The 72,089-nt window shown below is 37.3% G+C and overlaps 6 protein-coding genes across 6 annotated transcripts; 4 read left to right on the top strand and 2 right to left on the bottom strand.

The window, feature by feature from the left end:
* Nucleotides 1–2,714: 2,714 nt before the first annotated feature.
* K441DRAFT_692566 (HET-domain-containing protein) lies at nucleotides 2,715–5,468 on the bottom strand. The gene is made up of 3 exons (XM_067652578.1): nucleotides 5,441–5,468; nucleotides 4,112–5,393; nucleotides 2,715–4,044 (listed from the first exon to the last, which is right to left on the bottom strand). The coding sequence occupies exons 2-3, from the start codon at nucleotides 5,329–5,331 to the stop codon at nucleotides 2,790–2,792; spliced, it is 2,475 nt and encodes an 824-aa protein (XP_067509267.1). The 5' UTR covers nucleotides 5,332–5,393; nucleotides 5,441–5,468; the 3' UTR covers nucleotides 2,715–2,789.
* A 26,968-nt stretch (nucleotides 5,469–32,436) lies between these two features.
* Nucleotides 32,437–32,645, top strand: K441DRAFT_651970 (uncharacterized protein). Its single transcript, XM_067647288.1, has one exon. It carries the CDS (start codon nucleotides 32,452–32,454, stop codon nucleotides 32,611–32,613), a length of 162 nt encoding a protein of 53 aa, XP_067509266.1. The 5' UTR covers nucleotides 32,437–32,451; the 3' UTR covers nucleotides 32,614–32,645.
* An 8,154-nt stretch (nucleotides 32,646–40,799) lies between these two features.
* Nucleotides 40,800–45,217, top strand: K441DRAFT_702586 (putative cation transporting ATPase). Its single transcript, XM_067653412.1, has 3 exons — nucleotides 40,800–44,130; nucleotides 44,187–44,323; nucleotides 44,378–45,217. Exons 1-3 carry the CDS (start codon nucleotides 40,831–40,833, stop codon nucleotides 44,847–44,849), a joined length of 3,909 nt encoding a protein of 1,302 aa, XP_067509265.1. The 5' UTR covers nucleotides 40,800–40,830; the 3' UTR covers nucleotides 44,850–45,217.
* A 1,970-nt stretch (nucleotides 45,218–47,187) lies between these two features.
* K441DRAFT_601699 (apses transcription factor-like protein) lies at nucleotides 47,188–50,484 on the bottom strand. Its single transcript, XM_067645239.1, has 3 exons — nucleotides 50,060–50,484; nucleotides 48,297–49,995; nucleotides 47,188–48,233 (listed from the first exon to the last, which is right to left on the bottom strand). The coding sequence occupies exons 1-3, from the start codon at nucleotides 50,231–50,233 to the stop codon at nucleotides 47,503–47,505; spliced, it is 2,604 nt and encodes an 867-aa protein (XP_067509264.1). The 5' UTR covers nucleotides 50,234–50,484; the 3' UTR covers nucleotides 47,188–47,502.
* Nucleotides 50,485–50,699: 215 nt separating this feature from the next.
* K441DRAFT_601696 (uncharacterized protein) lies at nucleotides 50,700–51,965 on the top strand (the record flags this gene model as incomplete). The annotated part of the gene is made up of 2 exons (XM_067645238.1): nucleotides 50,700–51,586; nucleotides 51,674–51,965. The coding sequence occupies 2 exons, from the start codon at nucleotides 50,700–50,702 to the stop codon at nucleotides 51,963–51,965; spliced, it is 1,179 nt and encodes a 392-aa protein (XP_067509263.1).
* Nucleotides 51,966–52,622: 657 nt separating this feature from the next.
* K441DRAFT_535814 (acetyltransferase) lies at nucleotides 52,623–53,212 on the top strand (the record flags this gene model as incomplete). Its single annotated transcript, XM_067642390.1, has 2 exons — nucleotides 52,623–52,662; nucleotides 52,719–53,212. 2 exons carry the CDS (start codon nucleotides 52,623–52,625, stop codon nucleotides 53,210–53,212), a joined length of 534 nt encoding a protein of 177 aa, XP_067509262.1.
* Nucleotides 53,213–72,089: the final 18,877 nt, after the last annotated feature.

Genomic DNA, 72,089 nt, shown 5'->3' with positions numbered 1-72,089 from the left:
GAAATTAATAGGCCCTAGGAAACCTACCTACGAGAGCTACTATATTAGCTAGTACGACCTTCTGAACCCTTATGGCGATTACTGCAAAATTTGACCTGGAGACAATATAGATAGATGCAGTTAATACGTTTATCTATTGCGATCTTAACGAGGTCGTCTATATAAAGCTACTACTAGGGTTTAATAAAGGAAAGATAGATAAAGTACTATACTTAAGAAAAGCCCTATACGGACTATAACAATTACCACTATTATGGCAGAAGAATCTTATAAGCTTATTAAACGAATTGGGTTTTAAAGAAGTACCCTAGGAGCCGTATATTATACTAAAAGGTAGAATAGTTATCTTCTTCTACATTAATGATATTGTCTTCTGCTACTAAAAGATAGATAAGAAGAAAGCTTAAGAAGTAATTAAGGAGCTAAGCAAGGAATACTAGATAAGTACCCTTAGNNAGCTAAAANNGTTCCTAGGAATCNANNTACTANNTAATTATANCTAGAGGCTCCTNTAGCTATCNTANGAAGCCTATATTAAGAAGATAGCTAACTAGTATAAGATAGATCTTAGAGGGCGTCTTTTAAACACTCCTATGGTAGAATCAGAACTCCTCCCTACTAATTACTATATAATCTATCTAACGCGTCTGTCCCCTAATATAGACCTATTAGTCCGTCCTATATCCCTACTAGCTTCTATAATACTATATTAGAGAAAACTAGGTTTAGTACTCTATATAGCTACTATAACGCGTCCGGATATTACCTTTACAGTATTACGGCTGGTAAGGTTTAATTAGGACCTAAGCTAAGAGCACTATTAAGCAGCAGATAGAGTTATCTAGTACTTATATAGTATGAGGAGCAGAGCAATCTACTATAAAGGAGATAAGGAAGGAATAAACGGTAGAGGGAGAGATAAAGGAATACGCGATAAAGGACGAGACGATGGAAGAGACGGTAGAAGTAAAGCGTAATTATTTATCTATGCTAGTAATGCATTATTTACGGACAATTCCGTCAATAGAAAGAGCTTATAAGGATATATTATAAAGCTATTTAGGGGACCGATCGCCTAGAGAGTAAATAAGCAGGGTATAGTTACGACGTTAAGCACAGAAGCTAAGTTATTAGCCCTATTATAGACAGTAAAGGAAGCTATCTTTATTAGTAAGCTGTTTAAAGTAATAACATTATAGCTAAACGAGCCCTTAATTATTAAATGTAATAATACCTAGACGCTCTAACTAATTATAGAAGATATAGTAAAGCTAATTACGAAGTTCTAATACATTAATATCTATTAATACTGGCTATATTAGGAATACGTAATGAGATAAGTACGATTTTAATAGATAGTGACGAAGAAGATAATTGCTAATGGACTTACAAAGGCCCTGCCTAAGTAGAGGTTTTAAAGCTTCGTTAATATAATTAGAATAGTGGATATTAAGGAGCAGCTAAATAAGGAGAAGCAATTAGAGGACCTAAGGGAGAAGATTAGAGCGGGACGGAAGGATTTAGATAAGATTATAGCTTAATTAACGCATTAACGGATATAAGAGGGTAGTTAGCTTCGTCCTCAACCAGGTCAAAGCTAAGGGGGTGTGTTAGATAATCTGTATTCTCTGTGGCGTAGGACGTGCACGAGTCACGTGCATGGGTCACGTGCATTGTAAATATCTTTGTCTAAGCCCAGGGGCCCTAGGTTAAGCAACCATCAAGACACAATCAAGATCATTAATTAATTAACCCATTTCATCAATGAATAGCTCTATATAAACTATCTGACACCTATATTGTGTAGGCTTTTTAGCTATACTATATATATTAGTTCTAGGGCATAATATAACGTAGGTTTAATTAAAGATAGTTATTTCTTTATTAGAGGATTAGTGGGCGTGTTTAGCTACTATAATGGCTCTTTTTTTTATACTAAATATTAAAACTTATAATTAGGTATAAGGTTATTTATAATTATAATTAAGGCATTTTTCTTACTCTAACGCTAAATCTAGAGTTAATACTTAAACTTAAATTAAGCCCTATAAAGATTACAAATTAATAATATTTCTTCTATATTTATAAAATAGAGGTATATACTTTTTTCTATTGTCTATATAAAGTAAAAAGACATATTAAAAGATAATATTTTTTATATTTTAGATAGAATAAATTAATTTTATATTTAGACCTGTATTATTATTTATTAGGAATTAAACCATATATTTATAGTATATAGCGCTTTTCTACTACCTTATACTCTCTAATCTATTACTCTTAGTTTTTTTCCTTTTTATATAGTATTATAAGAGGTTATATTTACTCTGTTTAGGAATTAGTAAAAACTAAAGGGTTTAAGATCCCCTTCCCGGCTTTTTTGTTATTCACTACCAGTGTTCTCGCGCTCCTTCCGTCCCTTTCAAGACCCCTAGGTTTCGCTAGTGATGTCAGCGGTTAAGTTAGGTTACGAATTTTGGCCTTTAACCAAACCAATATAAAAATTACTAAATTAAGTAAATGCTAAGCTAGTAAACGTGGAATACCACGTTCGTGATATGGCATTCGAGGACGGGGACCTGTACTCTGTGCAGTTCGATCTCAATTAGTCCTATTCCTTCCAGAACAAAAGTCGTGCGACTTAGAGCACATGAGATGCGCAGCATAGATAAGTCTTGACTCATCAATCGATCATAGCACCAAGTTCTCATCCTGTCACATTTCACACAAAAGTGTGGCTCTCCTTCTAACGTTCATAATCGTAATATGGCATACAGGAAAGCAAGGAGCTATGCAAGAGTCATTTCCTTCCATTGTGACCCAGGGGCGAAACCTTTATTCCAAGAATCTTGGTATATCCATCCAAGACCGATCCTGTAAGCCACGTCACCCTTCCTCTCAATCACAAGAATGTTGTATAACTTCCAATTTGATGCATCCTCTGGCGCATCCCATGTCTTATTCTGAGGCGTGGAAACCATCCATTCTAGAAACGCGACATTAGCATCAGGACCGTCGGGGTAGCCTTGTCTCTGATAGTCCTCCACAAAGTCCATTTGGCTAACCCAATGGTCCGGAGCGTGCCACTTCCTGCCCATCTTTTCCGATAGCAAGATGACCTCGCGTCTGCCAACGAGACATAAATCTGTGATCTCTTCTTCAAGGAAAGATGTGTCTAACGCTCCAGCAATCATTCCAGACTGGTCTCGAATAACAACTTCACATAGTCCACCATCCTGTCGGGATGCAATCTCGAGATCGAAGTGGGTTGAGACCGTGTAGAAACGAAGCAAACCCCCCGAATTAGGCGAGGTTGAAGCTGACTTCGAAACAGCAGTAGGAAGTGGACTGTTTGCACAGAGTGATGCAAACTGCGCACAGGGATCCCGACTGTCTAAGTAAAGCTTGGTATTCCCATTTGGGAGGCCGCCAAGGTATGCATGATAATGCTCGGACATGCTACTTGCAGGTCCACTACTCCCGCCGATAAGGTGCCTGAGAGGGACGAATTCACTTTTTGTCTCGTCATAGTAGTGCCATTCGATCCAAGTGTGACGGTTCAGAAGTTCCAGCTCGCTACCTCCTTGATGGATGCATTTGTCCCAAGTCCCAATTTGACCGAGCCAACCGGACCAGCTCCAGCTTGGCCAGTCAAGGCGTTTTCCATGCCTCTCCATGGTTGACCATAAAAATGCCACATCAAAAACGGCCGCTGGCAATCCAAAAAGCATTGTTGTCTTCATGCTAGCGGCAAGAATTTTGGCCAAACCACTAAAAGCGTTCAATATATCGCTAGGGTATGACAAAGCTCTCGCAGTATACGCGCTAACACACGAGCTATACTGGTTGAAAGCTTCCACGGGCTTCATATCTGCTGGTATGCGAAGATCATGGCCAGGAAGTTGAAACAAATGATCCCAGAGCCCAATATTCTCGCTCTCTTCGCCAATTACATCCTCTCGCCAAGTTGCATTTGGACACACGAAGAACGCCAATCCATCGATGAAAAGAACACGACGGCAAGAGAGGATCTGCTCTTGGAATCTGGAAGGTGATCAGTGCTGCACCCTGCCTAACAAGACTTAAGGTTAGTTGAACAAGAAAGACTCACGTCCATCCACGTCTTTCATGAAACCAATTGCCATGTGACCCAGAAAAGTTATTATAGACTGCATCATAAGATCTAATCCCCAGAAGCGTTAGGTCTTCTAGGATTCGTTCTTGCGATGGACTCTCCCGTGTGATTTTGGTGAACAGCCCCGAATCTGCTTCGTCTCCAGTGACGGCAAAGATTGTAAAGAACGCGCCTCCATATATATGATCCATAGATGAGATGAGATCGTGTTTCTGACTGGCATCGTCCTGCACTATGCATAGGGAATCTACCCAAAGATAGCGCTCAGATATCAGTCTGACAACCTCCATAGCGTCTCTTATCGTCTGAGGAAGCTGACTGATGAATGCTGCAAGGCCACGAATAGTCTTTAACGCAGACAAATTCTGTTTGTTTAGCTGGAAAAACGGGCGAGTTCCCCAGACATAACTTAGAGCGGCGTAGTGACATCCTACTGGTGCCTCAACGAGGCATTGATCTTCCACATCAATAAGTAAGAAGTTCTTGTGGCTGATAGCGGGTAGATGAGTGCCACTGCAGCTGCCTCGATGTTCACTCGCGCATGTCCCAAGCCATTGGCGTACAATGTCGAATCTTTGCTGTTTAGTCAAGTAAGTGCGACCGAAGTATTGACTTCCTTTTACTCCAGCAGCATGAGCGCAATCCCGCATTGGAACGAAGTAGGTGGACCAAGTGGGTCCTCCTGTTTCGGTAAACTCAACTTCCAGCACAACAGGATGCCGTCTCTCCTGAGTTGAATAGTCGATTATTGGGCCGATTTGTAGCAAAAATATAGTGCAGGTGACTTTGTCATTCTGAACATGCTGGGATCTTACGTAGCTAGGCGTGTCGTTATGGAATGCCTTGACAACCAATCGGCACAAGGGGCAGTGCACCCTGACCATGATTTCTAAAATGCTTCCAAGTGTGGTGAACCTGATCGGGAGGTTTTCTCGGTCGACATCAATTCCATCATCTGTTAGGTCATGGCCTCGGACATCTACTCGAACGTCTACAGATGCATCTTCCTCACCAGGCTCGTCGTCAATTTCTCGGTCTTCTGATACGTCTTCGAATTCGTCTTCTTCACCGGCGACAAGATTCATTTCTTGGTCATGTTCCTGACGATCTTCCAAACTAGAATTTGCCTCACTGTCTAGTTTCTGCGACGTGAAATCCGAGAGCCTCAAATCAAAAGATTGACACGAGTCACACATCACATCTAATAAAGATGCTGGCGAGTTGCTGCTCGAGAGTCGCCTTCTCTTAAGACGCCGTCCTGAGCGGGCACTGAGTAAACGACTAGCAGTGGCCAATGGAACCCACCATGTTCATTTTCTAGCCGCGAGCTCGCATTAACTAGTTCCATTGTCTCGAAGTGTGATTGGAGACGCCAACCCGGTTGTTCGTCGTGTTTTTAGCTTTAAGCAGGGTGGTCGATAAGATTATGAACCAAAAATACATGTCCCTTCCGGATTACAGCCGTTTCAGTAATATCGGTAAAAATCGCCAAGCCAAAAGAGCGGGCAGTCTCCGGGCAGGACCATCCCACAGAACCGGATTACTTAGCAATTAGTAAGCTCGCACGGGCCACTATCGCCAACGCCTAATAGAATTTTGAATAACAAAGCACTATTTACATATGTAATACTCCAATATTCGGCCGTCTATTTTAATAGAATCCTTTCCCTTTTTATTACTACGCGTGCGCTTGGCCTTAGGGGACCTAATAGCAAGTGCGCTAGCTTTATGAGCCTTATACGCGTCTACAGAAGCTCCCTGTCGCGATTGCTTTAATTTCAACGGAATGCCAACCTCTTTTAGCTCAGGATCAGGACCCTCGTTAGTATCACTTAAGATTGATGTAAAATTACCACAAGCTAATTGAGTATAGGTCCTTCGAGCTCTAGTGCGCGCTACTCTACCAGATTAATGGAGTAGGAGAGGTAGCGGCTCTTGATAATTGTCAGGTACCGAATGGGTCGCGATAGGCTCCTTCTTACCAATATTTTGGTGAGGATCGTCCAATATAGTACCTTGGAGTACTTCCGCGTTATTAAGCCACGAGTTGTCGTCCTCCCCCGCCTCCAAAATAACCACCTCATCCTCTAAACCCCCTAAAACTTCGTTATATAACGCCGATGGCTTATTAAACGGTTGCTGCTTATCCTCCTTAATATCTATATCTACTTTGCCGGCTGGTTCTTTATTTTGGATTAGAAATTGGCTAAGATCTATACCGCCGCTTGGTTAAGTAAGTATAAGCCAACTTCTAGACTCTACCTGCTCCTTCTGCTTCCGGGCCTCCTCCTGCCTTTCCTTTTAAAGCTTTTGTACAGCAACATCGGCAGCACATTTAGCAATCTCAGCGCTTATTTTACCCCACTAGTTAGCCTTACCATACTTCTTTTTAGGTGGTGGCTGCCAGCGAGCCTTTAGAGGAACCTTAAATGGAGTGCCCTTGGGTAGCAATTGAAGCTCTACCTATCTAGTTAAAATAGCCATTTAAGCCACCTTAAAGTCTTTAAATTTATTGGCAAGCTCGCCTATTTCTTTAGTAGGAAGGTCCTTAATAATATTAAGGAGGCGGAGAACCAATAGCCGGATCCTAGTAAGAGCTTTTGGGTGCTTTAGCAGAGGGTCGCCCTAGAACGCCATATCCTTAATATATCGCGGCTGCCAATCTAGAGCGGTAATTAGCTTTATTGCGATATACTAGCGAGGGTGGATTAAAGCCGGTGATATAGGAAGCCTCTATATTAAGTACTGAATAAGCATATAGCGGTAGGGGAGGCCATATTAGTAGGGTTCTCGCAATCGCAGTTGTTTTGCTTCCACTCCCAATCGGCCTAATCCTGCTTTTCCTTATTTATTAAAGCTCTTACGCCACGTATAGAGTTAAAGATTCGCTTAAGCGCGTAGTATATTACTATACCGTTAATCTGCGTAAAGTAGTGCTAAAAGAGATCTAGGGTAATAGTTTGGGGGAGGGACGTTTCGGACGTATATTTGGATTTGATTAATTCTTTACACAATATCGAAATCCGCCTCTTTAGCTCAATTATAGTATCCTTAAGGCTTAATTAATAATTGGTAAAGCATTTCAATCCTCCGTTAATACCCTTGCCTTATTAGCTTGCTGCTGTACCTAAATTTAGAAGGTATCTAGTGGGGGAGTAAGCGGTTAAGGAAAAGTCGACGTTAAAATAAGGTTTTTGAGCTGGGGAACAGAATGTTGCCACGAGACATTTGGATGAGCTTTACTATAGGCTGGCCCATAGTAAAGCTTATCTAAATGCCTTATGGCGATATTCTGTTCCCTAGCTTACTAAAACTTACCTAATATAATAGGTAATTATCTGGCTTTCCTTTTTAACATATATAGTCTAAAACCATACTTTATTATACGGGTGTAGCTTATCCAGGACTGCCTTTTGATTGACTTTAAGCTCTGCTACCGTTTCAGATTTTAGGTAGGGCCAAAATAGTTCCTTTACTACCTTCCTTTCTTCCGCTAAATAGCTATATAGCCTCTTGGCCTTTGTCTAGATCCCCTTATTAATCTACTTCTTTATTGCCTTTACGGTATGCCACTGGCAGTACTGGAGAATAACTGCGATTAACTGCCCTACTAATAAGGCGGCTGTAAGGCCCTTACCAAAATTGGCAATAATAACTTTAGGTGGCCGTTTCTAAAGTTTCTGCTAAGCAGACTCTAGTAAAAAGGTCTAATTTGGCTGAGACTTGCTCTTAATAAACGACTACATTGCTGGAAAAGAGGACCCTATATTAATGACGCCAGTAATAATAGCCAATAAGAGCTTAGATCGATTAGTATTAAATATAGCGTCTATTTAGCAGCCAAAGTTAGTAATAAACCTTTGCGCTAAACCCACCTAGATAGGAAGCCAGAACACAAGCTGCTGGAGACTTCGGGCAATTAGACGACCTAATTTTAGATCAATCGTGTAGGTATATTAAGACCAGTACTTAAATCCATGCTAGTGGAGAAGCAGCTCAAGCGCACCAAGCGCTCGCGGCTGGCCCTTAGCTCTACTAGGAAGGCCGCTTAACAATCGCGTTAAGGTATAGTATTTCTTCTTGCTTATATATAGCTCCCGGGCAGAAAGCTGACGCTATGCAGTAAGATAGGTCTCTTGTGTTGCCCTAAGAGCGTAGGCTTCTGCAGCTGCCTCTTTAGCCTCTAGTAGTCGATCCTGGTGGCCAATATAAGCAAGAGGATTAGCAATAAAGTCGTGCGTAGGGGCCTCTGGATTATCTAGATTGGCATACTTAGCGCAGGTAAGAGTCGCAACCCATCGATATACTAAGCCTATATGCTCAACGAGCTGTTTCTAGGCCACCCAAATACTCCAGCCGCACCTTATCTGGTGCACCTTGGTGGCCTCTCGCTAACGGTTACTATTTTTACCGCAAAAGTCGTCCAATTTGCGGTAGTTTTAGGTGTGCTTGCCATGGTGCTTATAAACAAAAATAGTGCGCGGCCGTAAAGTGTCTAGGCTAGATACTAACAATTTAACAATAAAGAAACCTTTAGAGAATGCGTAGTCCTAATATTAATTAAATGCGGCGTTAATATCCTTGAAAATTTCACCCTTATATAGCTCTAAAAGGTATTAGGCCGGCATTAAGTTAACTACTTTTTTTACTACTAGTACTAAATCCGGGTGTAACCGGGGGTTCGGCCTCTACTCTAGACGCTTAATTTTAACTTCTGGTAACGGCGATTAAAGCCATAGTAAAAGAGGACTCGCAGTATAGTGTTTTAAGACAGCGGAAGCAGCCTAATATTTATGGTGGGTAGGGGGTGTTGTTCTAGGTAGTGGTAGAGTAGGGAAAGGCCCCTCCGCAGAAGTCTGTACATCTACTTAAGACGCTGCCGGATGGTTCTATATTATAAACTAGGGCCTACGGAGCCACGAAGGACCTTAAGTAACCTTATGCGAGGGAGTAGGGACGGCTTAACGAGGTAGTGGTGTATTAAAGAGCTCAATTGGATTACTCTGTCGGTCGCTATATTTTCGAAAAAGGGCAGTAGAAGGAGCACCTGAGGGAACGTCCGCAGTAGCAATAGCTGGATGGGCCCACCTGGTTTATAGGAGCTTGTTAAGGTTAGAAAGGGACGAACCAATATTAAATAAAGAGCTGTTGGCCATATTATATAATAGGAAGTTAATATAGGCTTGGAAGGAGTGTATTTAGTATATAATAATCCTTAGAAATTAACTATTCTACACTCCGACTTCGGCCTTTAATTTTTCACCCCATACCAAGATATTCTTTATAAGCTATTTAAGGCTTATTATTAACACACTAGACTGTCGATCTATTACCTTAAATAAGCATATATACTTTATGGTTGGTGGAATATTAAGTTATTTAAATTATGGTAAACGCTGGCTTTTTTGAAGTTGTTCATGCGCTGGCGACAGTGGCCCGTGCGAGCTTACTAATTGCTAAGTAATCGTGGTTCTGTGGGATGGTCCTGCCCGGAGACTGCCCGCCAAAAGAGCCGCATCGCACCACCAAAATTTGTATGAGGGGTAATTCTTTCGATTTTTACCACTTATAATGCGTTAACCACCTACTGTAAGTGCCCAAATAGTGAAGTTGGCGCGTTACCTAATTAAGTCGATTGTATAGAAATCTTGGTGTTGTAACTTATGGCGCCCTAACAGCAGCAGCTGCCTACTAGATCGTCAGGCCGTACTCCAAAGCCTTCTGAACAAAAGCGGGCTTAATCTGCGCCTGCTTCTGCTGTCTTACAGCCGCCTAAAAAGAAGGCAAAGAAGAACGCAAAGAAGAAAGCAAAGGCGGCGAAGAAGAGGCAGAAGATAATACCAGTACCATCGCCAGCAACACCCGTAGAGCCTAGTGTAGATAAGGATAATAAGGGTGAGGATGAGAGTATTAAGGAGCCTATAGAGGTAGAAGATAAGGATATAGGCTCGCCACCGCCGCCGCCACTAGTACACTTTATAAGTGTTTGGAAGGCAGTTGCAAGTGGTAAAGAGAGTCTCTTCCTGGCACAAAGTTAGCTGTATTTAACACTAAAAATATATACTACTTTGAGCTAGACCAGTGGCAGAACCAGATTATACTGCTTTTATTGCTACGGAAGTTTAAGATTACTCGGCTCTAAGCTGCCGCCTCCTATAAGAAGGCGCGATAAGCTAACTACTGCCCTTAAGATATTCGGTTAAGTAAGGATCTAGATTAAGCTCTCGCTATAATTAAGGAGTGGTATAAGCGCTAGCCATTAAAGTTTTTATCCTTAACCTTTACCTTATATTTAGTTAAGGAGAAGGAACTAAAGACTTAGGCTCTTACTATAACTCTAAGTCAGTATATAAGTAATAGGCTTATGGGTAGAAGGATAGGTATATAGGCTTAACTTACTAATCTACCTAATATACTTGCTGCTAAGGGGGCTTCTGGTAATAGGATTCTAGCGATTGTAGATAGGTGGCCTTATATAAATATATATTGCCATAATAAAGGTAAGGCGTACTAGTAGAATAAGAAGTTACTTATCTCGCCCGATAGCGTAATTAATTACTATCCTATTAGTATAGAAAACTTCTAGCGGTAGAATAAGGAGCTCCTCTTTAGTAAATTTACTATTAAGCAGCCGTTATAGAATCTTATTATTAACCCAGTTAACTATAAGGAGAGGAGCTAAAGGAGCTAAAAGGAGTAGGTAGTAGAGAAGAAAGTCCCTACTTAGTCAAATATTAATAAACTAGTGTTAGTTATAATGGCAAAGGAGCTTAAAACTATAAACTAAATTGCTTACCTTCCTCTATAATATCCTCCGCTATATTTGTTACGGCTTATATAAATACTTCTAAACCGAAGCTTGTAGAATACTATATTACAAAGATACTAAGCTAAAGAGAAGGAAAAGGGGTCGCTAAGACCGAAGTAAATAAATATATAGGGGTAGCCGCTAAGGCGCTAGTAATAGGCGAGCCAATTATAGGTTGGTAGAATATGGCAGAATGTAGCAAGTGGCGTGCTATAGCGCCGTTACATTACCCCCCCTTTTAAAAGAAAGCCTGCCCTTAGGCTTAGTTAGAAATAAGGCAGCACTAGGCTTATAAATATAAGATTACTAAATATAAGATAAGAAAAAGAAGACGCGAGTGCGTTTAGACTAAGTATAAGAGGCGATTATAGGTTATATGGAAAGCAATAAGCTAAGAGCCGCTAAAAATCTTAGCAAGGATCTAACTAATTAGACAACTTTAACCGATAGTCAAAGTTCCTAGATATCTAAAGTTTTACGGTACTGGCAGAAAATGGCAGAATTTGGCAGAATTTGGCAGACAGCTATATTAGGGTTTTGGGGCGTTTTTGTCCCTATACTCTTCCGGTAGCTTATTATCTTTATTATACTAGTATTTTATCTATTTATCTAGGTACTTTAGGGGTCTAGGCGCGTTAGGGTATTAGTTATAGAACTCTTTAAGCTTCTAGGGGTAGCCTATAAAGTTCTATATAAGGTACTAGGTTAGGTCCAGATCGTAGCCCTTCTATTAAATATAGTATTTTAGCGTTCCCCGTACTATCTTATAGGCTAATATTTTATTAACTTCCTATTTATTATTGCTATTTACTTAAATTAGTAGGGGGGGGCTTATTCTTTTATCTAGGCAATAAGTCGTTCGCAGCTTTCTATAACTTATCTAGTAAGAAAATAAGGTAAACCCTAATTAAATCTAGAAGCTTTACCTTATACGAGTTATTTATCTTTTTAAGAACCTTATACAATCCTGCTATTTAATAGTCTAGCCTATAGCTAGATTATTTAGTCTTTTAATTCCTTATTATAACCTAGACTATATTACTAGGGGTAAAGTTAGGCTCTTAACGGTGTTTATTCGCCTATTATTCTATTAACCTTTAGGCTTTTTCTAGGTTCTTATAGGCTACCATCTAGGCTTCCTCTAAGCGTTTAGCGTACTATTAGGCCTTACTATAGAATAGCTTCTCTTATATAGTCTAGGGTTCTTCTAGCCTTTTCCAGTTAAAGCTTATATAGGGTAAGTATCCCATTTCTAGCTAAATTAGGGCAAACCCTATAGAGTTGTAGGGTAGGGTTGCTTGGGTATAGTCTATTAAGGGTAGCAGTTTAGACTAGTTATTCTAGAAGTAGTTAATAAAGGGCCTAAGCCTCTAATCTAGGTACTAATTTATAATCTCCGTCTAACCGTCTGTCTGGGGGTAGTAGGCCGTAGAAAGCTTTAGCTTAATGCCTAGAATCCTAGTAAACTTATTTTAGAAAGCTAATATAAACTATAGCCTATAATTAGATATAATAGTATCTAGTAGTCCGTAAATTTGGTAGATGTAGTAAATATATAGCTAGGCTGCCTCTTTAGCATTAATATTCTTATAATAGGGAATCGAGAACAGGCGTTTACTAAAGCGGTTAACTATAACTATAACTATATTATATCCGTCACGGTCTATAGATAGTTTATAAAAGCCTATAGAGATATACTGTTAAGGGCGCTCTAGTATTAGGAGTGGCTTAAGTAGTCCTAGGGTCTTATCCTATAGGGTTATAGCTCTCTGGCAGTCTTCGCAGTTCTATATATATTAATTAATATCCGCAACTATTCTCGGCTAGTAGTAGTGGTAGTTAATAATTTTACGGGTCTTGTTCTTGCTAGGGTATACTATAGAAACTTAGCAATAAGCTTCGCGGATTAGTTTAGTCTATAAATTGTTAACGTTAGGGACTATAAGCCGCTTCTAGTATAGGAGTAACCCTTCCTCTACTTTAAAATTGGGGTCTTCTTTTACGGCTTAATCGTAAAGGGCCTTTAGGGCGTTAGCCATGCGGTTTATAATTAGAAGGCGGTTAATTAGCTCTATTAGTTTATCTAAGCTCTCCTCTATTAATACTAGCTTATTTAGCTAAAAGTCTAGTTTCTTAAGGATCTATAGGTTAAGCTATTTAAGATAGAGAAGGGCGCGCGTCTAATATTAGGTTTTTAGCTTATCCTAGGGTCCTATATCTTATTCTCTTTAAATTAGGGTATTAGCCTTAGAGTTTTACTTACTAGAACGATATATAATTATAAAGAAGAATTAGAAGAGTATCTTAGCCTACTAGGCTTATTATTTAGTAAGCTGCTTTATAGTTATAAAGTACTTTAGGGCTTTATAATCTATATATATCTTAATCTAGGAGTTTATACCTTTAAGCTCTATACGCTATTAGGAGAGTAATTAAATAATAGCTAGCATTTCTTTATTATATACTTTGTAGTTATACTTAACCGGGTTTATTATTTTTAAGAAGAAGGTAATAGGATACCATTCGCTGTCCGGATATAGCTGTAATAGAATTCTCGCTATAACCCTACTAGAAGCGTCTATTTCTAGCATTAATTTAAGGTTTAGGTTATAGTAATAAAGGATTAGGGAAGAGATAAGCTAATCTTTTATCTCTTTAAAAGCTTTTATATAGTTATTATTAAAAATAAAAGGCGTATCCTTTCTAGTTAGTTATATAAGAGGTTTTACTACAATTCCGTAGTTATGGATAAACCGGTAGTAGAAGTTATAAAAACTAAGAAAGGACTAGATCCCTTTTACTATATAAGGGGGCTTCTAGTTATAGATTGCCTCTACCTTTTTAGGGTCGACCTTAATTCCTTCTATAGTTATAATAAACCTAAGGTATTTTATACATTTTATCCTAAACTTATATTTCCTAATATTAACTTATAAGCTTATATTCCGTAGTCTCTCTAGGACCTTTTTAATATAAACTTAATACTTAAGTTTATTATCTAAGTATATAAGAATGTCGTCTAGGTACACCGTATAGAATTCGTTAAGGTAAATAAAAAGAACATTATATATACCTTTAGTATATAGCCGGTCCGTTTATTAGTTTAAAAGGAAGAACTTTATATTTATAGGAACTATAACGGGTATAGAACGTTGTTAAATTTTTGGATATAGGGTTTATTCTAATTTAGTGGAAAGCTTAGCGGATATTAAGTTTAGTAAAGATCTTTACCCAGCTTAAATATACAAGGGCTTTGTTAACTAAAGGAATAGAATACTAATCCTTTTAAGTAATAGCGTTTAGCTTTTAATAGTTAATATAAAAACGGAGGCCTTTATTAGGCTTTTTTATAAATAGAATAGGGGAAGTAAAAGGGGCTTAACTTGGCTTAATAAACCCTTTATCTGGGTTATTAATTAAGTACTACTTGGTTGCTTTTAGCTTATCCGTTAATTATTAGTAGAGGGGGCTATAGCCTAGCGAGTTATTAGCTTTTAATTAAATCTTATAATTATATATTTAGTAAGGGGGTAACTTATTTAAAGCCGCTTTTAAGAATGCATCCTTATAATTTATATAGATAGTAGAAAGGAGGCGTTTAACTAGTTCCTCGTCGGTTTCCTCGGCTAGCTCTTCCTCCCTATTATTAATAATTTGGTTAATTTTATATAGGCTTGTTATAAAGACCTTATTATCCTTCTAGTATATATTAAAGTAGAACGCTATAGCGCTAATTATAGTAATATTTACTATAGGGGGGTTATATAATAATAGGGGTATATATAACTTTAGGGGCTTCTAGGGTACTAGCGTTATTATTACTCCTTTTAGCTTCTATTATATCTTTTAAAGGTTATCCCTTATATCCTATTAATACGTTCTTTTCTATACTGGTTAAATCTATGTAATTTAGACGTTATCTACGTTACTATCTATCCCGCTTCTATATATAGAGTTCCCTTTAAATATAGCGCTTCGGGAGAGTATCTTTATTAGTATAAAGTTCTTTTTAGCTTCGCAGCGGGCGTCTTTTTAGGTAAAGGCTAGGTTATAGGCCTAGATATCCTACTAGTAGGTAGGGTTAGCCTTTACGGCTAGTGTCTTATAATTAGTTTAGATTTCCCTAATAAAGGAGGGTAATTTTAGTTTATCCTCCGGCTAGACAAATTGTCTTTATTATATATTTAGCCAAATATTAAAATAGGATATTTATTTTCGGCTAAGGATTATGTTATAGGACCTTAGGTCTAGGATACAGAAAGGGATACTATATTAGTGTTGTCTGTTAAAAGTAATATATAACTTTAAGAAATGGGTAACTAGCTAACCGGCTTAGCCGTTATAGCCTTTTATCTAGATAGGCTTCTTTAATTAGGTGGCTTTTATATTTAGAAATTTGGCAATATTATTTATATAGGCAGTATTTATAAAGGCGAAGCTATTTACTCTAGTGTTAATAAAGGTAGTTATATTTACTCTATATCCATTTTAAGATACTATATATAGAACCGTAAAATACTTTCTACCTATTAACTAACTAAGATTAATCTTTTTAAGATCGATAAGGTACCCTAGGGGGGAGTCTTTCCCTAGGGTTCTTCTTTTCCCGACTCGTTAGACGTTTCTCCTTCCTTTATCTCCTTAATATTATCTATATCCTTTAGCTCTAGGCACGACAAGGTAAAGTAACCCTCTTTATCGCAGTTGTAGTATATAGCTAAGGTAGGGTTAATTAGGGTATTGCAACGAGTACTAGTTAATAGTGTGGTATATAGCTAGTCGGGCAAGGCTCGCCGGTATATAGATATAACCGCTTTTAGTATAAGAGCCGTTATAGCTTATCTTCCTACTCCAGCTCCTATAGGTATAGTTAATAAGTTTTAACTACTATAAGCCTTTTTTTATTAATTAGAATAGGCATTAATTTGCTTTAGTTTTAAGTTTAGTAATAGACAGCGGGCTACAAGTCTTTAGTAGGTCTGTAGGTTGTCTAAGGCTACTATAATCTTCTCTTATAGTTAAACCGTTAGCTTGTTATATAGGTCCAATTAGTAGTTTTTAAGGAGAACCTGGCCTTCGCCTGCTAGGTATAAGAATTAAGTCTAGAACTTAGTAAAGGATTAGTTTAACTTTATTATTAAGCCATTATAGTTATAACGCGAATCCCGTACTTTATTCGGATTTATATATATAGCGGCTAAATACTATAGTATCTTACTAATAGATGTAAAGCGGATAGGGGAGTCGTCCTTAAATTTAGCTTAAAGGTAATGTTAGGCATCTCCTATAGTTTAACTAAAGAGGTAAAGTATCTTAGCTTCTTTAGAGGGGAAATAGTTATGGTTAACGCGGAGCTTTCCTTATACTTAGATCCTCTAATTCTTAAAGGTAGGGTCTATCCTATTAGATAGGGGTTAGGGGTTAGAAAGCTTAACGGACTTTAATTACTTTATTATTATATCTATACTCCCTAGTATATTATATTTAGTAGAGTAAATAGGTTAGCTAGGGCTTTAAAAAGGGGAAGTTGGGCTATTTTATAGGGCTGTAAGGCTTTTTAGGATCTCTTATAGGGTCTCTTATATATTTCTTACTTTAAAACAATTAGCTTTTTAGCTAGCCTTAAGGGCGCAAATCTGCTTGCGTACATCTATATCGTTATTATTATCTTCGATTTCTAATCCTAATTAGATTTTAGGTTCCTCTTAGGTAGAGGTAGCTCTCTTAAATAAGCTTACTTTAGGTACCATTGTTAGCTTTCTAGGGTATAGGTCTAGTCCAGTCTAGCTTATAAAGGGGGATATTATTAAGGCCTTCCCAGGCGGTATAGGGTAAGCTTAGTGTCTAAGTATAATGCGTTAACGTGTCGTTGTAGATAAAGGTTCTTTTTAGGGTGGGATATTATTAAGGCCTTCCTAGGTAGTATAGGGTAAGCTTAGTATAATATTACGGCTTGTATAAATACCTCTAAACTAAAGCTTATAGAATGCTGTATTATAAAGATACTAAGCTAAAGAGAAGGAAAAGGGGTTGCTAGGACCGAAGTAAATAAATATATAGGGGCAGCCGCCAAGGCGCTAGTAATAGGCGAGCCAATTATAGGTTGGTAGAATATGGCAGAATGTAGCAGGTGGCGTACTACAGCGCCGTTATAATATTTAAATATTAAAGCACCTTAAAACTTAAGCCTTATTTAGTCGGAAATAAATCTAGTTAAGCTACTTAGCTAGTTTTTTAAGTGGCTAGCTAATTAGCTAGAGTTTAATAGCAAGAGGTAAAAGGCTATTTTAGAGTAGATTAAGGATAAGTTAGTAGAAGAAGAATAGAATATTAACTTATTAAAGTTATAAAAGTTAGGTAAAGGCATAACGTTAAATTAATAGGAGAACCATAGTTTTAAGATTAGAACGCTATATAGAATTAAGCATTTTATCTTAAAGTTTAAGCAGTTAAGGTAGTTATTTATTAATCTATAATATATCCTACCTCTTATATAACGAAGCCTTATAGTAAGAACTACGGTGGACTTGTTAATAGGCTAGGTATATAGGTAAATAAGAAATTAATAATATAATAATAACTAGTGGAGTAGGTTGCCTAATAGATTAACTCTAATTATATTCTAAGATTTACTATAAAGAAGAGAACTATTTAGGTAGGGACTGTAGTCCTTTAAATATATAATACTACGCCTAAGAAATGTACTAAGTACGTTAATTCGTTAGTATGTCAATATATTACGTTCCTACATTTCTATGTTTTTACGTTTTAAACTTATAACGTAACTAGCTATGTAACTTAGCTACCCCTTATTCTATAGCTTAATTAATTCTAGCGCCTTTTATACTATTTTAACTAACCCATTTATATCTCTTCTTAATAGTTATCCTACTGCTAATATAAGGTCTATAATACTATCCCCCTCCTCTTTATCTTTATCCTTAAAGATATCTTCTATCTTTAAGTTATTTATTAGAGGTATAGCATTCCTATTTCTAATTTAGTGACCTTTATTATTCCTAATACCTCCTATTAGATCCTCTATATCTAACCGTTATAATTAGCTAGTAATATTTATTCTTTTACTTAGTAAAGTTATACTGTCCTATTTTTATTATATAGAGAAGAAGTTAATATATATTGCAATCGCGGCTCCGTCCGGTTATTAACCTTCTTTCTATATTAAGTGTATGTAAGTAAATATACAATTATCCTATAATATTTAATCCGTCTCTAACGCTAAGTATATATATTTTATAATTCTTTATAATTGTCTAGTACCTTATTTAATCTACTATAGGGTCTTATATATTAGTAGCGGCTAAAAAACTAGAGGGTAAGCTAGCTAAGGCCTTAGCTAAAGTTTAATATTACTTTAATAAAGCACCAGTGGGTGCACGAATTCGCTACGCACGGGCCAAAAACGCCAAAAATACGAAAATCGTGATTTCCTCTTAAGGTAAACAACTATACTAACTGTTGGTAGGGGGGGGCTGGGGCATCCACAGGAGCTTCCTTGGGTCACGTGATCATCGCTTAGCTAGTATATAGAGTCGTCCCGAAGGGACGACTCCACCTTATGGAGTCCACACTTTCATACACCTGCATTCCCATGTGACACTAACTACTCGATATGGCCTCAACCACACGTCGCAATTTAAGGATTACCCCTCCTCCTGGTCCTTTAGAAGGCTATAAAGCTAATACTGTAAGAAAAACCCAGTTCTACAATGCCTGGGATAGGGAGCACAAGCACTGGTCAATAAGAGCGATTTGCAAGGACCACGATATTACAGAAGGAATAGGCCGCCTTTGGAAGAAGCAGAGGGAGGAATTAGGGTCTCTAGCATATTATTATACACGTCCACCCCTATCAAAGCTTGGAAGACGCTTAAAAGTTATAAAAGCAGTCTGCAAAAAGCTTATTTCCCTATTAAGAAATCTAGTCCGTAATTAACCGTACGAAGTATAAATTGCCTATCACAATATACCCGTTAAGAAGCGTTAATTATAGAATAAGTTAAGAGAGTATATAAATGGCGGTTAAATCTATAAGGCGGCGTTTATAAAGAAGGAGAGGGAATTATATGGTAAGGAGCATAAGGACAAGAACGTAGACAATTTTTAGAGGTATATCTTCTTTACTAACAAAGTATATATCAATCCTACAGTACAATAAGCTCTAGGAATACTTAGGGAGCGTATAAAATGCTATAACGATGAGAATATTATAGAGAGAGGGGAGAAGAAGGGAGTTAAGTTCTATATCGTGGTATAAATTACCTAGGACGCAAAAGCAGAGAAGCTTAAGTTCTACCACAATAAAGAAGAGCACGAAGAGCAACCTCTAATGCCTCCTAAGCCTTATCGACGGCCGAAGACCGAATTAGAAAACGAATATTAAGCTAGACTTAGAGATTAGGAAGCGTAAAAGCCTTATAAGGTTAACGTTAAGCCCTAAGGCAATTCTATGACTTAAAAGTACTATACTAAGCGTCTCTTACTAGTATATATTAAGGCTGTTTAAGAAGCCCGCGATTAAGAGCCTGGACCGTGGGTTTTATAAGAGGATAGGGACCCTTCTTATAGTATAAGAAAGAAGGGCTTAGCACGCAAGCTTAAAGACCTTTATTTAATTGTTAACTTTAAGCACCTTACCCAGAGCCCTAATTTAAACCTAATTAAGGCTATTTAAAATATAATTAAGCAACAATTACGGCATAGAATCTTCTACTTGGACGAGGAGGTAAAGGAGGCCTTATAGGAGGAGTAGAGTAAAGTAATAATAGAGGAGGTGCGAAGGCGCATTATAGATATGCCTGGGAGATGCCTACGCCTTAGTAAGAACGGTGGAAAGCCTATTAAGACTGCATTGTGGTAATAAAGCTGTATAATAGTCTCATTAATTGATTTCTAAGCCCCATAGAATTTTAGTGCAAATGGCCCGTGCGTAGCGAATTCGTGCACCCACTAGTGAAGCGTCTTAGGCTTTAAAGGCTTAACTAGATATTTATACTTGGCTAAGCCGTCTTATAAAGGTTTATAAAAAGGTCCGTTTAAAGGAGCTTTATTTAATAGAATAGGGTCTTTTTAAGCTTAAGGCTAAGGAGGCTAAAAAGAATTCTAATTAAGAAGAGGCGGAAACAGTTTATACGCTAGTAATAGATCCCTTAAATAACCCGGCTCCTTTATTACCTTTAACTAATCTCTTTACCTTTAGCTTTTTCTTAATATTACCTAACCCATTTTCTTTTAATACTCCTATACCTTTCCTATAGCTTTCCCTAAATTTTATAGTAGTTTTTAGGTAGTTTTATTATAGCTTATCCACTTTACTTTATACTATATTTTATTATTAATATCCTTATAACTAATAATCCTTAAAACCTACTATTTATCTTCTCCTTATCCTCTATACGTGTCTATTTTATAAACTAATAGCTCTATATCTTTATACGCTGGCTTTAGTATCGCGATATGCTATATAAGGTAAATCTTTATTTTTATTAGTAAGTTAAGTTTATATATGACTTCTAAAATCTTAGCTACGATTTTAAATAGTCCTAGTCTAACGTAATCCAACTTTTTACTTAGTTATTAACTCGTAAATTTTTTATATAATAGCTATACTTTATCCCCCTCCTTAAGATCTAGTCCCTTAAATCTCTTAGTATTATAGTACTATTTTATTTTATTTTATACTATTTTTATTATAAAATAGAGGTCCTTATAAAGATTTATTAGAGTCTCTATTCTTTATCTAGCTATTTCGCTTATTTTCCTTACTTATTATAGTAATAATAAGATTCTAGGCTTATACCCATAATTTGCCTAAAATAGTAATATCTTTATACCCTTTTATAGTATTATATTATATATAAACTATATAACTAGTAATAATAATACCTAATTATTCTGTGCATATTTAATATAGTGCCTTAAATACTGCTCTAGTGTCTAATTTAATCTTTTTATTTATCCGTCTATCTATAGATAGTATACTATTAATATTACTACGCAAACCCCTTATTCCGCTAAAAATACTTCCTAGAATATTGCTATAAATCTTAGGTCTCTATCTAATATAATTTTACTTAATACTCCGTATCTTATAAGCACTTCTTTAATATAGATTTTAGCAATATCCTCCGCTGAGATTTCTTCTGTATATACTATAAAGTAGCCCTATTTAGTTGCTTTATCTACTATTACTAAGATTACGTTATAGTCTTATTTAGTAATAGGATCTCTTAACTTTGGCAACTTTATAATAAAGTCCTATAATATAACCTCCTATAGTCTTTCTAGTATCTTAATAGGCTATAGCTTTCTATATAGCTTATACCTTATTAGCTTATTTCTCTAGTAATCTAGATATTTTTTTATAACTTCTCTTACTAGTTCCTAGATTCTATAAATAATATACTCCTCTTAAAGTCTTAATACTAAGCCTATAGCTCTATTATATCCTTATATTATTCCCTTATAGAAGTCTCTAATAAACTCTCTTATAATTCCCCTTAGGATATATATATTTGTTCTTTACTTATACTAGTCCGTTTCTAAGTCCTTAGACTATACCTCTTAAATCCTTTTTATTTAGTTACTTTCTGGTAGCTTATATTCTTAAGTTGCTATAATCTTTAGATACTTATACCTAATTAACCTATTACTATCTTTACGTAATATTACTCCTAACGGCTTTTTATTATTCTATAATTTAGCCTTTCTACTTAACGCGTCCGCCCTTACGTTCTTAGTGCCTTTAGTATACTAAATCTTAAAATAGTATTCTATAAGCATCTCTACCTATCTAACTTATCTCTAATTAAGCACCTTTATTATTAGGAACCCTATTAGGTTCTTATAATCTATCTTAACTATAAATAGTTTTTCTATACCTTATTAAAATGCTTTTTATTTCTTAAGTACTATAACTATACCTAATAACTCTTTATTGTAGATATTATAGTTTAATTTTAGCGGCATTATTTTCCGACTATAGTATGCCACTAGGTGCTATATATTTCTATATCTTTATAGTAAGCATACTCCTAATATAAAGTCTAATATATCTGTTTTTATAACCATTTCTAACCCTAGTTAATAGATTTTAAGGATTAGCTCCTAGGTAAATAATTCCTTAAATTCCTTAAATAACTTCTTTTATTCCTCTCCCTATACTTATAGTTTCTCTTTCTTTATAAGCCTAGTAAAGGTTTAATATTCTTTAACTATTATACTATAAGCCTTCTATAATAGTTATAAAACCCTAGAAATAATCTTAACTATATTACGTTCTGTAGTTTTTACCAACTTACTATAGCTTTAATTTTTTTAGGTTTATACTAATATAACCTAGCTCTATAATAAATCTAATAAAATCGGTCTTCCTAATAAAGAACTTATATTTCTTAATTACTACTAGTATCTATTCCTCTTATAATCTCTTTAAAACCCATTTAACACATTCTCTATATTCTCCCTTAGTTATTAAGTAGATAATAATGTTAATAAGATATACTATAATAAACTTATTTAGGTGTTCTTCTAATATACTATTAATTCGCTTCTAAAATATTGCTAGTGCGTTTATAAGTCCAAATTATATAACTAATAGTTTATATAGTCCTTCCTTTAATTTAAAAGCTACCTTCCTTAATTTTAATCTAGTGGTATGCCTATCTTAGATCTATCTTTATAAAGATTTATACGTTACCTACCCGATTCTAGATTTTACTAATTAAGGGTAAAGGATACCTATCCTTTCTAGTAATAGTATTTAAGTATCTATAGTTAATATATAGCCTAAGCTTTCTATTCTTTTTTGGTATAAATAGTACTAAATAACCTACTAATAAATGCGATAGTCTAATATATCCCTTTTATAAATTTTCTTAGACAAACTTCTTAAGTGCTTTTAATTCTTCTTTTATAAGCTTATAGATTAGAAAGAACTTTAAACTTATTTCTAGTTCTAACTCTATCTTATAGTCCTATACTATATACTCTAATAGCTTTTCGCTCTCTAGGCTCTATGGCTTTTTACTATACTTATAATATCTCTTTAGTACGTAGTTTAACCCTTTCTCGGTTTCTTTATATGTCGCTCTAACTTAGTACTATACTAACTTAGTTTGTTATTACGTTTTACAGCGTTAAGTATTTTTAATATTAACCTAACCTATAACCTAATTAATCCTTAGATTATATTCCTATAACTAAGGCATACTTAATACTGCCTTATCCCTTCCTAATAGTAGGATATTAAAAGACATCTTAATTTATCTTCCCTTAATAGTTATCTAAATAGGTCCTATTTTAAGGTTAATAATACCTCCTCTATAGGCTATTAAATCTCCTAAGATTATAACTAATAGATAAGAGTACTCTTTCTATCTGTAAGGTAGTCCTATCTGTTTAACTACTGCTAGTAAGATATAGTTCCTTATTACTCCACTATCTATTAGTGCTTTAAACTACTAATCTTACTAGTTAACTTATAGATTTAGGTGTTATTCTTAAATTCCTTTAAAGGTCTAAGGGTCTACTACTAGCTCCGTCTAGTTCTATAGGCCTTACCTTTTCCTAACTATTAGCTATTTAATCCTATTATACTTAACTTATCTTTTAGCTAATACCTTATTTACTTTTTATTCTTAATATACTATAGATAGATATTCTCTAGGCATTCCCACCACTATTATCTATCTAAGTATTCTTCCGTAAGGAATCTTCCTAATTAAAGTATTAAATTATTTAACTTCTAAACTTTTACTAGATGCCAGCTGTATATATACTTAGTATTTTTATACTATTACTTATCTAGCGCCTAATATATTCTTATAGGGTACTTCTAATTCTTTTCTTTTGGATTTTTATATATGTTATATATATTATCTATATATATAATCTATGCCAATATATAATACGCTAAGTGTCTTAGGTTAACTCTTAGCTTATCTTCGCTTTTAAGTTTAAACCTTTATTTAGCTAATTTAAACGTTAATATCTCGTTCGCAGGTACTATAATTCACCTCTTACTTTTTTAGTCTTTTAATCTTTCTTTCAGATTTTTTAATATTATAATTAATACTCCTTTAATATAACTTATACGTTTTTCTATAATTGCTTAGTCTTAAATAACTTTCTCATCTAGCTATATATAAAAGTTTTCCCACTTATTATTATATCACTATCTATACTACTTTTAGTATAGCTCTATAAGCGTATATAACCTTTTTATTTTTTTATTTTATTTATATCCATTGTATTATACTACGTATAATACTACGCATGCAGCCTCTAGGCTATGGCGCTATAGTTTTATATACATAAATCCTTTCTAGGCAGCTTAACATGTACTAGTAACTATGTCCTAGTAGTTTATAAATCCCTAAACTAGGGATTTACAGCTTCCTAGTAAATACTAGGTTGCTAACAACTATTAGGTAGTGAGAAAACGGTAAGAAAATAGTAGAAAAAATCAAAATTAGTAAACCTAACGCCTGTCCCTGTCCTATTTGTAGTTTATTTCTATCCTTTTGCTTTCTATAGTCTATCTACTAGGACTTTAATAGGAGTTACCTCCTTCTAGAGATCCTATTGCTCTTAGCCACTTTCTAGTAGCTATTTTTGTCCTACTTAGAAATAGAAAAAGTGCCCCTCTTCCTTTCTTTGTGCAAAAAAGCTTCTCTAGTGAGAGAGAAGAGGCTATTTGTCTTTGCATTTCCTTTCTATCTTCCCAGTATAGTCTACATTCTAGTAAGAGATGCGTAGGGGTTTGTACCGCGATACAGCCCCTAAAGTATCTACCTTCTTTATCCTTCCCTATTATTTTAGAGAAGGATTTAAAGAAGCCTTTTCCTAGTTTTAGTTGAAAGAAAGCTGATTATAGCCTTTTAGGATATTTATCCTTAGGGGCTTTAAAAGAAAAGGGGTAGTTTCCTTTATAGATTCTAGTATAGTGTTTTCCTTTACTTTTATTCTGTTGCCAATTGTCTTTCTACTGTTCTAGTATCTTTTCTCTTGCTTATCTCCCTAGGTAGGCTAGAGAAGTATAAGAAGATCATAGTTTTCTTCTAGAGAGGCCCTTTTTAGCTAGCTTATCTGCTATTTTGTTCCTATAGATTCCTAGATGGCTAGGAACCCAATAGAAGTTAATAGAGATCCCCTTACTAGCTAAATAGGAACAGCTTTGCGTGATTTTAAAGACTAGTTCTTGTCCCCCTATAAGAGAATTAAGCTGTAATCTCTTAATAGCCGCTTGGCTATCTATAAAGATATAGACCTATTTCTCTTCTAGTCTTTATTATTTTAGGTGTTCTAAGGCCCTATAGACTGCGTAAAGTTCTGCGTTTATAATTTCCATATAGGGCCCTAGGTTCCAGTTTGTTGCATATTTAATCCTATTTCTCTCTCCTATTTTGCATACAGCTGCTATATTTAATTTACTATCTTTAAAGCCATCTGTATAGTATATATCTACTAGGTCCCACTCTAAGGATTCTTGTAGATTTTCTACTAGTCTTAGATGTTCTTGTGCAGCTTTTTTCTTACTACTCTTAGAGATAGAGAAGGATGCAGATATAGGAGGAGACCATGGTTTTTGCCACTCTAGAGAGATTTTCTCTATTTTCCAGTTCTGAACTAGCTGCTGAGCCCTAGATACTAGGGATAGTAGCTGTGTTTTTGGCTGTAGTGAGTGCCTTATAGTAGAGTTTTTAGAACTAGAACAAGAGCTAGTTGCTAGTTCGTCCTTGTCTTTATCGTTCTCTTCTATATAGGCCTTTTTAATTGCATGGTTTTCCTTAAATTTTAGGATTCTTAATGTGTAGCTATTGTAAAGCTTTTTAAATCTAATTCTAGGAGGAGGAATAGAGGCTTCAATCTCTATAGCTTGGTTAGGAGATCCTCTAAACGCTCCTAAAACTATATACGGCACAGGACTACTAGATTTAAAAGTATATATACTAAATCTTAAGAGATAAGTCTCTTTAACTAACTAATTAATACCTTAACCATATCTAATAGCCTAAGGGCAAATATAGGAGTAATATATTAATAACGCAGGGGATTATAAGAAAAGGATTATAAGAAAGGGTTATAGACCATATCTTAGCAGTTAAAGACAACGGCAAGCTAAGGCTCTATACGTTAAATCCTATACTAAAAGGTTCTACGGAACTATACTATAACACTAAATTACCTATAATACTTATAATTAATTATAGACCGGTATAAAGGCTTAAAAGTAAAGTTATATAAAAATCCCTATATTAGCCTAAGTAGTTACTAGCACGCTTCTAGTAGGCTTCTAATAGGTCTCCTAGCAATCCTTACGTCTTTTCTCCAGTTATATTTTTTCCTTATTAAGGTTTTTTAGGAGTTTAAAGTAGGGGTTAGATAGATAGATAATATACAGTAGCATACCAATATCTCTCTAATATCTCTCCGAACCCCTTCTAGGACAAGCCCTTATAATCTCCCTATTGCAAGGTAATAGCGATTAGGGGCTAACCGTAAGAAGGGGGGGGGTAATATAAGGGATATTATTGCAGATACCTTGGGTTGCCCTTAGGACAACCCCTAGTCGCCCTTTAAATAGTTGCCGGTTATATACTAGAGGCACGTGCCCATAGTATATAGTCTCCATAATCCTAGAGGCCTTACCTCCTTAAGGATTTATCTCTTTTACCAATCTATCCTATTCTACAATCGTGTCCCTATAGTCCCCTATCTACTAAGTCCCCTTATATAGAAACTCTATACGTACTTCGCAGTGCAGATTTATATAGAAATTACTATAGAATCGTATATTACGGACTACTAGAAGGATTTAACCACCTATAGCACTAAGTATATTGTTAAGAGGTATATAGGAATCGTTTAATTTTAGTAACTTGCTCGTTACTTTTAAGCTGCACCACCTTGGCCAAAGTCCGATATGACACCTAAATCTACGTTTAACAGAGTTCACGAGCTTATTAAGTATATTCGGCTTACTTATAGAAGGCTCTATAACCCTAGAACCTACCTTATAGTTAACGAGACGATTTAACGCTTTATAGGCCGCGCATGCGAGATTGTTAATATTCCATTAAAACCTATACCCAAAGGGTTTAAAATATAGGTTCTGGCGAATAAGGGCTATATATTAGACTTTATATAGCACGCTAAAGGTAATAGAAAAGGTCTAGTTAATTTAGATATATCCTTTATTAATAATAAGGGCTTTTTAAAGACGCAGGCAGTAGTCTTTAATATACTCCTTTAAAAAGATGCCAATATAGAGAAACGCCTTTACCTAACCTAGAAAGCACGTTGTATGGCTTAATAACCTATTTATAAGCGTTAAGCTTCTTATAAAACTACGAGACCTTAGTATTAGGGGTGCTAGAACCGTTTAAACAACTAAAATAAAGCGTGAGGAGCAGGGGGACCTTAAAGGTGATATTAAGGTAGTTATAACTATATAAGGAAAGATAAAAAAGAAGGTGCCTACTAAGTAAATTAACTAGACGCTTATAGAGCTTAAATTAACCTACGCGGCTTAAATACCATAGGGAGAATTATATGGAGCGCTTTCTAAAGACGGCTAAGTAATAAAGTTTGCTTGGAAAGACGCCAATATAGTACTTTTTATAAGTACTGTTAATAACAGTAAGTTAATTACCTTAACCATAAGGCTTAAAATCTAATAACGTTATATATCGCCAGGTTACCACACAAAGATTACTATATAAAAACGTCCTCTCTTTACTGCTAGCGGCGCTAGATAGACTCGGAAGGTCTTTAGTAATAATGTTAAGAAGATATTGCCTATTCCAACCTTTATATTCTGGTACAATTGCTATATATATAGCGTGGATATTACGGACCAATTACGCTCGTATTTTACGACGTAGAGGATCCATAGACAGACTTAGAAGCCTCTATAGCACTTCCTATTTAATATAGTTATTAGGAATTGCCTTTTACTATCCTCCTACCGACTTACTAACCACCGTGGAGGCCATTAAGATAGCCACAAATAGTTCCGAATTGACCTCCGTAACGCCCTATTTTAACGCTTAATTTATAAGCGGAAAGCTCGCACTTAAAAACACGCTCCTTAATATTTTATAAACGATATAGTATAGGTTCCTACCGCGCAGCATAAGCTAGTCAAGCTATTTAATTAACACGTCTACTGTTTAGCTTGCACAGAGGCTGGCAAACATACTTAAATAGAGTGTATAGGCAATAGGAAGGCTCTGTCAGAGCTATCGCAAAATACTACAAGGAAACCTCGCGATAGTAAGGAGTGGCAGAGGCGGCAGCGTCCTTTAAGGACTCATTTTGGCTACAATATCTGTAAAATACCGTTCTGCAGGAAGGATAAATGCTAGAGACCTTATATCGAGCGACTTAACTCCAAAGAATAAGCCTATATATCAATTTACTATGAAATTAAAAGCTTTATATTCCTAAGCACGGGCATTAAATTCTATTGATCTGATTGGTAGGTTCTTATCGATAACATAGGTGCCTAAGTTGTTAAGGGATAGCTCTAACCTAAAAAAATAAAGTCTTTATCTTTAATAAGGAATATAAAAAGGCCTTTACCTATCTAAAGGTTATATTTATAACCGCGCCTATACTCTAATACTTTAACCTAAACTAAATAAGTATTATAGAAGCTAATTTATCTAATTACGTTACTAAAGGTATCCTATCTTAATATAATAAGAATAGAGTACCGTACCCTATAGAATACTTCTCTAAATAACTAAGCCTAGCTAAATATAACTACAAGATCCATAATAAGGAATTATTAGCTATTATTAAATACTTTAAACAATAGCGACCCGAACTAGAAGGCGTTAGATTTCTAATTAAGGTCTTTAGCGACTATAAGAACCTATAGTACTTTATAACCACAAAATAGCTAAGTTATCGTTAGACCCGCTAGTTAGAATATCTATTTTATTTCCAATTCTTAATTATATATTACCCAGGCGTTTAAGGTTAGAAGCTTAATACCCTAACCTAATACTTATAAGACGCGCCAGTACTAAAAAAAGCGCGCTTTTACTAGAATTAGACCCTACTTTACCCTAAACTATTTAACCCTTCTACTAAAAATCTTATAGTATACGCCCTTAAAATAACTAATTAATTAATTAATTAGATTATAATTAATAAATACCTAAACAACGAGTTTATTTAAGAGACGCTGAAGCTAATATAAGATGGTATTAGACGCTTTAAAAGGATTTCTTTAAGTAAATATAAAGCTTATAGAGACCGCTTATACTACTAAAACCACCTAGTTATACCTAACTATAACGAACTTAAGCTTAAGCTCCTTAAATATGTATATAACCTACTAGTAGCCGGCCACCCAGGCTAAGGAAAAACCCTAAAACTACTTTAATAAAAATACTACTAGCCGAATATATACAATACGATATAAAGGTATATCTTTAGCTGCTATATCTACCGATAAGCTAAAGCTTTGCGTAAGATATATAATGGCCTTTTAAAGCTACTGCCTGTTTTAGACCAAAGATAGAAGAATATCTTGCCCGCGAAGCCCTACTGCACGCGTCCACGTCGCCGCGGGTGGAAACATCATCAGGAAATCGTTCCTTTTGATGGCTAAGTGCAGAGGCGATGGTAGGGAGCCGCCGCAGCGCATACAGCGCTGTCGTCGCGGTTCTGTGGTGTTGAGCTCGCGACGCGTACCACGTACAATGCATCGCCCTCAACAACACCAGGAGCCTTACTGCCTCCGCATAAGGCTCTTGCTCTACCACCTAGGGAGGCCTATCAAGGGAAACTGGGATACGAAAACCACCCGATGTACGACTACCTGGCTCGTAGCCAGGCCCGAAACTGGCCTTATTAGCTAGTAGACGTGGACGCGTCCTAGGCGTACAACAGAACACCCTTGGGCTTGCACTAGCTCTGAGATCGCAAAGGAACGCGGCGAGGGCGTAGGGAACCTCTTTTTATAAGAACTTGTTAAGGTTAACGCGTCGCAGATACCTCGTACGAAACTTGTTAAGGCCCAAGGCCACCGCGAAGAACTTGTTAAGGCCCTACCTAGAGAACTCGTTAAGGCCCCTCTACGAGAGCCTATCCGGTACATCCAGGAGACTCAGAAGAGGGTCTTAATAGGCGTGGTGCGCGCGACCTGGACGACAGACGCGACAGCGACGCGACAGCGACGCGACGGCGACCAGACGGCTCGACGAGGTGGAAACACGGGCAAAGCTCTAGGTAGCGGAAACACAGGCCAGCTTCGACGGCCCCATGGCGTTCGACCAGGTGACTCATAGGAGGGTCTTAATAGGCGTGGTGCACGCAACCTGACGCATACATAAGGGGGAGGCTGTAGGGGAAACACAGGCCAGTCGGACGAGGACTCGACAGTTAGAGACACAGGCCAGCTTATAAAAATGGGGGACACAAGCTTGGTTAGTAGGAGAGGGGGGAGCAGGTCGTCCGGTGCGGGACCTGTCTCTATGGCCCCCTCCTGCAAGACACGGTCGGCCTGTCATGAGGAGACTCCTACAGGCAACGCGAAACAGGAGCTAGTAGTATATAGGGTGTTGCGCCCCTATATTACTACTAGCCCCTGCGGGGCGTAGTACGTAGTTAGCCACTGCCGGCTCTAGGGACCTCACCCCTTAACTGGGCCCTGACCCCTGGTGTACCTGGTAGGCAGGCAGGAGCACGTCCTGGCCGGAGAGACTACTACGTGGCTCGAGAGAACGGATGCGCGTGTCGGTACATCAACAGACGGAACCGTTCGCTAGGACGGTATGCCGGTGAGACGTGCTTATGGAGCAAACAGGAGTTACTCAGGCGGAGAGGTTTTGGCTGGGCCTCGACGTAGAAGGTGTACCTATCTACATTGCAGGATGCAGCTACGACGCCCTCGTAGGATTACCGCCAATAGGCGCGTGAGATGGGAGTTGCGACCCCTGCAAATGGTAGCTTATGCCCGTGCCGGCGGAAACAATGAAGAGAGGCGTGAAACTAGAGGCTATGGAAGGCTTCCTAAGCCGTGCGAAAGCGTACCAACTCGAGGAGGAAACTCTTATACAGACCGGGGGGCGGACTGGTACTCGGGCTAATCCCGTTATAAGGATATCGAAAGAACTGGTGAGATTCCCTGTGTTATTGGGTGGTGGCAAGCCAACTGCTTGTAGACTAGGACTAAAGCACTAGAAAACTGGGGTAGAGGCCTGGGTAAGCAGGCATGTTAACTCTACTATATTACTAGCTAATATATATACTACCTGTCGTATCAAAACTGGCAGGTGGAAAAGCCAGTGCTAGCGTCTATAGCTAGAACTAAAGGGAAACAAAATATTCCTCCTTACAACTACAGAAGAGTATAATGCAGATTTCCTAGTCAAGTATAAGGATATCTGGCATAACTGCTTTACCTTTCAAAGAGAACAAAAACTAGAACCCTGGGTTCAAATTATAGCCCATGGGGTTCCCCACCCTACCTTTTCTAGGAGAGGGAGGCTCTAAGCTTCTAAAAGAAGAAATTAAGACCTTTAATCCTATAAGGATACAAGGACTACCTAGATGGATCTCATCTAGTAAAAAAAGACACAATCTACAGACCAGATTTGTCTCTATAGTTTTTACTATAGAGAACGAAGAAAAAAGACAAGAAATCCTTAAGCAAAAAGAGATATCAATTGCAGGTACAGCTACTAAGGTAGTAAAATACCTCGAAGTCTCTCCTACTACGCAGTGTATAAGCTGCCAAAAATTTGGCCTATAGGAGACAGGTGCTCTACTAGAGCCTGCAGATACTGTGCAGCTGTACATTTATCTAAAGACCATTCCTGTTCTACCTGTATAATAACAGGCAAGCCTTGCCAGCCATACCCCCTCTTTGCATTAATTGTAAAGAAAAACACTTTTGCTAATAGTAAAGACTGCAAGACTCTTAAAGCAGCTAAACTAGTACGTGAAGAAGATTCTATGGAAGAATAAAACAGATAGGATTCTAGAAGGAGGCAACTCCTACTAGGCTCTTAAAAAGATATTAGAGAGCAAAAGGACAGAATAAATTGCAAAAGGACAGGGACAGGTGTTAGGATTTCATAGTTTTTCCTACTGTTTTCTTATTCCCTAGTAGTTGTAGGAACTTAGGGTTTACTAAGGAACTATAAACTCCTAGTTTAGGAGTTTATAAACTACTAGGATATAGCTACTAGTACATATTAAGCTGCCTAGAAAGGATTTATGTATATAGAACTATAGCGCCATAGCCTAGAGGCTGCATGCGCAGCAGCGTGGTTAGTTGCCCGACGTCTGGATCGTTAAGGTTCAGACGGCCAGATTGGCCTCTTAATTAGAGCTGCCGGATTGGCCTGATTAATAAGGCCCGATTGCAAACGTCTACAGACGGCGGACAGGGCAGCATAGCTTAGTTTTAAGCCTTTTTAGGCATAGTTTAGGGGGAATTTAGGGGGAAAGAGTAAATGCACGGACCATGCACGGACCAAAAACAACGCGAACGCGTCTATCTACCCCTCTTTTACGCGTATCCAGGGGTACTAAGAGCTCTATCAGTCGGATCCAGTCCGGATTAAGACGGATAACTTCATGGACTGACTGGATTGGGCAGCTAAAATTTGGGCGATCAATCGGGTGACGGTTAGTCTACGGACTGGCCGCTTAATCGACCACGCTGATGCGCAGTATTGTACGTAGTATAATACAATTGGATATAAAAAATAAAAAAATAAAAAAAGAAGAATATCTTAATTAACTTTATTATTAATCTCCCTATAAGTAAAGGCTGTATAAATATTATAGTAGTTATAGACCGACTATCTAAAATAAGATACTTAATCGCCTACCCTAATATATTAACACCTGCCGTTACCTAACTGTTTCTAAATTACGTATAGAAACTCTATAGACTCCCTAAAACAATTCTCTCTAATAGAGGCAGCTAGTTTATCTTTATATTTTAGAAAGAACTAACTACCTAACTCTATATTAAAGTACTGCTATCTATTATATATTACCTAGAAACGGACGGCTAAATAGAACTTATAAATACTATAATAGAGCAGTATATTTAGATATACACGTTATATTTATAGGATAACTAGATTAACTAGCTTATATTCGCTAATTTTACCGCAAATAATTCTATCTTAGAAACTATAAAGGTCTCCTTATTCCTAGCCAACTACGGCTAGTATCTATAAATAGGGTTTAAACCCTTTAGTAATATTCCTTGCCCTACTTATTACGCCTTATAAGTTATAAAAGTAAATAAATTTATAAAGAAAATAGAGGAACTATAATAGTTCCTTACTAACGAGATAATATAGGCCTAATTTATCTATAAAGCCGCAGCAAATAAAAACCGAACCCTAGCACCAGCCTACTAGATTAATAACTTCGTCTAACTAGATATAAAAAATCTAAATATAAAATAACTTACTAAGAAACTTAATTAAAAGAATGCTGGCCCTTATAAGGTTAAGAAGGTTATCTCCTCTTACGCCTACTAACTAAAGCTCCCTAATTTGGTTTAAATCCACCCCGTATTCTATATATTAATCCTTACCCTATCGCCTCTATATTAGATACTCTACCTAGATAAATATAGGACCCTCCCCTACTAGTTAAAGTAGATAGTAAGAACGAGTACTTTATTAAAAGAATTAATAATATTAAGTACGATAAACGGAAACGCTAATATATATACTGTAACGGCGCTATCGCACGTTACCTGCCAAATTCTACCATATTCTGTTGACCTACGATTGGCCCGCCCAAAGCTAGCGCCTTAGCGGCTCACCCTATATATTTATTTATATCGGTCCTAGCGACCCCTTTTTCTTCTTTTTAGCTTAGTATCTTTGTAATATAGTATTCTATAAGCTTCGGTTTAGAGGCATTTATACAAGCCGTAATATTATACTAAGCTCACCCTACTTTGCCTGGGAAGGCCTTAATAATATCCCACCCTAAAGAAACTTCGTCTGCAATAACGCATTAACGCGCTATACTTAGACACCAAAACAACTCTATATTACCTGGGAAGGCCTAAATAATATCCCACCTTATAAGCCAGATAGGACTGGACCTATACCCCCGGAATTAAAATTAAAGCATATAATACTAACAAACCTTAGGAAGCTAATAATGGCACCTAAAGTAAGCTTATCTAAGAGAGCTGCCTTTACCCGAGAGGAACCTAAGATCTAATTAGGATTAGAAATTAAAGATAATAATAACGTTATAGACGTACGCGAGTAGATTCGCGCCCTTGCAGCTAGCTAGGAAGCCAATCGTCTTAAAGTAAGAAATATATAAGAGACCCTATAAGAGATCCTAAAAAGCCTTACGGCCCTATAAAATAGCCTAGCTTTCCCTTTNTAAAGCCCTAGCNNACCTATTTACTCTANTAAATATAATATACTAGGGAGTACGGATATAATAATAAAGTAATTAAAGTCCGTTAAGCTCTTTAACCCCCTATTACTATCTAACGGGATAGACCCTATCTTTAAGAATTGGAGGATTTAAGTATAAGGAAAGCTCCGCGTTAACTATAACTATTTTCTTTTTAAAGAAGCTAAAATGCTCTACCTTTTTAGTTAAACTACTAGGGANGCCTAATGGCACCTTTAAGCCAAGTTTAAGGATGACTCCCCTGTCTAATTTATATCTGTTAATAAGATAATACGGTACCTAGCGGCTATTTATATTAACCTAAATAAAGTATAGGATGCCCGTTATAACTATAATCGCCTAATAATAAAACTAAACTAACCCTTTACTAAATTTTAGACTTAATTCCTATACCTTATAGGGGAAGGCTAGGTTCCCCTTAAGAACTACTAATTAAACCTATATAATAAGCTAATAATCCGGCTATAAGAAAATATTACTATAACCTTAGATAACCTATTAACCTATAAAAGACTTATAGCTTATTACCTATTATTAGACTTAGAACTAAAGCGGATTAACGCCTACCCTAATTAGTAGAAGCAACTCCGTAATAATTGGAACTCGCTAGCTATACCTATAGGAGCTAGAGTAGGAAGATAAGTTATAACTACGCACTAGTAAGCCTCGCCTAACTAGTTACATACTACGCTATTAACTAGTATTCGCCGCAATACTTTAATTGACCCTGCCTTGGCCATATACTATAACTATAATAAGTAGGGTTACTTTACCTTATCCTGCCCGGAGCTAAAGGATATAGGCAATATTAAGGAGATAGAGGAAGGAGAAACGTCCGATAAGTTAGGAAAAGAAGAACCCTAGGAAAAGACTCCCCCCTAGGGTACCCTATTAATCTTAAAGAAATTAATCTTAGTTAGTTAATAGGTGGAAAGTATTTTATAGTTTTATATATAGTATCTCGGAATAGATATGGAGTTAATATAACCGCCCTTATTAACACTAGAGTAAATAGCTTCGCCTTTATAAATACTACCTATATAAATAATGTTGCTAAGTTTCTAAATATAGAAGCCATCTAACTAGAGAAGCCTATTTAGGTAAAAGGCTATAACGGCTAAGCCGGTCGGCCTATTACCCACGTCTTAAAGTTATATATTACTCTTAACGGACAACGCTAATATAGTATCCCCTTTTATATCCTAGACCTAGGGTCCTATAATATAATCCTTAGACGAAAATAAATATCCTATTTTAATATTTGGTTAAATATATAATAAAGATGGTTCGTTTAGCTAGAGGATAGACTAAGGTTGCTATCCTTTATTAGGGAGATCTAAACTAACCGCAAGATACTAGCCGTAAGGGCTAACTCTACCTACTAGTAGGATGTCCGGGCCCATAACCTAGCCTTTACCTAAGAAAATGCCCGCCGCGAAGCTAGAAAGAACTTTATACTAATAAAGATACTCTCCTAAAGCGCTATGTTTAAAGAGGACTCTATATATAAAAGCGGGATAGATAGTAATATAGATAATGTCTAAATTGCACGAATTTAACTAGTATAGAAAAGAACGTATTAATAGGATATAAGGGATAACCTCTAAAAGATATAACAGGAGCTAAAAGGAGTAATAATAACGCTAATACTCTAGAAGTCCCTAAAGTTACATACGCCCCTATTATTAGGCAATCCCCCCACTATAAACATTGCTATAATTAGTGCTATAGCGTTCCACTTTAATATATACTAGAAGGATAATAAGGTCTTTATAACAAGCCTATATAAAATTAACTAAATTATTAATAATAGAGAGAAAAGGCTAGCTGAGGAAACTAATAAGGAACTAATTAAACGCCTTTTTTTTACTATTTATATAGAATATAAGGATGCATTTTTTAAGGCAGCCTTAGACAAATTACCCCCCTACTAGACGTATAATTATAAGATTTAATTAGAAGCTAATAACTCGCTAGGCTATAGCCCCCTCTACTATTAATTAATGGATAAGCTAAAAGTAATAAAGTAGTACTTAATTAACAACCTAGATAAAGGGTTTATTAAGCTAAGTTAAGCCCCTTTTACTTCCCCTATTTTATTTATAAAAAAGCCTAATAGAGGCCTTTGTTTTTATATTAACTATTAAAAGCTAAACACTATTACCTAAAAGGACCAGTATCTTATTTCTTTAATTAATGAGACCCTTATATGTCTAAGCTAGGTAAAGATCTTTACTAAACTTAATATCCGCTAAGCTTTTTACTAAATTAGGATAGACCCTATATCTAAAGACTTAACAATATTCCGTACCCGTTATAGTTCCTATAAATATAAAGTTCTTCCTTTTAGACTAATAAACGAACTAGCTACGTACTAAAGGTATATAAATAACGTTCTTTTTAATTACCTTAATTAATTCTGCACGGTATACCTAGACGACATTCTTATATACTTAGATAATAAACTTAAGTATTAAGTTTATGTTAAGAAGGTCCTAGAGAGACTACGGAATACGGGCTTATAAGTTAATATTAAGAAATATAAGTTTAGGGTAAAATGTATAAAATACCTTAGGTTTATTGTGATTATAGAAGGAATTAAGGTCAACTTTAAGAAGGTAAAGGTAATCTGAAACTAGAAGCCCCCTTATATAGTAAAAGGAATCTAATCCTTCCTTAGCTTTTGTAACTTCTACTACTAGTTTATCCGTAAATATAGAATTATAGTAAAACCTCTTATATAACTAACCAGGAAGGATATACCTTTTATCTTTAATAATAGCTATATAAAAGCCTTTAAAGAGATAAAGAATCGGCTTATTTCTTCCCTAATTCTTTATTACTATAACCTAGACCTTAAATTAATGCTAGAAATGGACGCCTTTAATAGGGTTCTAGCGGGAATCCTATTACAGTTATATCTAAACAGTAAATAGTACCCTATAGCTTTTTTTTTAAAGATAATAGACCTAGCTAAGTATAACTATAAAGTATATAATAAAGAAATACTAGTTATTATTTAATTACTCTCCTAATAGTGCGTAGAGCTTAACGGTATAAACTTCCGGATTAAGATATATATAAATTATAAAGCCCTAAAGTACTTTATAACTATAAAACAGCTTACTAGATAATAAGCCTAGTAGGCTAAAATACTCTTCTATTTTTTTTTATATAATTATATATTATTTTAGTAAGCAAAACTTTAAGGCTAATACTTTAACCTAAAGAGAATAAGATACAGAACCCTAGGATAAGCTAAAGACCTAATATCAGACGCGCGCCCTCCTTTATTTAGAATAGCTTAACCTATAAATCCTTAAGGAGCTATACTTTTAGTAAAACAAGCTAGCACTAATAGAGGAATCCTTAGATAAGCTAATAGGGCAAATTAACCGCCTCCTAACTATAAACCGCACGACTAATGCCTTAAGGGCCCTTTGCGAATAAGCCGTAAAAGGGGACCCCGATTTTAAGACGGAGGAAGGATTGCTCCTATACTAGGAGTAGCTTATAGTCCCTAATATTAATAATTTATAGACTAAACTAATCCGCGAAGCTTATTGCTAAGTCTCTATAGCACACCCTAGCAAGAATAAGACCCATAAAATTATTAACTACTACTATTACTGGCTAAGAATAGTCGCGAATATTAATTAATATATATAGAACTGCGAAGACTACTAGAGAGCTATAATCCCTTAGGATAAGACCCTAGAATTACTTAAGCTACTCCTAATACTAGAGCGCTCTTAGTAGTATATTTTTATAGACTTTTATAAACTACCTAGGAACCGTAACGGATACGATATAGTTATAGTTATAGTTAACCAGTTTAGTAAACGCCCGTTTTTAATTCCCTATTATAAAAACATTAATGCTAAAGAAGTAGCCTAGCTATATGTCTATTACGTCTACCAAATCTATAGATTACTAGATATTATTATATCTAATTATAGGCTATAGTTTATATCGGCCTTCTAGAATAAGTTTACCTAAATCTTAGGTATTAAGCTAAAGCTTTCTACGGCTTATTACCCCCAGATAGACGGTTAGATAGAGATTATAAATTAGTACCTAGACTAGAGGCTTAGGCCCTTTATTAATTATTTTTAGGACAATTAGTCTAAACTATTACCCTTAATAGACTACGCGCAAGTAACCTTACCTTATAACTCTATAGGGTTTACCCCGATTTAGCTAGAAATGGGATACCCACCCTATATAAGCTTTAACTGGAAAAGGCTAAAAGAACCCCAGACTGTATAAGAGAAGCTATTCTATACTAAGGCCTAATAGTACGCTAAATGATTGGAGGAAGCCTAGACGGTAGCCCGTAAGAACCTAAAAAAAGCTTAAAAGTTAATAAAATAGTAGGTAAACAAACACTGTTAAGAGCCTAATTTTGCCCCTAGTAATATAGTTTGGGTTATAATAAGGAATTGGAAGACTAAACGACCTAGCTATAAGCTAGACTACTAGATAGTAAGACCGTATAAGGTTTTTAAGAAGATAGGTAACTTATATAAGATAAAGCTCCCAGATTTAATTAGGGTTTACCCTATTTTCTTACTAGATAAGTTACGGAAAGCTATAAATAACCTATTACCTAGATAAAAGAACGAGCCTCCCCTACTAGTTTAAGTAAACGGTAATAATAAATAGGAGGTTAACAAAATACTGGCCTATAAGATAGTATAGGGAATACTAAAATATTATATCTAATAGAAGGGCTACAATCTTAACCCAACCTAATACCCTATATAGAACTTTATAGGCTACCCCTAAAAGCTTAAAGAATTCTATAATTAATACCCTAATACGCCTAGACCCCTAAAGTACCTAGATAAATAGATAGAATGCTAGTATAATAAAGATAATAAGTTACTAGAAGAATATAGGGACAAAAACGCCCTAAAGCCCTAATACAGCTATCTGCCGAATTCTGCCGTTTTCTGCCAGTACTATAAAATTTCAGATATTTAGGAACTTTAACCGCTAGTTAAAGTTATCTAATTAGTTAGATCCGTGCTAAGACTTTTAGCGGCTACTCGTTCTAGCCTAGTGCTTTTACTTAGCCTACAATCGCCCTTTGTACTTAGTTTAGACATACTTATATCCCCTTTATCTCCTTATCTTATATTTTATAATTCTATATTTATAAGCCTAGTGCTACCCTATTTCTAACTAAGCCTAAGGGCAGGCTTTCTTTTAAAGAGGGGGGTGATGTAACGGCGCTATCGCACGTTACCTGCCAAATTCTGCCATATTCTGCCAACCTGCGATTGGCCCGCCCAAAGCTAGCGCCTTAGCGGCTTACCCTATATATTTGTTTACATCGGTCCTAGCGACCCCTTTTCCTTCTCTTTAGCTTAGTATCTTTATAATACAGCATTCTATAAGCTTTGGTTTAGAGGCATTTGTATAAGCTATAATATATACCTTATAAAATAGAAAGGCTTTACTAAGCCCTTATAGAAACCCGTTAACTCTATAGGACTTATATAAGCCGTAAAAGACTTTTATAAACTCTACCTAGAACTACTATAACCCTATCTCGTAGAAACTTAAGTTTAAAGGGGGGGTACTGTTATAGGACACCCTCGTAATACCTTATACACATCTACCTATTTCCACTAACTTAGCAACTAGAGACTAACCACAAGATAGTAATCTAATAGTAATTTGTAGCAATCTAACGGTAATCTGCTATATTCTGCTATATTCCACTAAGTTCTACTAAATCCTACTAAGTTCTGCCAGGACTACTACTTAAATCCTATTCTACTCTATATACGTATTAATTAAGCAACTAAGCTAACAATATATACCCTTTCTTCCCGTTTTCTTACCTTCTTTCCTTACGTAACGTCTAAACTTTATTATATAGTTTATGTATATAGCTTAATAATATCTACTCCGATATATATTATCGCCGCTTATACTTACTCCGTGACAGTAGACTAATATATAATTATTATAACTTATTAGTATTAATCATAAGCTAAAAGTCTTTATTATTAGTTATAAACGCCTATAAGGCCGTATATATAGTAGAATCTAGGAGAGAATAACGCGAGGAGTAATTGGTCTTTCTATTATAATATAAGTTTTACTCTTTATAAGTTTTTAATAATTTTAAAAAATAGTTATTTAATTTAACTATACTTTAGGCTAGCTAGATAAATAAACGTATAAGAAGTAATTTATTAGGTCACTATTATAGAACATATATCCTTTTAGGCTCTTAAGGAATTATAAAAGACACGTAACCCTAAACCAATTGTATGCGTTTAGCATTAAAAAATACTCGGTGATGCTTCGGGGTTAGTGTGATCTCAATGATTCGAGAGCTGCCAAGAGTCTTAGCGTTGATAATCCTTGAGTAAAGCCAGTCCACGAAAACTGACGTCGACCGGTATTCTTTTCAGCAGCCATGCCTCTCGTCGACAACTCGCAGATAAAGTCTGCGAGTCTCCATAATCCCTTACCTCTCTCGCTTCACACCTATGTCTGGCCGTTCCTTGTCATCTGGCCAGCGTTCTTTGCATTCTACCTCTCCCCGGAGCGATACGAGAAGCACATACAGTCGTCAGAATGGACATTCGTGTGGTCAGGAAGCATCTTCTCCATCCAGGCATTGATCTGGCTTACTACCCACTGGAATGTTAACCTAAGGTCACTCTTTACCACGACTAAAGCCAAAGACATCCGAACGGCCCAGCTGATCAAGGTCATCCCCGTGGCGAATGCAGGGTCGGCGGAGATCTGTCCACTAAAGCGCGACAATATTGGAGGAAAGCCGAACATCTCGTTCCTTTTCCAAAAACGACGTTTCCTCTACAACCCTGAGAAGAAGACCTTCGCGCCTTTGTCGTACGCGCTCGATGCGGAACCCAAACCACTCATCAAGACCTTTCAACAATCGCGCGGCTTTAGCTCTCCTGCAGAAATTGAGCGCCTTCGACAACATTATGGCGATAACTCCTTCGATATCCCCGTTCCTACATTCACCGAGCTATTCAAAGAACACGCCGTAGCGCCCTTCTTTGTCTTTCAGATCTTCTGCGTGGGTCTTTGGATGTTGGATGAATACTGGTATTACTCGCTGTTCACTCTCTTTATGCTGGTTGCTTTTGAGAGTACAGTTGTTTGGCAGCGGCAACGGACCTTGAACGAATTCCGCGGAATGAGCATCAAGCCTTACGATATTTTAGTCTACCGGCAAAACAAATGGCAGGAGATTTTGAGCGATAAACTTTTACCAGGAGATGTGGTATCAGTGGGAAGAACAAAGGAAGACAGTGGTGTGGCATGCGATATGGTGTTGATCGAAGGATCAGCGATTGTGAATGAGGCCATGCTCTCAGGAGAGAGTACTCCAGTTCTGAAGGACTCCGTCCAACTTCGGCCTGGAGATGCGCAAATTGAGCCTGAAGGACTCGACAAACATGCATTCCTCTACGGCGGCACTAAGGTCCTTCAAGTAACCCATGGAACATCTAGCGAAGATGACCTTGACGTTGTTCCTAAATTGGCTTCTGGGGTACCACCGCCACCGGATAAAGGTGCTATCGCAATCGTAGTGAAGACAGGCTTCGAGACTAGTCAAGGAAGCCTTGTTCGGACCATGATCTACTCCACTGAGCGCGTGTCGGCGAACAATGTCGAGGCTTTACTCTTCATCCTCTTCCTATTGATCTTTGCCATTGCCGCATCGTGGTATGTTTGGCAGGAAGGTGTTGCCAAGGACCGAAAGCGCTCGAAACTGTTACTTGACTGCGTTCTCATTATCACTAGCGTCGTTCCTCCAGAGCTTCCCATGGAACTCAGTCTCGCTGTCAACACCAGTCTTGCCGCTCTAAGCCGATACGCCATCTTCTGTACGGAGCCATTCCGTATTCCATTTGCCGGTAGAGTGGACGTTGCTTGCTTCGACAAGACCGGAACATTGACGGGCGAGGATCTCGTGGTGGACGGCATTGCTGGTCTATCGCTTGGTCAACCAGGAATTCAAACAGGACCAGACGGTGCTCACACGGAAGTCATCTCAGTCGCTGAAGTTGGTACTGAAACTACTCTTGTTTTGGCTACTGCGCACGCTTTGGTCAAATTGGATGAGGGAGAAATTGTTGGAGAGCCGATGGAGAAAGCAACTCTATCCTCGTTAGGTTGGTCTTTGGGAGCCCATGACACGCTTACGAACAAAAATATGCCCTCGCAAAAAGGATCTTCATCTACTACGCACGCCGATATTGTACAAATTCGGAGAAGGTTTCAATTCTCTTCCGCTCTCAAAAGACAGAGCTCCGTTGCCACTGTGGTTGTTACAAACAACAAGACTCACAGGAAAATTAAAAGCACTTTTGTTGGTGTTAAAGGCGCTCCGGAGACAATTCGGAAGATGTTGGTCCACACACCACTAAAGTACGAGGAGACTTTCAAATATTTCACTAGAAACGGTGGAAGAGTCCTCGCTCTCGCATATAAATACCTTTCTCAGGATTCAGAATTCGGCCAGAACCGCATTAACGATCTCAAACGAGAAGACGTTGAGTGCGACTTGACATTCGCAGGGTTTTTAGTTTTGCAATGTCCGTTAAAGGATGATGCCAAGCAAGCTGTACGCATGCTCAATGAGAGCAGCCATCGCGTGGTAATGATTACCGGCGACAACCCACTAACCGCTGTGCACGTTGCCCGCCAGGTCGAGATCGTTGACCGAGATTGTCTAGTTTTGGACGCGCCCGAGAATGATGACTCTGGAGAAAACCTCGTCTGGCGAAGCATTGACGACAAAGTGAGCATCCCAGTTGATCCCACCCATCCCTTAGACCGTGCGATCTTGGACACGAAAGATATTTGCGTCACTGGATATGCGCTAGCAAAGTTCAAGGACCAAAAGGCCTGGAGCCAACTCCTACGACACGCATGGGTCTACGCGCGTGTCTCCCCTAAACAAAAGGAAGAGATCTTGCTTGGACTTAAGGATTGCGGTTACACTACTCTAATGTGTGGCGATGGAACAAACGATGTAGGAGCGCTGAAGCAAGCCCACATCGGCGTTGCTCTTCTTAACGGTACGAAAGAGGATCTGGATAAGATCGCAGAGCATTTTAGGACAACAAAGATGAAAGAGGTTTACGAAAAGCAATGCCAACTCATGCAACGCTTTAACCAGCCAGTTCCTCCCGTTCCAATTATGATCGCACACATCTACCCTCCTGGCCCACAAAACCCACATTATGAGAAGGCCATGCTTCGAGAAGCAGAGAAGAAAAATGCCGCTGGGGCTATTGCTAACAGTGCTGACGCAAAAGAGGCTAATGGAATCCCTACAATCACAACACCTGGAGCCAAGGCCCTTCAGCAGTCCAACCAACCAAAGGATCCTCGGAATCCAGCTCAAGGACTAGCAGATAAGCTAACCCAGTCAATGATGAATCAAGAGCTTGATGATAGTGAACCTCCTACCATCAAACTTGGCGACGCCTCAGTTGCCGCGCCCTTTACCAGCAAGCTGGCTAACGTCATTGCAATCCCGAACATCATCCGCCAAGGGCGATGCACCTTAGTCGCAACTATTCAGATGTACAAAATACTCGCCTTGAACTGTCTCATTAGTGCCTACAGCTTGAGCGTTTTATATCTCGATGGTATTAAATTTGGTGATGGTCAAGTTACGATCAGCGGCATGATGATGAGCGTTTGCTTCCTTTCTATTTCTCGGGCTAGGGTAAGTTAGGTCAGCTCTATATTTAAGGCACGTTCGATGCTAACTTCATCCCCTAGCCTGTCGAACAACTCTCCAAAGAGCGTCCTCAATACAATATATTTAATTTCTATATCATTGGCTCTGTCCTGGGCCAATTCGCAATCCACATTGTAACGCTAATCTACATTTCCCAATATGTACAACGCATTGAGCCGTAAGTTCTCTATCTAAAACTCGATACTCAGCTGTGAAACTAACCCCTAAGTAGTAAGAAAGACAACATCGACCTGGAAGGCGAATTTGAACCTTCTCTTCTGAACAGTGCCATCTACCTCCTTCAACTCATCCAACAGATCTCCACATTCGCCATAAATTATCAAGGTCGTCCCTTCCGGGAAGGCATCCGCGAGAATAAAGGCATGTATTGGGGTCTTGTCCTCGTCTCCGGAGTTGCATTCTCTTGCGCTACGGAATTCATTCCCGAAATTAACGAAAGGTTGAAGCTGGTACCATTTAGCACTGAATTCAAAGCAACGCTAACGGTAGTCATGGTTCTGGACTATGCGGGATGTTGGATTATTGAGAAGGTGCTGAAGCAGCTATTTAGTGATTTCCGGCCGAAAGATATTGCGATTCGGAGGAAGGATCAGTTAGAGAGGGAAGAGCAGAGGAAGAAAGAAGAGGCAGAGGAGGCAGAGAGGAAGAAGATTGAAGCTGAGGAGAAGGTAACGTCGAGTTAGACGTAGATGTAGACGTAGACGGTAGCCGGGTTGGTACAATAATTCAGCATTTATTTCTCTTCTCTTAATTATTTACGTCTGATACACCCCACTAGGTACGTTGACATGACGTTGAATATCTGCCGTACTCCCTTCTGAGCTCACTCCACGTCTGCGGAGCCCACCTCTACCTGGAGCAGATACCGGTGACATGAGTGTCAATTCTTTTTTGCCTTGTCTTATCTCTACTTTATCTCAACTACTCAGTCTCCCAGTGCTCTTATCAATATTCAGTATTGATTAATGATTATTGGATATTAAATATTGACGTTTAATATTCAATATCAATAGTATATCCACTGTTCGCAGCTTATATTTGTGTAGAGGCTTGGCAAAATATTCAATATTTGAATTACTATTCAGTATCAATACCAATACGGCCTCATACTGATATTGAATATTGATAAGACCACTGGCACTCGGTGGTCACTCAGGGAAAGAAAATCTCTATGATCAGAATACCGCAACATTGAAATTGGACATTATTGTTTTTTCTGGGCAAATAAATTAACTAGAAATAAGGTGAAGTAACTGAAGAAGCTGAGGCTGAGAGAGAGAACGTACCTGTACCAGTTGTAGCCACAGAAGAGACCTCAACTGAGGAACAGTCCAGAAAGCCGGCTGTTGCAAAACACGTAGTTAAACCTGCCGTGGTTCACTCACTTTCAAGCTCTCCGCCACCTCGCCGCAAGCACCCACGGGAAAAACTTGTGCCCTCGCAATCCAGCGTCAAACTTAGTAAGAATCCAGTGTGCTCAAAATTCTGGAGTTGGTCAAAGAACCCACAAATTCTTTAGACACAACTGACTATTCAAAAGCGCGGAAACTGGTCTGTTGGTACCTTTTTGCCGCAAGGTCCGCTCTTGATACATAATTGCTGGAGAAAACCAGATGTCGAGCGTACCGAGAGGAAGCCGTCAGCGTCCTACGGAGTCAAGTGCACCGGAACTTCAATTATAAGATTCAATGCAACTTACCACATCACTTCGAGTAACACTAGCTTAGAGAAAGTTAGCCTCTCAATCCCGAGGGTGAACAAGCTCCTTCACCATGAGGGGTCTAGAATCTTATATGGGAATGAGATACGGTTCATGGATAACCCTCAGTGTAACCTCGCGTTTCTACACGATCACACATCCCCAGCCCAACTACCCCAGGAACGTTGTTCTGAAATACCAGACCTCTGCTACGGAAGCTAAATTGAGTAGCATTGCTGCTCCCTTTAAATCTCTAACAGCGACAAAACTTAGTGACTGGAGACGGCAGCTCAATGTCTTAGTTCATTACTGTCCTCGCATCAGCAAAGTCAGCTTAATCTATGACGGGACAATCTGGGATTCGGCTTCCTAGGCCAAAGGAATGCGTGAGGTTTTCCGAAGGCTAGGGATGACGAGGAACAGAGGAGCTATCTGGAACACGCTGCTAGGTTTCACAGCCCAAAAGTTAAATTCGCCCTCCGCATGCTTGATGAAGCTACCTGCTCTTACTCCGAGGAAAAACGGAAGACGCTAGAGATAGCACTTCGGGACTACATGGTAGAGCAGATGAAGGATCGTCCTGAACGTCCTAAGAACATAATGCGTATCTGCGATTGCAAATTTTCTCATTTAAGCCAAGTATGTATCCGCGCTTTGGAGCAAGATGAGTAGAGTCCATTTTAGTTTGGTTTTCTTTGGGATGGAGCTTCATCTTTAAATGGCTCTGAGCTATATAGGTGCTGTGGCTAGTAGTCCTTACTAACAGAACATAGTAAGCACTTTATATAGCGATAATGTTGAGTAAGAGCAGAGGCAGACAATTTGTTCTCATCCAACCTCTGGTTGAAGATGCAATGTAGGCAGGACGGCCCATGCGGTACGGAACTAATGGAAGTCGGGGTGAGTATGCGTACTTATGGCGCCTTCAGCAAGCAATGCCGATTGCTTCGAACCGGGGGTGAGCTTCCTTGAGCACCACATCTTAGGAATATTTCTAGCAATAGACTAAATCCCCAACATTTAATTAACCGCACACATACATACCTTGTCAATTCCTAACCGGATTTGACGCCATTAGTCTATCAGGACACGCTTTTAACAACACGACCCGCTCAAGGGGGCTGGACCTTGCATCAAGGCCTAGCGCTCTCTACGTGTGCCTAATTTTGAAGCAGATCTCTGCATAAGCATGTCTAATCTAGTACTTCCGTAATCCCCAGTTCACAGCCTCGGAAATCCCGCCGGAGGAGAATGTAGCATCAACTTGCTTATACTTTCCTTGGGGGTTGAGGTTGAGGCTCAGCACCAGAACTGCAAAGTGTGTTAAATGCGGGCGTGTATTTTTACGAATATCGCTGAAGCTAGTATAAGTTGAAAAGATACTCTGGATGGTCAGCTTTCCAACAACAACGAAACTCTTGTTCGTTGAAAGGTAAGCAGCGCTCACACCAGTCCAAGAATATGCACATGACCATAAACATGAGCATATTCAACCATGCCAAACTCAGGCCGTACTGTGACATTGTTGTGTTGACTCCATATAATTCATATCCATATCAGCTCGAGCTCCCGGGTAGGAATTCTCGTAGTGTCGTTCCAATGCTTCTTCTGGTACAAGGAATACATTTTCCAAGGTATTATCCTTCCACTCCCTCCACCTTCCTTAAAAATTCTCTCACCCGCCCCACATCGACTCCGTCCGCCGTCTCACTCTCCACAGCCGCGACTAGCCCTCCTACTACTTCATCCACTCGCCCTTCCTCAACCCCCGTACACAGGCTTACCACCTTCCGATACATAGCCTCTAGTTCTCCGTCCTTCTGCTTTAGCGCCTTACTCCGCGCCGCTAGACTTGCATTATTCTTAGCGTACGCCTCTAGCCTACTTCTAAGTACGCCTAAGCTAGGTAGATGTGCGAGGTAGGCCTGCTGCGGGCCAGACAAGCTCGTCGTGTCGATCGGCGGTATTGGAGCCTTGAGAAAGTCGGGTGACGATGACGGCGGTAAGTTTAAACTCCTGACCACCTGCCGCACATGCTCGGGTAGATCGTCAAGCCTGATACTGACCCCCGCGCCCTCCTTGTCTGCGTCGCCGACCTTGACCTTCCCCGCGCCTTGCAAGCTTGATGGGTCGGCGACGCTGAGGGCCCGCCGCTGGGTATCAAGCCACCGGCGTAGGTTAAGGATGCGTTGGGCGCGATCGGAACGAGCGCGCATACGGGTTCGTAGAGCCTCGAGGCGGGCGGATTCGGATTTTTGGAGGGCGGATAGCTCGCGAATTGTGGTGTTGATGCGGTCGATTGAGTCTTGTTTTAGCCGTGTTTCCGCAGCGTACTGGGAGCTGGCATTGGAAAGGAAGGATGTGAAAACTAGAGTCGTGGGTTAACTTAGGAACGACATTAGAGTTAGGAAATAAAAGATTTAGCACTTACGCGGCATCATTTCTCTGCTCGTCTCCTCAACTCTACTTAACGGCGCCTTGCTCTTACTAGGTGAGCTTATCTGGCTCATCGGTGGCATATCACTCCGTTCCACCTCCGTTCCAACACCAAAGTCAATGGGTCTCATACCCTTGTAATTTGGTATTGTGGCATCTGCTTGCACTTCTAACAGTTGCTGAATTATGCTGCGGTTGCCGATACGAGCTGCTAGATTTAATGCCGTATTGCCGGCTTTGTCTCTGGCGTTGACCATCTCTTGCATGAATCTCATGAGGCCTATTGGCTTGACATTTCCGCCATCGAACGATACTGTTTGACTGCTCGGTTGACTCATGCTTCGTACAAGATATTCGAGGAGAGCTTCAAGATAATACTTGCTAGATGCTGCTCGACCTTTGATTGCGCAAGTGACCGCGATATGGTGGAGGATCGTCCTGCCTTGCGCATCTCGTAGCTCTATAAGAGGCGCTAATATTTCAAGTGTCTCTGGGAAGCAACTATGGTCAAGACTGTTATTTACTGAAACTGCACTCATTAAAGGGGTTTGCCCAGCGGCATTCCCTCGAAACATGTTGGCGCCTTTAGAGACGAGCAACCGCATAAGTGAAACTCGAGCTAATGTAGCCGCCCAGTGCAACGCTGTGTTTGCAGTATTATCGATTGGCATGTCGAGGTCTGAGCCCGAAAGATGGAGGATTGCGGGGTGGTTTGTGAAATCAGTTCGAGATTGATCTGCGAAAAGGTCCGTTAAGATGGCCTGTTTCTCTTCTGATAGCTTGTCACTCGGTGGAGGAAGTGGAGGTAATGCGGTCGGAACGTCACCGTCAGCTGTCGAGACGTTATGTCCGGCTTGTTGGTATACGAAAGACTCATTTGGCTCTGTAGGCGTTCCCTCACGCATCGAAACCTCGGCTCCGTTTGGCTGAGAGAATGATTCTTCCTGGCTTGACGGCCGCATCCGCTTTCGTGGAGGTTCCTGCGACTCTGCATGTCCGTCCATATGATTTTCGGCAAACTGTCCTTGAGTCCCATAAGCGGAGTCACTTATCCCATTCGCACCAAAGCTTCGCTCTGACGACAGGCTAGGTACGCTCTGTTGGCTTGCTCTAAAAGATTCTTGACTCCCCATCGGCGGCTGTGGAGGTCGACCACTGGTATTTCCAGGTCTTCGTTGCGAGCTCCCAGGTCTCGGTGCAGGGGAATTCATTCTTGCCACCTTATTCATTGCGGCAAGCGCGCTTGATGCCGTCGAGGAGATATTAGAGAAGAATGTTCCGCCGATGTTTTGGCTATTAGTGCGGCCATCCATACTTGCTGTGTAGAACCTTTTCCGGTTTGCAGCCATAGCTTGCTCCTTAGTAGGGGTGTCAATTCCTTGACCGGCGCTTCCGTCGGCGCTCATGTCGTAGTCCAGCAGAGGCCTCAGAATATCCTCCACACCGTACTGCCGACAGAATTCCCTTCCACGGCGATAATTGATCCATGTTCCTTGGTATTTTCCATAGCCACCTTGAACCTTCTCGTGTTCTCCGGTCAAAATCTCCTTCTCCAAGACCTTTGTGCGCTTGCCCTTGTCCACGCCGGCGACTTTGAGGATCTGCGTCGCATTTAACCAGGAGTCGGAACGTCTTCTCATAACGGCGACACGGTTTACTTCCATTTCGTAGACTGATACGCCCGAATAAACGGCCTTGGCAGCGGGAGAGCGTTAGCAAAACGTGAGTTGTGAATGGGCTAGATGGCGCGCAGCATACCGTATATATCTGGGGTTTCTCCATTTGATGCTGAGAGAAACCATTGGCATCAGAGAAACTCCTGTATCCGGAGGACTGCACGATCATGCTATGGGGCGAGTTGTTGTACATGATGGGCTGCGAGGGAGCGGCTGGGGGAAATGATGATGCCAAGGATGAAAGCGCGACTTGCATAGTGCTGAGCGACAGGAGAGGAGTAGAGAGGCAGATTCTGCGGGGTTTGGTGGTCAAGCTGCAGTGAACATGACGGACCCGCGAGGGGTGAAGACTGCGAACGGGTAAGGGAATGTAACTAGGCCTTTGGCGCTACCCGCGAATTCCACAGGTGTGATCGCTGTGACAGTCTCAGTGAAAGGAGACGTGCCAGGAGGGCGTATTACACGATCGCGACGATGGTGGATGGCCGTGGTTAATTTGGCAAGTCGTGATGGAGCGCCGGGCGGTCGACTCGCGCGTTTTCTTGGTGGAGGTGCGCGCGTCGCCTGTGCTCGACCGCTGCTTTGAGCTAGCCTCTGTCCTTCACCAATTAAATCTTGTCCAGCTAATACGTTGTCAATATTCTCGTCACTATACATCCACGACATCCTCACCAGCGACGCTCCTGCTACCGTCCTAGTAGCACCCCGATACCACTGGGGTCATGCCATCTAAATGGCTCTCTTTAATCAAACGAGCTTCAAAACTCCCGCCAATTCACCTGTTTCGCGCCCTTCTCAGAGAGACAACCTACCTTCCCGACTCTGCTGCACGCCTCTACTTCCGAAAACATATCATCTCTCGCTTCAAAGCGTACCAACCGGCCGCAAGATCTCTTCCGTCATGGGAAACTGGCACGAAACCATACAAACGCCTGAGGCCATATATAATAAGAGAGCGAGCTATAAAAAAGCAAATGGAGGGCCGTAAAGCTCTCACAGTTCTACGCCGAGCTAACAATGGTGATATAAGTTGCCTCGAGAAAGTGCTTCTCCATACGTACGGTCGAATTGGCAAAAGGAGGCACGAACTTCTAGGACATCTCCTCAAGGCTGAAGTTCCGGCCGATTCTATCACGGTTGAAGCTATGTTGAAAAGTTACGCTGCTCTACTCAAAGCACCTTTGCAACAACTTTACCACAGTGATAAAACTGCCTTATCATTCTTTACTGCGCCTCGAAAAATATCCAAAACTGAGTATGAATACGAAATATCTAACAAATACCCCAAATTGAAGGCGGTCATCAAAAGCCAGCAATCCATTTCTGTTCACAACCCTGTGCGATCCATACTCAGGGCTAGCAAAGTAGTGGCGCCAATTAAGAACATTTGGGCCAGACCAATGGCAATCAAACGAGCACGGAATATTGTTCTACGATGGTATAAGTCCACAATGGAAAAGGTTTTACCACCTTTGCCAAACCACGAGTGGGATAGATTATACGGGTTAGCTGCTGGGAATATTGCATGGGAAGGGTTGATCCCGAGACGACCCGTGGGAACCGATCGTTCGCAGACCCAGCGACTTGGAGATTCGTATCTTGCCCGACAGTCGAGCGTTGTTCGCTTTCCAGCACTAGGAAACACTTCGAATGTGAACAGATCCTGGGACATGGCATTGCAAGCATACAGAATTAGAATCTTGGAAAACGGGCTGACATTCAAAACTCCGAGTTTCGCCGATGTACCGCGCGGAAAAGATCGACCGCACAATATCACAAAACGTTTCATGAGAAGACTGTACGCAAGGGTATCAGCCCAATGCTGTAAATTGACATGGGACCCAATTCGGAAGACATGGCAGGTAGAATGGGGCTCGCTTAAGAAGCTGAATCCCAGGCCCTTTTCTGTTCCTGTGGATAACTTCGTTTTCGAAGGTGTTAACAGTAAAGGGAAACTTATACAAACTCTTAGTACACCTCGTGGATAGCGTCAACCGTTCCGCGGTCAGAAAAGGGTAAAATACAGATACAAAGCTGGAGCCCAATAGAGTAAGCAGTCCAAAAGCTGGACACTGGAATCTTTCACCGAACAGCCTTCTACGCAGTAATGGTAAGTGTGCAAACGGGCTCTATCAATCCGATAACAGCGATTTACCCATCGGAGCCGCGGAAGACGCTCCGGAGAGCATGCCATTAAACTGAGGGTTTAAAAGTAGAAGGAAACTTCTGCAAAATATCCAAGGAGTAAGAACTCATGCCTTCCGGAAGACTAGCTATTATCCACCTCTAGTTTCTCTTATGAGCTAAATTCCCCAAAGGCATGACTTGCGATCCTAAATCCAAAAATACACTGGATGGCACTCGGGCATCCTAAAAGGCTCTTGGAGGTGTCATTTCATATTAAATGTCACATTGGACCTTGGATTACTGGAAACTGTAAGCATTTACAATTTTTTATAATTTTTCGCTGATTTTTCTGATTTTTCAAATCATTTTATCGAATCGGCAACTTCCGGCGGTAAGTAACTCAAATCTGTCATCCTCCATTTCTTTGACCAAAGGGCGTGTTCTGCCATCTTCATGAATATAAAGCAACCAACGTTCCAATTCCTGAATCACCCTCCCAGTTCACCATTCTAGTTCAGATGGCTTCCGAATACACAATTCGCCCCGCCACACGTGAAGGTTCTTAACCCCACTTGCAATTGCACCTTAACTCCGCTAATTCACATTCATTCCAGATGTTCCAACTATACTCTCACTAATCCATGAGCTCGCTGCATACGAGAATGCTACTTCTTCGGTTGTCGCTACCGAAGAATCTCTCGCTCGGACCCTCTCCTTTGCACCGAGCTCAAACAATACTTCCTCTCCTTCAACCCAGAACTCAGGCTATGCAAAGACACTTCTCCTCACAGCTCCAGAGGGCGAAGTGGCAGGCATGGCACTATACTTTCACAACTACAGCACCTGGCGCGCCGCTCCCGGCATCTACCTAGAAGACTTGTTCGTGAAGCCAAAGTACCGCAAGCGAGGGTACGGGAAGGCTCTCATACGAGAGCTGGCGAAGGAAGTTGTAAATATCCATGGCGGTAGACTTGAGTGGTCGTGCCTGAACTGGAATAAGCCAAGCTTAGACTTCTATGAAGCATTAGGAGCGAAGAGGATGTCTGAGTGGGTAGGGTTGAGAGTCGATGGTGACGCGCTAAATACATTAGCTGGGGGGAAAGAGTGAAGCGAATAGGCGGGGAAATAGTTGGAAGGGCTTTTTGATATCAATGGGTACCCGATCACTACCCGAAGTCGCGCGACAATATGTTCCCTCAGTATGTCTAACTTCGCTTCTAAGACCCAAATCCCCTAGATAGCAATTCGGGTAGGCCTTTTCACGTTACGCCGCCTAGGGTAACGTGTCATTGTGTCTAAACATAAACCCTTTTTTGATTATCGTTAGTTTTTACATCCCCATGTAAAGTCGTGTTTCGCTCATTTACCACACTCCATATAGTGCCAGGTATAGAAATGAACTAATTAAAGAGCGCCTGATAGCCAGTAATTTCAGCATGCTTTTTAGCATAGATGTATGGATGCATAGAGGCGTGAATGAGAATAGAACTAATTAACTCATGAAGGAATTCCAAGCCTGAAAAAAAAAGTGTCAGCCTATCCATTATCGACATGAAGGAATTCCAAGCCTGAAAAAAAAAGTGTCAGCCTATCCATTATCGACATGAAGGAATTCCAAGCCTGAAAAAAAAAGTGTCAGCCTATCCATTATCGAATACTGTAGATCGTCAGCCTCCAGTTCCTGCACATATCCTTGGTCAATGCTATCCGCCTGCGAAGACGCCGCAGCTGAACCATCTTGCCACAATCCATCTAACAGAACTAGCGTAGCTTGCTATGGAGGAAAGCCGTCCCCGCCACTGCTACCCTGCAGCTTTGCTCTTTTCTTCCTGTGACTGTCTGAACTATGGCTTGAATTGCGTTTGCGCTCTACCAAAATTAGAATAGGAACTTAAATAAACAACTGTCTAATCTAGACCTTGAAGGACCTCAACAGAACCAGTGTTTCCATATTCTTTGATCGCCTCCCAAACATTCATGGGCGGTAAACTCTCAACAGCACGGAGAATATTTCGGGCGACCTCGAGCCAATGGAATTCCAGCTCCTTTGGCGTTCAGGAAAAGAACCCCCGGCGATCACTGCTTTCAGGTTGGCGAAAGTTATTAGGCCGCACGAGCATGAATCATCCTGAATGTAGCTTGGCTGTGGCCAATGTTAGCGATAAAATTGCAGAATTCTAAGGACATATGCACACGCACACATTTTCCGTTCTCTATTGAGCTTTATGAGAAACCAGTGATCTTTTTCATTGCCATGAAGACTATGATGTTTACAGCCTATTCTAGCTTGGGGGGTTTGTGTTTCGAGAGATGGTGGCACTAGCTGGATGGCAAACTTACTAGCGCACACCCCCAGGTGGTATCAGGTGTGGCTTGGATGCCATGGCCACTGATATGTCGAGGCAACGTTCTGAAAGACTTGCAGATCCCTTCTGTTATTTCATCCGAAACTGTTTTCTTGGGTTGCTGTGGCGAGTCTATCAAAGAGCTTTTGTCATCTAAGACTCGTACGCATTGAATTGATTTACTGATACGTGCAAAAGTTTGCCTTATTTGGCGTTCTACATCTGGCCTTTCGGTCTGTTCTAGCTGCTCTCATAAATATTGCCAAGCACGTACATCTGATTCAAACATGTTAGGGTTTACGTTGTAAGACATAGTCGCCGGCTGGACTGGTGGTTTAGGTTAGCTGATCGAAGAGTAGGTAGGGTTAGCGAATGATTCTATTTTGTGCGTGAATTACAGGTTAGTGATTTTCTCATGGATAGCCACAGTACTTGGCTGTAGTACTTTGGTGAGTTGTACGGGGTTTTACCACTAATCCAAGTGTCTTGAAGGAAAAATTAGCAACTTCACTTGAACTAATGGTGAACTTGCGTGGAAAACTAAACCCTGATCTTTCGGGCAGGGATTAAAAACGCCCGCCGCCTCCCCGCTTCTTTTAAAAAATTGGGGAGAAACGTCCTTTAAGGCCTTTTATAATAAATAGCCACACAAGCTGCTTTCGTGGCGCCCTGTGCATGCTTGTTCGTTTAATATTTTAGGAAAAGAGTATTTAAGTGTACGTGAAGGTTTTGGGACTAGTGCTAGCCACACCACTCCCATTGCAACACCATAACATAAACCCGCGATCTTCATCCCCCACCATCTCGGAACCATCGGAAGGTCCAAAACATGAACAGCCCTGCCAACATTAATATCCAGTGCACCAATCGGGCAAATTTTGGGGCAAAGCGTGCAATCTTCGAATAGCCTCGCCGAGATTGTAGAAGCTTTGGTATGAAAATCAGCTGGGGGTAGCGGCTCAGCCTTGCCAACTGCGGCAGCGTTCAAGCTTTTGCTAATGGCTTGTTTATGATTCATGACGCCAAGGCCGATGGCTGGGCCTTGACATGGATATGCCAGAAAATCCCTAGCTAAGGCACAGGTATTACAGCTATTGATAAATTTCTCTTGCTTCTGCTTCATCTGCGTCTTCTATCCGTCGAGGTGCAACGCCAGGCTGCACCGTGCACGAACACTGTGCTGAGCTGTACGCGAGGCACAACAGAGCATGTAAATAGACCAAATAAGCTGCGAAAATTGCCTAATTCAATGCCTTATAATGCCGCGCGAGTCTAATAACATCGACTATGTGCAGTGGAAAGATCCTCGCACTAAGAAATTAAAAAATCCACCTCTAGAGCCATAGGCTCTACCGCCATTTACTCCCCTTTAGATAGACGACTATTTGGACCCAGGAGAGCCCTCTATACCCCCCAGTCTTAACCAGCACAACCCTCTGGCTATCTTTAGCCTACTCTTTACCGATAAAATACTAGAAAGAATGGTGGAGTGGATAAATAAGTATATAGAGACGTATCTAATACCGGAAGATAAGGCCCTAAAGGGAAGACCTAGGAAGTAGATACTAATATATAGGCGGGAGCTATATGCATACTTTAGTATAGTAATTTATATGGGAATTATAATAGAGCTAGTAGTAGAGGACTACTGGGGGCTAATTATAAAGGGAGCTGCGTATAAGGTAACTGGATATATATTAAAGATCTGGTTTAAGTAACTTAAGCGCCACATTCGTTATAGTTCTGTACCTTAAGATGGTTTCTATATAACTTTTAACCGTATAGATAAGCTCTCTAAGCATCTAAGAGTACTCTATTATAAATTTTGGAGGCCTAGCCCGCACCTAGCGATTAATAAAACTATTTAGAGGTTTATAGGCAGGGTACCTAAAATTGTTAATATTCTATTAAAACCTATACTAGAAGGCTTTAAGATATAGGTCTTAGCTAATTAGGGCTATGTTCTTAACTAGCTATAGTATACTAAGGGTAATAAGAAAGGCTTAGTTAACCTTAATAAGGCCTTCCTTAATAAGGGCTTTATAAAGACCTAAACCGTTATCCTTAACCTCCTTACGCAGCGCTATTCTATAACTAATAAGCGACTTTATCCTCCGGGTAAGTATATAGTTTAGCTTAATAATCTCTTTAGCAGTATAAAGCTATTTAAACGGCTACGCTCTCTAGGGATTAGGGTAGCTAGAACCGTTTAAATAATATATATATATTAAGAGGAGATAAGCAAAAAGGAGTATAATATCTAGGAGGAGATAATTAAGGTTAAGCCGGTAGACCTAGCTAGGTCTATAGTATCTATACTATATATAAAGAAGCAGATAAAGCGTAAAAAGAAGGTACCTATAGAGGCCTTCTTAGCATTACTTATAGACCTTAATTTGGCCTATAATACCTAAATTCTATAGAATACTATTAAACGGACGATTAGAAATAAGAACTCTATCTATTAAAAAGGGCTCTAGAAGCTCTTTATATATATTAGGTAGGTATAGACAACTAAGTTAAAATAGGTAATAGAAATAGGTAATAAGATATTTAATAAGAGATTTAGTTATAAGTTAAGAGATAACTAAAATATAGTTTATATAGACAATATAGGTCTTTAAACAGTAGTATAATAATAGTAAGAAACTCTAATTTAGGTTAATATACCCCCTTAGCTATATAAAGCCTTCTAGGCTGCTATAGAAATACTAAAAAGTTACGATACTAATTTAGTGTTAAGTTAAGGGAATTCCTTTATATACTTACCCTGTCCAAATATTATTTAAATTAAATTAATTAGATCCTTTATATTAATAAGGTTTAATTACTAAATAAATATCTTATACTTTTAATAAGGTAGAGCCTTTATTAAGCCGTCTGCTATTATATCTATAATAGGGACCTATTTAATATTAATCCTTTTTTTATAAACTTTTTAGCGAAGCTAATAGTAATAGATATTAATATATTAGAGCTTAGTATTAAGCTTAGCGTCACTTTAAGTAAGTAGTTAAATTATCTATATATTATTGCAATAGATTACTTACTTCTTATTAATATTAAATACAACTTCTTTAAAGAATCGCTGCTACTAAATTAACTCAGTAGCTATATGCGATAGGGCTAAAAGCTCTACTTTAGTGCTTAATTTTATTACTAATCTTTACTTAGTTAATTACTAGTTAAGTAGTCCTCTAAATAAGGTAAATAAATAGCCTTCTATATTTTTCCTACTAACTAAATTATCTCTAAATAATGTATTACTTACTTTTGCGAAGATCTAGTTTATTATATTCTCCTTTAAGTACTTAATTATAAGAGTTTTAGTTTAATTAAGGTAGGCAATTACTCTTATAGCAGCTACGTTATAAATTAATAACGGATTTTATAAGAATTTTAGTAGCTTACTTACTATTCTTGCTATATTTAAATAAGTAATATTAGCTATATAGAGTATAAATCCAACTTTCCTTTAAGGTATAGGTATCCTACTTAAAGGCTTACTCTAGATTAGGCTTAAGTTCCTTAATACCTATTAGGGTATATATCTTATAATAATCTTTAACTTTAAAGCTTATTATAATCTTTAACTTTAAAGCTTATTATAATCTTTAACTTTAAAGCTTATTATAATCTTTAACTTTAAAGCTTATTATAATCTTATTAATATAAAAGTCCTAGCTAAGCTAGAGCTTCCTATTCTTTTTATTGCAGATAATTTAAAAATTTAAGAACTAGGTAAAGTTACCTAGGTTCTTTATCTTATACTTTCTTATAAGGTACTCCTTAAAGGTTTAGAGCTTAAGTAGGTCTTTCTTTCCATAGGCAGCTATAATATTATTAATATAAAAGAAGACTATTAGCTAGTCGTTTTAATATAGGCAAGGCTCCTCCGCTACTAGCTTTAAGCCTTCCTTTTTTAGTATTATTATTAAGTTATTATACTATAGTAGAGGTAATCGCCGCAATCTATAAAGCGCTCTTTAAAGTAGTAGGGTAGAGCTATTCTCTAATAGTGTCTACCTAGCTTTTCTCTATTAATACTCTATTAACACTAACAATAAAGCGCAGAAAATTAATACTAGTAATATAGAATAAGCATTTACTTAGATTTATATAGAGCTTATATTCCTATAGTCTTTCTAGTACTATTTATATATAGTACGTATATACTTTATAGTTATTAAAGTAGACTATAATATTATTAAGGTAGACTATATATATTATATTTAATAGACTTAATATTACCTTATTAATATAAGCCTAGAATATCGCCGGTGTATTAATAAGCCTAAATAGTACTACTAAGTACTTAAAGTGGCCGTACCGTATTTAAAACGCCGTTTTCTATTTATCGCTAGCTTTAATCTAGATTCAATAGTATATATCTTTTAAATCTAACTTTATAAATATCTTTATAACGTATTCCACAAGCGAGTTACCCACACAAGCGAATTGCCTACTTTTTGCATATACCATACAATAGATCTTACTTCTTCAATAACTTATAACGCAATGCCTTTATCAACTTTAGAAAAAGAGGGTAGATGCCTGCTTGCCCTAAACGCGTATCGCAACGGTTAATTTCGAACTATTCGTGCCGCCGTAACTACATATAATGTTAATCACAAAACCCTTATGGCCCGCAGTAAAGGCTAGCTACTACGCGTTACTTGCCCACCTAACGGTCGCAAACTTATAATAACGGAAGAGAAAACTTTAGAGGACTGGATATTATCCTTAGACGCGCATAGGCTTCCTGCTTGTGTCTAAATGGTTAGCTATATGGCTAACCTACTACTGGCTAGTCGTGGTATTACCCCCCCACTTACGGTTGGCTAAAACTGGGCTATAAACTATATTAATTAACATAATATATTAAAAACGGCCTACTTTCGGAAGTATAATAAGTAATAGGCAAAATGCGAAGATCTAATAATTATCTCTAAGTGGTTTAACCGTGTATAGGCCATAACAGCTTAGTACGGTATACTTTCGGAAGATACCTTTAACTTTAACAAAACTAGATATATAATGGGCGTAATAGTAACTACAAAAGTTATTACAGGAATATTAACCCACCGTACGGTTTATATTTAGCCTAAAAATAGAGAGTGGATAACCGCGATTAAATGTATTTCTGCTATAGGATGGGCCCTTCCATCTATGCTTATTTTTGCTAGAAAGGTCTATATTTCTACCTGGTATATAACTAATTTACCTTCTAGATAGACTATAGCGCTTAGTAAAAATAGATGGACAAATAATAAGCTTGGATATTACTGGCTTACGGAGATTTTTAATCCGTATATACGTAATCGTATAGTAGGCCGCTGTCGACTTCTTATACTTAATGGTTATAGCAGTTATATTACACCCGAATTTAACCAGTACTGCCTTAATCACAATATTATACCCTTATATATGCCGCCGCATTCATCTCATCTATTATAGCCTTTAGATGTTGGCTGTTTTGCGACCTTAAAACGGTTATACAGTCAATTAATGGAGGACTATATACGGCTTAGCATTTACCATATTACTAAACTAGATTTTATTACGGTATATCCAACTGCTTATACGGAAGCTTTAATAGCCAGTAATATATATAGCGGGTTTACAGCAACAGGATTAGTACTATTTAACCCTAGTTAAGTACTATTAAAGTTATAAATCTAAACAACTCCTTCTAGATCACCCCGTGGGTCTATCTCCTCTATTTAGACTCTAAAAACACCCTATAATATAATGCAACTATAAAAACAAGTATCAGCATTTAAAAGTTTAATTAATAAGGGTAGTTGAAGCCCTCCAAGTTCTGCAGAACGTCTATTTTTACAGATAGTTAAAGGTTCTAAGATGGTAATGCAAAATGCGGCCTTACTACTTAAGGAAAATAAGCAGTTACGGGCCGCAAATGACCGTTAAAAGGCTAAAAGAGCCCGGAAACGTCTGTTTATATTATAGTTAACTACTCTTATAGCCGTAGAGGGTGTATAACTTGTTTAGCAAAGTAATATTCAAGATACAGCTTTAGCAGTAGAGTTAAATGGTATACGGCAAAGGGCTCTACCAAGATGTAGTTTATGTAATTCATTATAACATAACGCTCGTACATGCCCAAAACGCTAGTAAATAACCCTATATAGAAAATATTTATTTATTGTTATGTTGTGGTTAAATATTATTATAAATTGTATAGTATATGCAAAAAGTGGGCAATTTGCTTATGTAGGTAACTCGCTTATAGAATACGTTATCTAATAGCCTATTAATAAGCTCCCCTATTAAGGGTAACAGGTAGTAGTTCTTTATAGTAATCTTATTTAGCGCCTAATAGTCAATATATAGATATAGGCCCCCGTCCTTATTAGGTATAAATAAGATTAATACTCCCTATTATAGACGCTTTAAGTACAATATTATAACTACTTAGAGAGGAGTCGGGAGAAGCTAGTTAGTTAATTTAGGTACAGTCTAGAATAGAGCCGGTGGAACTATATAACGAGAAATGGTAACTAAGGTTATATAACGTTATATACAGTATACGCAGTATATAAGGGGAATGTATATATAATATATATAACACGTACTTTACGTATAAAGGGGATTTCTTAAAAGTACGGTTATATATTTAAAGGACCACAGTCCCTACTTAGATAGTTCTCTCCTTAGTAGTAAATTTTAAAATACAATTAGAGTTAATCTATTAGGCAACCACTCTATTAATTATTATTACGTTATTAACTTCTTATTTACCTATATACCTAGCCTATTAATAAGTCTACCGTAGTTCCTACTATAAGGCTTCGTTATATATTTACTACTAGGGTTATAGTATTAATAAAGTTAAATAACATGCCACTAAAAGCATTAGCTATAACGCCGTTAACGGGAGTAACTATATTAAGATTAGGTAATAACACTAGTATAACAGAAAACACTAACTCTTAGCTAGTTACCGTTAGACAGCTATAGGAAATAGTTAATTAATTAATAAACAATAATAAGATACTTAAAGAAAGGATTAGTGGAATTAGAGCAGCTAAGGTTAAGTTACCCTTAATTAAGCGATTCTTAGGAGAAAAGTTAAAGCTTAAGGGATTCCTTACGTAAATGCACTTTAAGGTTATATAAGAAGGAGTTAAACTAGGAACGCCTATAGATTAAGTCGCCTACGTAGAATTATTCTTAACGGGGAGGGTACTTAAGTAGTTTAAACCTTACCTTATGGAAATATAAGAATATAATATAACGACCACTAACCAGAAGATCTAGTATATATTCTTAAGTTAAAATAGGTTCGCAGAACAGTTAATATAAATATTTAAAAACCTAGAGGCAACTATAATAGTAGAAAGAAAGCTTTAAAACCTAGTATAAAGAACTTTAGCAATTAAGTATATAATGTAGTTTTAAACGTTAGCAATATAGGTTAAATAGAATAATAAAGCGCTTATGGCATAGTATAAGTAAGGACTTAAGGCAAAAGTCTAAAACGTAATTATTTTAATAGAAGATGCGGATACTTTTAGGAATCTAATTAATTAAGCAATTAAGATTAATAATAGGATCTNCTAAAGNGANNANNCTAANANNGGNTANNANAGAGTTNTATAGTTNTATAAGNNNNAANGNACGNAATAANNAANNNNAAGTTAAAAACTATAGTATGGCGCAGAGCTAATAGACCTAAGTAGTACTAAAAAATCTAAAAGATAAAATAAGAAATTATAGAAACCTAGAGGATAAAGATTAAGTAATTAAAGGTTTAAGAAGCAGAGGCTAAACTAGGGATTATAATAGCAGAAGATGTTTAGGCGGACTCTATAATAAGAAAAATGATTTAAAGAAGGAGCTTATATAAATTACGGAAAATAAGGTTATTATGTTAAAGATTATAGAAGTAGTTAGAGTTACTATATAGTAAAAGGGATGAGACTAGTAGACGATATATATATATAAAGGGACGATAATATACTATAAGGAATAAAAGAATGTTTAATTAAAAGTTTTGCGTTTTATTATAATAATATATACTAAATTTATAAGGATGCTAAGTATAGTATAAGCTATTAGCTATAGGAGCTAAAACCTATAAAATATAGGGGAACTAATAAACTAGTTCGTAGATCGGATATTAAGGATAATGAGTTTAATATAGGCGAAATATTCCGTAATAATAAGGTAATAAGGGCAGCTTTCTAGGAGTATATAGACCTTAAAGATGTTATATAAGAGGTAGAGGATAATTCCACTATAAAATAGGAAATATTAATAGGGATTAAGACCCCACTAGATATAATGTCTATCGCTTTATAAGATATAAGAGAAGTAGGATAGTAAACTACTTTGGCACTTAATAAAGGCAAAAGGCTAAAGGCTTAAGATTTTTAAGATAAGATATAAGATAACTAAGACTCTTAAGATAAAATAAGGTAAGCTTAAGGACCTATAACGGACAATAACTAATAAAGTAAAATAACGGCTTAGTTTAGTAATATACAAATAAGCTTAAAATAAAGTTTCCTAAAGATATAAGACTCTTAAAACGAGATAAGTAAGATCTAAGGCTCTTAAGATAAGATAAGAACACTAGTAAAGCCTAGTTAGACTAAGGCTAGAGCTAAGCTTAAGATAGAAGTAAGCTTAGGATTAAGAATCTTATAGGACTAAGATTTTTAGAAGTAAATAAGGACTATTAAAGAAATTACGAGCAGAATCTAGCAATAAGATTAAAATATTAATACTAAAATTAAGAAGTAAGAAGACTTTAAGGATCTATTTATAAGACGCAAACTAAAAAAAACTATAAAGAAGTTTAGATAAAGAATTATTGTATAGTAAGAATAGAAACTAGATAAGAGATCTAGTATAGTAAGATATATAAGGGATAGAGTACTAGTATAAAGAATTATTAATAGGCCTAGGGCAGGCACACTAAAAGCTAAGTGGCTTACTAAACTAGAAAACGAAGAGGATTTAGGAATCCTTATTAGGTTTAAAGAACGATATATAAAGGGCTATTACGACGTAGTAATAAGAAGATACTTTCTTATAAATAAGCTATATACACTCTAATAGCTATACTAAAAGTGGTATAGGCAACGATATAATAATAAGTGGGAAGATTTCTATATGTGGTTAAATAAAAGAGTTATTTAGGACCACCCTATTATAGAGAAGGCCATAACTTATATTAAAGGAGCCTTAATTATAACGTTAAAGGATCTAGAGGAATAATTAGAGAACTAGAGGAGCGAAAGATGTATCTTAGTACCTATAAACAAAGTTATAATATTTAGATTAGCGTAATAAAGGTTTAAACTTAAGAATAAAAACGAGTTAAGAGTTAACCTAAAGCACCTAGCATACTATACGCTATTATAAATTGTATATATAGATAACATATATAAAATGCATAAAAATCTAAAAGAAAAGAATTAAAAATACCCTATAAGAATATATTGGGCGCTAAATAAGTAATAGTATAGAAATACTAAGTATATATATAGATAGCATCTAGTAGAAAACTAAGAATTAGGGAATTTAATACTTTAACTAAAAAGATTCCTTATAGAAGAATGCTTAGATAAATAATAGTGATGGGAATGCCTAGAGAATATATATTTATGGTATATTAAAGATAAAAAGCGAACTAAGTATTAGCTAAAGGATAAGCTAAGTATAATAGAATTAAATAGCTAATAGTTAGGAAAAGTAGAGGCCTATAAAACTAGAGGGAGCTAGTAGTAGAGCCTTAGACCCTTAAAGGAATTTAAGAATAACACCTAAATTTATAAGTTAATTAGTAAAATTAATAGTTTAAAGCACTAATAGATAGTAGAGTAACGCGAAACTATATCTTACTAATAGCAGTTAAAAAAATAGGTCTACCTTATAGATAGAAGGAACAACCTTACCTATTAGTTATAATTTTAGGAGATCTAATAGCCTACGGAGGAAGGATTATTAATCTTAAAACAGGACCTATTTAGATAACCATTAAAGGAAAATAAATTAAGATATCTTTTAATATCTTACCATTAGGACGGAATAAGGCAGTATTAGGTATACCTTAGTTAAAATACAATCTAAGGATTAATTGGATTATAGGCTAGGTCAATATTAGAGATACTTAATGTTATAAGATGCGATAGTAAACCAAGTTAGTATAGTACTAAGTAAGAGCAACCTATAAAGAAATAGAGAAAGGATTAAATTATATACTAAAGAGATACTATAAATATAGCAAGAAGCTATAGTTACTAGAAAGTAAAAAGCTAGTAGATTATATAGTATGGGACTATAAGATAAAGTTAAAACCAGAAATAAGTCTAAGGTTCTTTCTAACCTATAAGCTTACTTAAGAGGAGGCGAGCGTACTTAAAGAGTTTATTTAAGAAAACTTATAAAAGGAATATATTAAACTATCGCAGTTATTAGCAGGTTATTTAGTACTATTTATACTAAAAAAGAACGGGAAACTTAGGTTATATATTAACTATAAACAGTTAAATAGCATTACTTAAAAGGATAGATATCCTTTACCCTTAATTAGCGAAATCTAAAATAGGATAAGTAATGTATAAATCTTTATGAAGATAGATCTGAGATAGGCGTACTATTAGATTAGAATTAAGGAAGGTAACGAATAAAAGGCAGCTTTTAGATTAAGAGAAGGACTATATAAACTATTAGTTATATAATTCGGATTAATAAATACACCTATAATATTTTAGAAAAGAATTAATAGTGTATTAGGAGAACACCTTAATAAGTTTATTATAGTATACCTTAATAATATTATTATCTACTTAATAACTAAGGAAGAATACGGGGAATACATTAAATAGGTCTTAAGGAGACTATAAAAAGAATAGATGTTAGTAGTAATTAAGAAGTGCAAATTCTTTATAAGGAAGACCGATTTTATTAGATTTATTATTAAACTAGGTTATATTAATATGGACCTAAAGAAGATTAAAGCTATAGTAAGTTAACAAAAACTAGAGAATATAATATAGTTAAGGTTATTTTTAGGGGTTTGCAACTACTATAGAAGGTTTATAGCATAGTAGTTAAAGAATATTAAACTATTTACTAGGCTTATAAAGAAAAAGGAACTATAGGTATAGGGAGACGCATAAAAGAAGCTATTTAAGGAACTTAAGGAATTGTTTACCTAGGAACTAATCCTTAAAATCTATTAACTAGGACTAGACACAGTTATAGAAATAGATATATTAGACTATATATTAGGAGTATGCTTACTATAGAAGTATAAGGACGCATAGTATCCAATAGCATACTATAGTAAAAAGTTAACACTATTAGAGTTAAACTATAACGTCTATAATAAGGAGTTATTAGATATAATTACAGTACTTAAGGAATAGAGAGCATTTTTATAAAGCGCAGAAAAACTATTTATAGTTAAAACGGATTATAAGGACCTAACGGGGTTCCTAATAATAAAAGAACTTAATTAAAGATAAGTTAAATAGGCAGAGATGCTTGCAGAATACTATTTTAAAATTTAGTATACTAAAGGAACTAAGAATGCAAGAGTAGACGCATTTAGTAGAAAAGCTAAACTATAAAATAACGAGAAGCTATTAGGAGTAATACTATATAGAGACAAAGACGGGTTAATTAGATACAATTACCCTAAGCTAGTAGTAACTTAAGAGGATAACGAACTAGAAAGAGTCTATAAGATACTAGAAAGCTTTTAAGTATAAAGAATCTTTAAAGTATAGCTGGAGGAACAGTTAGAATATCTAAAAGAAAAGATACTGTATAAGTATAGAGAGGCGAAGTATATCCTAAGAAGCATAGCAGAGCATTTTATAGAAGACTTTTATAAGGGAATAACTTAAGGATATAACGGAGTAATAGGCTTAGTATTAAGACTATAAAAAGAATATATTATTAACGGAATCTAAAATATTGTAAGAAAAGTAATAAAAGAGTATTTAAATTGCTAGAGGAATAAACTAATAAGGCATAAGCTATATAAAGGGCTACAACCTATTAAAATACCAGAAAGACTATAGGAGGTTATATTATAGGACTTTATTATTAAGTTACTTAAGTTAAGAGATCCTATTACCGGATAAGATTATAACGCGATTTTAGTAATAGTAGACAAGTTAACTAAATAGAGCTACTTAAGGAACACTAAAATCGAGATCCGACCTATACGGTCCTATAGGGGTTCCTTTTCGTCTTATCTTGTCCGCATAGCCAAGCTAAAAGTAAGGATCTCGTCTATTACTAATGCAGCAGCGTTACGCTGTAGCTAGAGGGGGCCTTCAAATACTTAACCCTTAACGCCATTAGAACAGCAAAGTTTTTATAGGCCTTAGCGCCAGACTAGTTAAAAAGATAACTCTAGAAAAGCCACTTTTGTACCCCTATACGGTGGAGCCCAGGAACCTAGCAGCTACTATTAATGTTCTATTTAGATTATGTTAATAGACTACTAAAGCAAACGCAGAGACGTATATACGGCTGCGCAGCGCCTGCGTAGCGACGTAGTAGTAGTGCAAAGATTTTTCACTAAGGGGTAAGCCTTAGCAAAAAAGGTTAAACACCGCTACTACGTCTCTAATGTATATATTTAGACATTAAATTGACAAGTATTATCCCTTTAGCGTACCCCCTCCCTCCTATAAATATTATATATACTATATAGCATCTACACATATATATAAGCAATCCGCGCCCTAAGCGTAATAGAGGCCCCCTATTTTAACATTATCCGGTAACCTAGGTATCTAATTATAGGGATTAGGCCCTCTATTAAATACTAGATTGTTCTTTTATACCTTATAAATAGGTATAAGGGCCTAGGTTTAGGCCCTAGGGTAAAAGCAATACTAAGTTATATACACCCCGTTATAGAAACCCTTTAATAAAGAAGTGGATAAGAGACCTTAGTATGCAGGCCCAGGCAGAACGCAAGTGTTATTTATTAGGAGATATTTATAGGAGACTTAGAAAAGGAGCTAGGGATAGGCATATAACTTAAACAAACAAGATATAAATGTGGTAAAGATAGTTTAAATAGCAGATAGGGTAAGATAGGCATTTAGACACTCCTATATAAAGGGAGTCTCAAAGCAGCAACCTAACGGTGTTTTTCCTCCTATTAATATAGTATGGATATTATCTGGAATATTACCTCTTACGTCTCCCCTAGGGGTTTTTTGTACACTTAAAAATGAGGTTTTTCTTAGTAAAGAGGTTTTTCCTATAGGAATTAGTCTGTGTGGACCCATTAGGGGGACTAGGTTAGACGGTAAATTAAATCTTATATATAAATAGGGCTACTTTATAGCATATACAGAAGAAATCTTAGCAGAAGATGTCGCTAAAATCTATATTAAAGAAGTATTTATAAGACACGGAGCATTAAGTAAAATTATATCAGTTAGAGATCTAAGATTTATAGCAGTATTTTAGGAGGTATTCTTAGCGGAGTAAGGAGTTTAAGCAGCAACTTCTACCGTATATTAACCGCAGATAGACGGTTAAACGGAAAGATTAAATTAGACGCTAGAATAGTATCTAAGACATTATATTAATCATGCATAGAATAATTAGGTATCGCTATTACCAATTATATAGTTTATATACAATGCGACACTATAGAAAGGAATAGGCATATTACTATTTAAGGCAAATTATAGATATAAGCTAAGAATATTGTTATTACTATAATAAGTAAAGAAAATAAGTAGTACAGCTAAAGAAAGAATAAAGATATTAATAAATCTTTATATAGACCTTATNNAATTAGNNAAGAAAGTATAAAANAGNATAAAAAAGTACTATAANNCTAAGAGATCTAAGGGACTAGATCTTAAGGAGGGAGATAAAGTATAGCTACTATATAAAAATTTTAAGAGTTAACGACTAAGTAAGAAGTTAGACTATATTAGACTAGGACCTTTCGAAATTACGTAAAGGATTTTACTAGTTATGTTTAAGTTAAACTTATTAGCTAGGATAAAGATCTACCTTATATAGCATATTGTAATGCTAGAGCCAGTATATAAAAATGTTAAGCTACTAGTTTATAAGGTAGATATATATAAAGGATAGGGAGAAGACAAATAGTAAGTTTTAAAGATTATTAGTTATAAGGACGTTAATAATAAAATATAGTATAAGGTTAAGTAAATAGGCTATACTAAGACTACCTAGGAACCACTAGAAAATCTAAAAAATGCTATAGGAAAGGTACAGGAGTATTAGAAGAGATTAGGTCAGGCAGTATTAATAAAGAAGAATCGCTGAAAAATAAATTACCTAAAGGGGACCTAAGAGGAGCAGTTGCCGAATTACTTAAATCTATTTCCTTCTTAGCTAAAAGAAAATCTATTCTTTTATTACTAAGTTCCTATAAACCTTATTTTATAAGTTTTTACTCCTTAGAATAAACCTTTTTATAAACCTTTTTAAGACGGAGTAACTAAGCAGACGCCGCGATACGGGCTTTAAGGGCCTTTTGCTCTATATTATAAGAACATTTTAACTTAATAAGGGCTTAAGATAGTTTACTATCTAGCTATATAGTAGTAGATTAAATATAAGACCCTAAGACAAATTAATTAAGGAACTAGATAACTATTAAGAGTAATAAATCGCGTATATTTAGTATTAGAGATAAAGTAAATATTACAGGATAAACAAATATTCGCTTTAGTGCACTTTAAGTAAAAGGACGGTTATTATAAGGACGGGCTTGCTAACGCAATATAAACTAACCCCTTTTTTAAATAGCGAGAATACGAAGATAGTATAATCTCACTAAGAGATAATATCGCAGTAATAGTGCGAGCACGACGTTGCGCCTACGAAGAGGAAGAGGCCTTAGGTATAATAAGTAACAATATTAACTAAATTAATTAGATGGATATTATACCTCTAGTAAACAACTTAGAGATATTTAAGATCTTTAAGAATAAAGATAAAGAGGAGGGAGATAGTATTACGGACGCTTTAAGTACAATATTATAACTACTTAGAGAGGAGTTAGGAGAAGCTAGTTAGTTAATTTAGGCACGGTCTAGAATAGAGCCGGTAGAACTATATAATAAGGAATAGTAACTAAGGTTATATAACATTATACGCAGTATATATAGTATATAAGGGGAACGTATATATAATATATATAACACATACTTTACGTATAAAGGGGATTTCTTAAGAGTATGGTTGTGTATTTAAAGGACTATAGTCCCTACCTAGATAGTTCTCTCCTTAGTAGTAAATCTTAGAATATAATTAGAGTTAATTTATTAGGCAACCACTCCACCAGTTATTATTATATTGTTAACTTCTTATTTACCTATATACCCAGCCCATTAATAAGTTTACCGTAGTCCTTGCTATAAGGCTTTATTACACTCCCGCTAGGCTTATAAAAGGCTAAATCTATCCTTTCTAAAGGTTATCTACTAGATACTAACGTAATATTACTAACTTATTTTTTAATAGGTTATATAGTAGTCCGAAAGGAGGTGCCTTATCCCCTATATCTATTTTATATTTAACTAATATAGGGTTAGGTAAGGTTTTTATAGCCTTTTTGCTAAAAACCTTTACTAAATCCGTATATTCCTATAGGATTTCTAGTTTAACTATATATAGCTAGATATCTAAAAGTAAATACCCTATATCCCTATTCTTAGGGTTAGGGGTAGTATATATAGCATACGCCCACCCTTTTTCTTATATATAGTCTATAAAAGTCTCTTAATCTTTAACTATAATACGCGGTTAAGACTTCCGGTGTTAATATAAGGCAAAAGGCCAATTAATATCTAGATTAACTTATTAAAGCTATAGGTATCCTAAAATAAGGTTATACCCCTTAATTTCTACGGCGTAGAAGCGTATCTCCTACGTATCCTATAGACTATTATGGTCCTATCTAGCTACGGGAAAAGTTTACTCCCAATAGTACGAAATCCAGTAGCCTTTAATACTTTAAATAGTGCGTACCTATAAGCCGCTAAGGTCTAAATCCAATTCTTTTACTAGTAGTTAAGAGATAAACCCTATAATTGCGCCGCTATCTATAAGGCAGTCTTATATTACCTATTTATTATTAACTTAAAGGGAGACAGAAATAACTATGCGGTAGCTTACTTTATCCTTCTCTTACTAGCCTAGTATAAGGAAGTAAAGATCTACTAGGCTCTTTCTTTTCCTAATTAAGCTAACTCTTACTTCTTCTACTAGTAGAAGCGCTTTATATATTCCTTTTTACCATAGTTATAATAAACGCGTAACTTATTTAGATTAGGTTTCTACCTATTATTATTTTAGGGTTAACTAGCATTACTCTAGGGCTGTAAAGTCTACTTGCGTTATTCTTCTACAAAGCGGTTAAGTTAGAATCTACCCCTATTCTTAAAGCTAGGTCTAGTCTTACGCTCTTTATTACTAGTATCTCGTTCCTTTTACTTACTTAAATAGTCTCTTTTAGTATTCTTAATTTAAGTAGCTTTAGAGATAAGTTTTTCTTAAGAGGTAGGAATTTCGCCCTTTTCCTATATAGCCTATTAAATCTTAGGTTATAACTTAGTAAGCAGTTAGTAAAGTTATATAGCGTTATCCTATAGGTTTAAGTAGGGTATATTATCTTCTAGTTCTTCTAAGTAGTTTATAAACTAGACTATACTCTAGCCTTTTTACTATTTAGCGTTATAGTATTACTAGTTATAATCCATCCCTTAATTAGTAGGGTCTTATAACGGCTTATATAAATGCTTCTAAACTAAAGCTTATAAAATGCTATCTTACAAAGATACTAAGCTAAAGAGAAGGAAAAGGGGTCGCTAGGACTAATGTAAATAAATATATAGGGTAAGCTGCTAAGGCGCTAGCTTTGGGCGGGCTAATTATAAGTCGGTAGAATATGGCAGAATTTGGTAGGTAATGTGCAATAGCGCCGTTATATCACCCCCCTCTTTAAAAGAAAGCCTGCCCTTAGGCTTAGTTAGAAATAGGGTAGTACTAGGCTTATAAACGTAGGATTATAAAATATAAGATAAGGAGATAAAGGGGATATAAGTATATCCAGACTAAGTATAAAAGGCGATTATAGGCTAAGTAGAAGCACTAGGCTAGAAAAAGTAGCTATTAAAAGTCTTAGCACGGATCTAACTAATTAAATAACTTTAACTGGCGGTTAAAGTTTCTAGATATCTGAAATTTTATAGTACTAGCAGAAAATAGTAGAATATAGCAGAATATGGCAGATAGCTATATTAGGGCTTTGGGGCGTTTTTATCCCTATATTCTTTTAGTAACTTATTATCTTTATTATACTAGTATTTTATCTATTTATCTAGGTACTTTAGGGGTCTAGGTATATTAGGGGATTAGTTATAAAACTCTTTAAGCTTTTAGGGGCAGCCTATAAAGTTTTATATAGGGTACTAGGTTAAGTTAAAATTATAGCCCTTTTATTTAATATAGTATTTTAGCGTTCCCTATACTATCTTATAGGCCAATATTTTATTAACCTCCTATTTATCGTTACTATTTACTTAAACTAGTAGGGGAGGCTTATTCTTTTATCTAAGTAATAGGTCGTTTATAGCTTTCTATAACTTA

This window comes from Cenococcum geophilum, assembly GCF_001692895.1.
Source record: "Cenococcum geophilum 1.58 unplaced genomic scaffold K441scaffold_3, whole genome shotgun sequence".
Lineage (NCBI taxonomy): Eukaryota > Fungi > Ascomycota > Dothideomycetes > Gloniales > Gloniaceae > Cenococcum > Cenococcum geophilum.
The sequence above is the reverse complement of the archived record's forward strand: the minus strand, read 5'-3'. Positions and strand labels throughout refer to the sequence as shown.

Coding starts and splice junctions, on each gene's coding strand:
- K441DRAFT_692566 (XM_067652578.1), bottom strand. CDS start 5,331: ATGTGTGACTCGTGTCAATCTTTTGATTTGAGGCTCTCGGATTTCACG. Junction 4,045..4,111: donor CATGAAAGACGTGGATGGAC/GTGAGTCTTTCT, acceptor ATCACCTTCCAG/ATTCCAAGAGCAGATCCTCT.
- K441DRAFT_651970 (XM_067647288.1), top strand. CDS start 32,452: ATGCACGGACCAAAAACAACGCGAACGCGTCTATCTACCCCTCTTTTA.
- K441DRAFT_702586 (XM_067653412.1), top strand. CDS start 40,831: ATGCCTCTCGTCGACAACTCGCAGATAAAGTCTGCGAGTCTCCATAAT. Junction 44,131..44,186: donor TTTCTATTTCTCGGGCTAGG/GTAAGTTAGGTC, acceptor TTCATCCCCTAG/CCTGTCGAACAACTCTCCAA. Junction 44,324..44,377: donor TATGTACAACGCATTGAGCC/GTAAGTTCTCTA, acceptor ACCCCTAAGTAG/TAAGAAAGACAACATCGACC.
- K441DRAFT_601699 (XM_067645239.1), bottom strand. CDS start 50,233: ATGCAAGTCGCGCTTTCATCCTTGGCATCATCATTTCCCCCAGCCGCT. Junction 49,996..50,059: donor AGAAACCCCAGATATATACG/GTATGCTGCGCG, acceptor CCCGCTGCCAAG/GCCGTTTATTCGGGCGTATC. Junction 48,234..48,296: donor GAGCAGAGAAATGATGCCGC/GTAAGTGCTAAA, acceptor CCACGACTCTAG/TTTTCACATCCTTCCTTTCC.